The 53607-nt window shown below is 42.4% G+C and overlaps 1 protein-coding gene and 1 pseudogene across 2 annotated transcripts; one reads left to right on the top strand and one right to left on the bottom strand.

Annotated features, from left to right (window-relative positions):
• The first annotated feature begins 920 nt into the window (after positions 1–920).
• On the top strand, positions 921–41655 carry Mrps5 (mitochondrial ribosomal protein S5). Of its 2 annotated transcripts, XM_045147615.1 has the most exons (12): positions 921–989; positions 6112–6195; positions 7637–7774; positions 21755–21880; positions 24129–24362; positions 25805–25839; positions 27358–27448; positions 32383–32429; positions 33481–33538; positions 33826–33888; positions 39714–39850; positions 41265–41655. In XM_045147615.1, exons 1-12 carry the CDS (start codon positions 932–934, stop codon positions 41487–41489), a joined length of 1296 nt encoding a protein of 431 aa, XP_045003550.1. In that variant the 5' UTR covers positions 921–931; the 3' UTR covers positions 41490–41655. The 2 variants fall into 2 exon arrangements, with proteins under 2 accessions (XP_045003550.1, XP_045003551.1); XM_045147616.1 differs by lacking the exons at positions 921–989; positions 6112–6195 and adding an exon at positions 6722–6778.
• LOC123460127 lies at positions 18664–18887 on the bottom strand (annotated as a pseudogene).
• Positions 41656–53607: the final 11952 nt, after the last annotated feature.

Below are 53607 nucleotides of genomic sequence, written 5' to 3'. Positions count from 1 at the left end.
TTTGGGCAAGCAAGGATGACTTAAACCCAAGCCTCAACTGAGGGAAAACTATGCCCTAAGGCAGGTACATGTGTGTTAATGAACACATGAATGCATATGAAATCAAAGCAATTTAAATGCTTAATAAATTAAGGCCGGGCGTGGTGGCACACGCCTTGATCAATTCCAGCACTCGAGGCTGAGCCAGGTAGGAGAATCACAGCGAGTTTGAGACCAGCCTGGGGCTACAGAGTCACTTTCCAGGTCAGCCTGGGTGAGTGGGACCCTGCTTCGAAAAAAAACAAAACTTCAAGTTTTAATGGAGGTGGGGTATCTGAACGTTCTTCATTTCGTGGATCTCGTTGACCTCTTGGATCCTCCTCGTACTTGGTTCCGCTGCTCGGCAGTACCTCCAGACTCAAGACTCCAGTGCGACCTTGACTCTGAGCACCTGCCAGCAGAACAGATTTCCCTGCTAGAGATGCGGCCCCGCCCCGCCCCGCCCGCCCGCCCGCTCCGCCCGCTCCGCCCCGCCCCGCCCCGCCCGCTCCGCCCCGCCCCGCCCGCTCCGCCCCGCCCGCTCCGCCCCGCCCGCTCCGCCCCGCCCCGCCCGCTCCGCCCCGCCCCGCCCCGCCCCGCCCGCTCCGCCCCGCCCCGCCCGCTCCGCCCCGCCCCGCCCGCTCCGCCCCGCCCCGCCCGCTCCGCCCCGCCCCGGGTCCTAGGCGAGGACCCACACCGGGCTGTCCTCCGCTGCGCCTGACGCACGTCACCGTGCGGTCCCTCCGGACGGCCCTCTCTCTCCGCTGTGTGCGCTGCGGCGTGACTCGGGTGTCGAGGACGTCGCCTCGGGCTGCCGCCGGTCGTGTGACGAGGGGCCGTCGCGGCGGGCGGCGGCGAAGGCCGACCCTGAGGCAGGCTGCGGCGCGGCGCGGCTCGGGCTCCGGCCTCCAGCATGGCGGCGGCCGTGCGCGCTGCGAGCCGTCTTCCGGCGCTGGGCGGCGTGCGGCCGGGTGAGCGCGGGGAGCGGGGCCCGGGCAGCGCGGGCGGGGGGCCTGCCGGGGAGGCGCGGAGGCGGGAGGCCGCGCGGCCCGCCACGCCGCCGCCTGCCCGCCCGGGCCGCCGCGCGAGCTCGCGGGCCTTCTCCCTGTCAGGGTCGCGCGGCCGGTGGGCTGGATGCTGTTCGTGGAGGCTCTTTGCAGAAGCTCCACAGAGCAGCTGCGGCGTGCTCGGCGGAGGAGTGGGGGCTGGCCAGGGTCCCCTCCCGGAGAGCAGCTCCGAGGGGCGATGTCGAGGCCGAGCCTCCGCTGCGAGCGCGGGCTCCCCGGCGGCCCCGCCGCGCCGGCGGCGACGCGAGTGCGGGGGAGCTTTGGCCGTCGCCCTGGTTAGCCGAGCGCAGCCCGGAAGGGCGGGCGGGCGGGCGGCCGTCCCGGGCGCGAGGTTGACCTACGGGAACGGCTTCGTGAGTTGACTTGTTAAGTCCACAGCACAACATTGGCCATGTCGAAACGCAAAGACTTAAGCCTCTGAAAGTTTGTTAACTCATTTCGCTACAGAATTTGACGTGGAATCACTGGGTGGAAAATCCGATTCAAACAGTGGTTTCTTTTGTCCGTGTCAGGACCATCTCCTCTTCTCTCACGGGCTCTGTCACATAGCACACAGTAGCTTTTCACACCCCTTAACTGCATTCTAGGATGCATGTCTGCTTTCAGCCGTTTATACTTTGCAAAAAAAAAAAAAAAATCACTTCCTTCTTACATTGTCTTTATTGGCATATATGTTCTGTTGCCATTTTATTCTTGCTTTTGAGTCCAGGTTGTACCCAAGCCTGGCTTTCAACTCCATCCTCCAGCTTAAGCCACCCAGTCGTAGAATTAACAGATGTGCAGCACCACACGTCTTTAATTGTGTGTGTGTGTATTAGAGGATTATGGCTCAGACATGAGAAACTTGTTCACAGACTGATACATAAAGCTTTACACCCATAATGCCTTGCTCCAAAGCCTTTTCTCTCTCTTGTGTAGCTGAGCAACCCCACTCCCTTTTTGGTTAATACCTTTATTGACATGTACCCCATACCATACAATTCACCTGTTTAAAATGTGTAATTTAGGGTTGGAGAGATGGCTTAGCAGCTAAGCGCTTGCCTGTGAAGCCTAAGGACCCCACTTCAAGGCTCGATTCCCCAGGACCCACGTTAGCCAGATGCACAAGGGGGAGCATGGTGTGGAGTTCGCCTGCAGTGGCTGGAGGCCCTGGCGCGCCCAATCTCTCTCTCTCTCTCTATGCCTCTTTCTGTCTGTTGCTCTCAAATAAACAAACAAAAAAATATTAAAAAATGGGTTTTTAGATTTTTTTTTTTGTAGATTTGTGCATAAGTCACCATCGATATTAGAGCACTTCTGTCTCCCCAAAAGGCAAATCTACATTTTTAGCTGTTGGCCCCCAGCTGTACACAGCCGCTATCAATTTCCCATCTCTCTATCATAAATAGAATCATATGCCATGTGGTCTTTTCTTACTAACTTCTTCCATTTAGCAGTGCTGTGGGGTTTACCCATGCTAATATGTCAGTACACCACAATTTATCTGTTCATCAGTTGATAACACTTGGGATGTTTTCACCTTTTGGCTGTTCTAACATTACTGTAAACAGTGGGTCATATTTTTTTCTATACTTCTGTCTTTTCTTGTGTATATATCTGGGAGTGAAATTGCTGTTTAATTTAATTTAATTTAATTTAATTCCATGCTTAACTAAGAAACTTCCAGACTATTTACAAAGTATCTGGAGCATTTTACATTCCCACCAGTACTTGTTAATATCTGTCCTTTAAAAAAAATTAAGGGCTGGGGAGATGGCTTAGTGGTTAAGGCACTTGCCTGCAAAGCCAAAAGACCCAGGTTCGATTCCCCAGGACCCACATAAGCCATATACACAAGGTGACGCATGCGTCTGGAGTTTGTTTACAGTGGCCAAAGGCCCTGGTGCACCCATTCTCTTTTTCTGCTTCTCTCTCTCTTGAATAAAAAATAGAATATTAATTTTTGTAAATTTTATGTGTGTTTGTGTGCATGCATATGTGTAGGCATATGTCTGCTTTGCATCGTTCTGGGAATCCAAACTTTGGTTGTCACACCTTCATAGTAAGTGCTTTTAACTACTACTCTCTTTCTTTTCTTTTTAAAAGAAGTGCGTGTGTGTGTGTGTATTTTTTTTAAAGGAGTCTCTTAGTTATTTATTTGAGAGACAGAATGTGCACCAGAGCCTTTGGCCACTGTAAACGAACTTCAGATGCATGCACCACCTTGTGTGCCTGGCTTACGTGGGTTCTGGGGAATTGAACCTGGGTTCTTTGGCTTTGCAGGCAAGTGCCTTAACTGCTAGGCCATCTCTTGAGTTGAAAGAAATATTTTTATTTATTTATTTGAGCAAGAAAATAAATGTATATGCTAGGGCCTTCAGCCGCTGTGAAAGAACTCCAGACACATGCACCACCATGTGCATCTGGCTTTGCCTTTGCAGGCAAGTGCCTTAACTGTTAAGCCATCTCTCCCTCCCTCTGTCCCTCCCTGCCTTCTTTTTTTTTTTTTTGTAACTTGGTACTGGAGAATGAACCTAGGGCCTTGCATATATGCTAGGCAGGTTCTCCACCATTAATCCTTAGTCTTCCTTAGTCTCTTGACTTTGAGACAGGCTCTCACTAACTTGCTGAGGCTGATACTGAACTTTCAGTCCCTCTGAATCAGACTCCCAGGTAGCTGGATGTACAGGCATACACCACTAGGACCACCTTCTTCTGTTCACTTTTAAGTTGGATTGGCTTCTTACTGAATTGTAAGAGGTCTTAGCAGTATATATATAGTCGTTCGTTGTGTTGTCTTTGAACACTTGTATTTTTTTACATATTCTTACTCTGTATGTAGCGCAGGCCAGCCTCCAGCTTGCCACCCTCCTGTAGCCTCCTAAGTGCTGGGGGATCATAGGCAGGTACCAGCACGCTTGACTTGTTTTGTGTGTGTTGTATTATGTGTGTGTGTACATATGTGTGTGGGTGCACATATGTATGTGCAGGCCAGAGGTTGACCCTGGGAGTCTTTCCACTCCCACCTTATTCTTTTAGACTTAAGAGTCTCTTGCTGAGCTGAGAACTCACTGATTGAACTAGACTAGTTAGCCATTGAGACCTAGGGATTCTCTGTCTTCACCTCCGCAGCACTGGGATTATAGGTGTGGGCCATAGCACCTGACATTTTACGTGGGTTCTGGGGCTCTTGTCTTCATGCCTGTGTGGCAAGCTCTTTATCCACTGAACCAGCTTCCCAGCCCCCATGTTTGACTTTGGTAATATTTTCTGAAGCACATTTTGTTTTGGCAGTGCTAGAAATCAAACTTGGGGTCCAGCACTGAGCTGTATCCCCTGTCTTTAAATACAGTTTTAAATTTTGATGGTATTCTTAACCTGTTTTTCGTTTTGTGGTTTGTACTTTCAGTGTTATATCTAAGAAACTACCAAACCCAAGGTCATGATGATTTACCCCATGTTTTCTTTTAGGAGCTTTATAGTTTTGGCTCTTACCATTAAATTTCACCCTGTTTTGAGTTAATGTTTATATGTGCTGGGCAGTAGAGCTTCAATTTTATTCTGGTGCTTGTTAGTACCCAGTTGTTCCCAGAAATCAGTTGCCCATCAGTGCATCCGAGCCTCTTGTGAACTACCATGCTGTGAAGGCATGTAGTGGATATAGTCAGCCTGGTGCTGTAGAGACTCCTGGGGGAACAGGGAATGTTGGGACCCGGGAGGTTTCACCAAGAGCTGATGTGTCAACAACCAGGAGATTTTAGTGGAGGACCAGATCTGTACCAGAGCAAAGTGAGTTCAGTACTTACTAGAGGTCCAACATGGCTAGAGGGAGACGGAGGAGGGAGGGGCAGCATGAGATTGGGGTGGAAGGCTATGTGGCTGCCCTGCAGAATGCTGAGAAGGTTCTTTTGGGAGAGGGGTCATAGCCTCTTGTAAATTATGATGGCCTTGAGCTGATGCCCCTTCTGAATACTTGGATTGTAAGCATGAGCCATCACATCTGGCTTGTGCTAAGGAATTTTAAAAGTGTTTTGCAGGTAGTAGAGAACCAATAAAAATGTCTGTTTGAGTTGTGAAGTGCCTAAATTTGATATTTTGGGAAGGTGATGAGTTAGAGGGGGAAGATTGGAAACTGTTGTTACCCTGTGGCTGGGTTATGAGGAGACCTTACAAGGAAGGGCCAGCTGGACCACAGAAAGGGTGCATCTAACTGGGTTGACTTCTGAGGCTTGGAAACTGGGTGGATGTGAGAGAGAAGATTGGAAAAGAGGCACAATGTCAGCTACTTGGCAAGTAGTTATAGTGCCTAGAAATCATTAAATTATCTTAGTCCTTTTATTCTATAGATGGTAATGTTCTGTGGGCATTACTATTTAAATCTTTTTCATGCAGAAATGTATCTTTATATTTGTGTGTGTATACATATATATTCATATATATATATTTATAAATGTATCTATATTATTTATTTATTTGAGAGAGATATACAGAAAAAGGTAGCTAGAGAGAGAATAGGCATGCCGGGACCTCTAGCCACTGCACATGAACTCCAGACGCATACACTACCTTGTGCATCTGTCTTACATGGGTCCTGGGGAATCGAACCTGGGTCCTTCAGCTTTGCAGGCAAGCGCCTTAACCGCTGTGGTGGATTGATTCAGGTGTCCCCCATAAACTTAGGTGTCCTGAATGCCACATTCCCAGCTGATGGAGATTTGGGAATTAAAGCCTCCTGGAGGGAGTGCATTGTTGGGGGCAGGCTTTTTGCTGTTATAGCCAGTTTCCGCATGCCAGTGTTTGGCCCACTCTCCTATTGTATTGTCCACCTTATGTTGGCCAGGGGGTGATGTCCACCCTCTGCTCATGCCATCGTTTTCCCTGCCATCAAGGAGCTTCCCCCCTCGAGCCTGTGAGCCAAAATAAACCTCTTTTTCCCACAAGCTGCTCTTGGTTGGGTGATTTCTATCAGCACTGTAGATCTGACTGCAACAACTGCTAAGCTGTTTCTCCAGTCCTCTTTATATATATTTTTCTTTTCAATTTACAGGTCATTTCTTGTCCAGGCAGCTTTCTGTAAACACCTTTCCAGCTGCAGCTTCTGTTCTGGCATTGAAGACTGCTCTCAGCAATGGTGAGGATTGTGTACTAACCCACCTTTCCTGAAAGATTTAATAGTAGAGTAGTTAGCTGAAGTAGCTCAGTGGGGGAACGTTAGACTGAATAGTAGAATGTTTTTTGGAGTTTTAATTAGTTAATTAATTCATTTATATTTTTCTCTTTTTAATTTTTTTATTAACAACTTCCATGATTATAAAAAATATCCCATGGTAATGGCCTCCCTCCTCCCACTTTCCCCTTTGAAACTCCACTCTCCATCATATCCCTCTCCCCTTCTTAATCAGTCTCTCTTTTATTTTGATGTCATGATCTTTTCCTCCTATTTTGATAGTCTTGTGTAGGTAGTGTCAGGCATTGTGAGGTCATGGATATCCAGGCCATTTTGTGTATGGAGGAACACGTTATAAGGATTCCTACCCTTCCTTTGGCTCTTACATTCTTTCCGCCACTTCTTCTGCAATAGACCCTGAGCCTTGGAAGGTGTGCTAGAGATATTGCAGTGCTGATCACTCCTGTCACTTCTTCCCAGCACCATGATGCCTTCTGAGTCATCCCAAGGTCACTGCCATCTGAAAAGAGAAGCTTCTCTGCCAAAAGTGAGAGTAGCATTGATATAAGGGTATGAACACTCAGGAGCTGTAGAAAATTTTCAGTGCCAGGGGATGGGATACCTTCTATAACTTTTAGTGAGTTGTTGGCCAGGGAAGTTCCTGATGCCCCCCAAAACATTATAGGCCATTGCCGAGGCCCTTGGTTTCCCACCAGGAATAGATGGTATGACCCCCACATATGTGGGCTGCAAGGCTACTGAAAAATTCTGCTGGAACTGAGCTGAATACCCTTTCCATGTAGACCAGCTGACAGAGAGCTGGAAAAAGCCATTCTGCATGCGGTCATTGGGAGGGATGAGCTATAGTTTCTCTCACCAGGGCATTTAGGTTTCTTTGGTGGTTTGATTCAGGTGTCCCCCATAAACTTAGGTGTTCTGAATGCTAGGTTCCCAGCTGATGGAGATTTGGGAATTAATGCCTCCTGGAGGCAGTGTATTGTTAGGGTTGGGCTTATGGGTGTTATAGCCAGCTTCCCTGTGCCAGTGTTTGGCACATTCTCCTGCTGATGTTGGTCAGGAGGTGATGTCTACCCTCTGCTCATGTCATCGTTTTTCCCTGCCATCATGGAGCTTCCCCTAGAGTCTGTATGTAAGCCAAAATAAACCTTTTTCCCCACATGCTGCTCTTGGTTGGGTGTTTTCTGCCAGCAATGTGAACCTGACTGCAACAGTTGTCATCAGCTAAAAGTTAGGTTTTAGGTTTTAAAGATGTTTTGAAATACAGTTCTTAAAAGGTCAGGATTTTAGTGACTTATTTTTTATTAGTAACAGTGATCTGGTGCTGCAGTGTTTTTCCATAGTTGTACAGCCTCTGACGAAAAGTTTAACTCTTATCTTCTTACAGGCTCTTTGTCGGCACAGGGAACCAGAGACAACCACTATTTCAGCAGGTTCAGCCATGCCCTGCAGACACAATGCTGTCTTTCCTCTCCCAGTAACTTGATGGGCCAGCAGCACAGACCCTACAGTTTCTTCACTAAACGTATGTAGAATGAGCGCAAACTTCTCCCATGCTGTGAAACAGGGAAATAAAAGGTGTTTGTGTGTCTTAATTTGTATTTTTCTTCCTTAAATTAGCATTTTAATGACTAGTTTATGATGTCTGATTAAAATAAAAGTATTCCTTGGTATACCACTAGAATTACCTCCAGGTTATCAATTGTACAGTTGATAACAGATTTACTTTGTGGACTGGGAATGTAGCTCAGTGGTAAGCATTTGCCTAGCTTGAATAAAGACCTGGGTTCTCTACATTTGGGGCACCTAAAGCCTAAGAAGCATTGAATCATGGCACATACCTGCTGGTTTCTATTTTCGCCTTAACTTGAAGAGTTAAAACATCTGATCAAGGGAAAGTAATGTTTTCATTCTTTTGTTGAGTAAAGCAAAGGAGATTTTATTGAGAAAACAGTTAGGAAGCTCAGAGGGTTAGGGCAGGTATGCTTAGAATTTCAGCCACAATGCCAAGATAGAAAACGAGAAAAGAAAACTTTTGCTTTTTTTAGTTGGAACTCAGAAAAGAGGGCAGGCTTATTGAAGATCTGCAAGCAGATACACTGAGGGAGGAGTTTCTGGGGCATAACTGTTCCTTCTATCTCCTCACCATGTCCTTAGGTGAGGGGTGGTGTCTTGACCAGGTGATTGACAAGTCTAGTTGTATTAATCCTTTTTTGTCTATGGGGGTGGGGAATGAATTGGTGCACCAGACCTCCAGCCACTGCAGTTGAACTCCAGATGTGTGTGCCACTATGTGTGACCTTGTGCATTCATCACCTGTGTGTCTGGCTTATGTGGGATCTGGGTAGTTGAACATGGGTCCTTAGTCTTTGCAGGCAAGTGCCTTAACTGCTAAGCCATTTCTTCAGCCCTGGGTTGACTCTAAGTGGAGGAAGGACCATGGTCTTTATTTTTTTTAGGTAGCTGAGAATATCATGTCTCCACCCAGGGCCAGAGGACTTTGTTCCTCTAACAGAGAAAGATAATTTTTTAGAGACTTTTTTTTTTTTTTTAATAAGTCTTCCAAGTTTATTTTCCCTTTTATGATTGACTGGGCTATATAGAAACTTTTGATTTCCACATGGACTTTGAGCTCAGCTCATCAATCTCTGTAAGGGAAATTATTAAGATTTTAAAATTGAAAGTTCACTGACTCCTTAGAGCCAAAGGACTTATCAATGACAGTGGGCCTTCTGGTTCATGAACATGAAGTAACCCTCCATGTATTGTGGGCTCTTTTTTTTTTTTTCTTTTCAAAATTTTTATTAACATTTTCTATGATTATAAAAAAATTGCATAGTAATACCCTTCCTCCCCCCCCCCGCACTTTCCCCCTTGTTTTTTTTAGTTTTATTTTTTTTTAATTTTATTTCTTATCTTTTCACAATTTTTATTAACATTTGCCATGATTATAAAAAATGTCCCATGGTAATACACTCCCCCACCCCGCACTTTCCCCTTTGAAATTCCATTCTCCCATCAATTTAGCACCCCATCTCAATCATTGTAGTTACATATATACAATACCAACCTATTACTATTCCCTTCCTTTCTCTTCCCTTTATATCTCCTTTTTAACTTACTGGCCTCTGCTACTACGTATTTTCCTTCTCACACTGAAGCCCAATCATCTGTAGCTAGGATCCACATATGAGGGAGAACATGTGGTGCTTGGCTTTCTGGACCTGGGTTACCTCACTTAGTATAATCCTTTCCAGATCCATCCATTTTTCTGCAAATTTCTTAACTTCATTTTTCTTTAACATTGAGTAGAACTCCATTGTATAAATGTGCCACATCTTCATTATCCACTCGTAAGTTGAGGGACATCTAGGCTGGTTCCATTTCCCAGCTATTATAAATTGAGCAGCAATAAACATGGTTGAGCATGGACTTCTAAGGAAATGAGATGAGTCCTTAGGATATATGCCTAGGAGTGCTATAGCTGGGTCATATGGTAGATCAATCTTTAGCTGTTTTAGGAACCTCCACACTGATTTCCACAATGGCTGCACCAGATTGCATTCTCACCAGCAGTGTAGAAGGGTTCCTCTTTGTCCACATCCCCGCCAACATTTATGATCATTTGTTTTCATGGTGGTAGCCAATTTGACAGGAGTGAGATGGAATCTCAATGTAGTTTTAATCTGCATTTCCCTGATGACTAGTGACGTAGAACATCTTTTTAGATGATTATAAATCTACATGTCTGTTTTTGTGCCAGTACCACGCTGTTTTTGTTACTATGGCTCTGTAGTATAGGTTAAAATCAGGTATGGTGATACCACCAGCCTTATTTTTGTTGTTCAGTATTATTTTAGATATTTGAGGTTTTTTGTGATTCCAAATGAATTTTTGGATTGTTTTTTCTATTTCCATGAGGAATGCCTTTGGAATTTTCATAGGGATTGCATTAAATGTGTATATTGCCTTTGGTAAGATTGCCATTTTCACAATATTGATTCTTCCAATCCAGGAACAAGGGATGTTTCTCCACTTTCTAGTGTCTTCTGCAATTTCTCACATGCGTGTTTTAAAGTTCTCATTGTAGAGATTCTTTACTTCCTTGGTTAGGTTTATTCCAAGGTACTTTATTTTTTTTTGATGCAATTGTGAACGGGAGTGATTTTCTGATTTCATCCTCTGTGTGTTTGTTGTTAGCATATATGAAGGCTACTGATTTCTGTGTATTTATTTTGTATCCTGCTACATTGCTGTAGGTTTTGATCAGCTCTAACAGTTTGCTAGTTGAGTCTTTAGGGTCCTTTATGTATAGAATCATGTCATCTGCAAATAATGGTAACTTGATCTCTTCCTTTCCAATTTGTATCCCTTTTATGTGTGTGTCTTGCCTTTTTGTTATGGCTAAGACTTCCAAACTACATTAAATAAAAGTGGGAACAGTGGACATCCTTGTTTTGTTTCTGATTTTTTGGAAAAGCTTCCAGTTTTTCCCCATTTAGTAATATGTTGGCTGTAGGCTTGTCATACAAATCAAGGAAATCATACATTTCTTTCAGATTTTCATACTTTGTGGAGTATATGCTTTTGTGTTATGTTCCCTATGACTTTTTGAATTTCTCTGGAATCTGTTGTGATGTTACCTTTTTCATCTCTGGTTTTATTTTATTTTATTTATTTACTTTTCAAATTCTTTTTATTTTATTTTATTTTCACAATTTTTATTAACATTTTCCATGATTATAAAACATATCCCATGTTAATACCCTTCCATCCACCCCCCCACACTTTCCCCTTTGAAATTCCATTCTCCATCGTATTACCTCCCCATTTGATTTTATTAAATTGTGTCTCTTCTCTCTTTCTTTTGGTCAGATTTGCTAAGGGTTTATCAATCTTGTTTATCCTTTCAAAGAACCAACTCTTCGTTTCATTAATTCTTTGGTTTTTTTTTTTTTGTTGTTTCTATTTCATTAATTTCTGCCCTAATCTTTATTATTTCTTCACGACTACTGATTTTTGGTTTGCCTTGTTCTTCTTTTTCCAAGACTTTAAGGTGAAGCATTATGCCATTTACTTGTGACCTTTCTAATTTCTTAATACAGGCACTTAAGGCTATAAATTTACCTCTTATAACTGCCTTCAATGTGTCCCAGAGATTTTGGTATGTTGTGTTCTCATTATCGTTTGACTCTATAAATTTTTTGATTTCCTTCTTGATTTTTTTCATTTAGTATTGTATTGTTTAGTTTCCATGATTTTGTGTATGCTCTATAGCCTTTTCTTGCTACTGAATTGTAGTTTAATTCCATTGTGGTCAGAGAATGCAAGGAATTATTTCAATTATCCTGAATTTGTTAAGATTTGCTTTGTGTCCTAATATATGGTCTATTTTAGAGAATGTTCCATGTGCTGCTAAAAAGAATGTATATTCTGCAGCCTTTGGATGAAATGTCCTGTATATATCTGTTAGGTCCATTCTTTCTATGACCTCATTTAGTCCAGATGCCTCTCTGTTTATTTTTTCCCGGGATGACCTGTCCATGGATGAGAGTGGGGTGTTAAAGTCACCCACCACCACTGTGTTTGGTGTTATCTGTGACCTTAGTTTTAACAGTGTTTGTTTGATGAATTTGGGAGCCCCCATGTTAGGTGCATATATGTTTAGGATTGTAATGTCTTCCTGTTGGAGTGTGCCCTTAATCAATATAAAGTGACCTTCCTTATCTTTCTTGACTAACGTTGGACTGAAGTCTACCTTGTCAGATATTAGGATAGCAACCGTGCTTGTTTTCTAGGCCCATTTGCTTGAAACACCACTTTCCAACCTTTCACCCTAAGATAATGTCTGTCCTTTGTAGAAAGGTGAGTTTCTTGGAGACAACAAATTGTAGGATCCTGCTCTTTAACCCAGTCTGCAAACCTATGTCTTTTTGTTGGGGCATTGAGGCCATTATATTAATAGATATTATTGAACGGTGTGTATTTATGTTTGCCTTTTTTTTTTTTGTGGTTCTGGTTCTACCTTTGCTCCCTTGTGTTAACTAGTATTTGAGTATTGCTTGTTTTTCCAGGTTCCTTATATGTGTGCTTTTCCTTTTCTTCTGCATGGAGGATTTTATCAAGTATTTTCTGTAGAGCTGGTTTTGTCTTCAAATACTCCTTTAACCTGCTTTTGTCATGGAATGTCCTTATTTCTCAGTCTATTTGAATGGATAGCTTTGCAGGATAAAATAACCTTGGTTGACAGTTGTTACCTTTCAGAACTTGGAATATATCAGTCCAAGCCCTTCTGGCTTTTAAAGTTTGTATTGACTAATCTGCTGTGATCCTGATGGGCTTGACTTTGTAGGTAACTTGATTTTTCTCTCTAACTGCTTTCAATATTTTTTTCTTTGGTTTGTGTGTTTTGTAATTTGATTATGATATTCTGAGGAGAAGTTCTTTCCAGGTTTTGTTTGGCTGGGGTTCTAAAGGCTTCCTGTATCTGCATTGGCACCTCTTTCCCAATTTTGGGGAAATTTTCTTCTATGATTTTGTTGAAGATGCCTACTATGCCTTTGGAGTGGAATTCTTCTCCTTCTACTATGCCCTGTATTCTTATATTTGATCTTTTCATAGTGTCCCAAATATCTTGAAATTCCCACTCATACTTTTCTATAAATTTGTTTTTCTCTTTGTTGAACTGTATTAGATCTGCCACCTGGTTTTCTAGCTTACATATTCTGTCCTCTCTTTCATCCATTCTACTGGTGAGATTTTCTACAGAGTTTTTTATTTCATTAACTGTGTTCTTTTTTGCTAGTAATTCTGACTGGTTTTTCTTTATTATTTCTATTTCCTTATTTATGTCTTGTATTGCCTTCTTTATTTCATTAACTTGGTGTCCTGTGTCTTCTTTGATTTCCTCTTTGATTCCTTTGATTTCCTCTTTGATTTCTTCTTTGATTCCTTTGATTTGTTCTTTGACTTCTTTGAACATATTTACAATCATTCTTTTGGAATCTTTCTCAGGCATTTCCTCTAACTCGTTCTCATTCGAGGTCATTTCTGATGCATTAATACTTTTAGGTGGATTTATATTGTCTTGCTTTTTAGTGTTTCTTGTGTTATAATGTATATATTTTTGCATCTTGGATTAAGTTAATGCTTGGATTTTCTAGCTAGCTGTGTATTCTTAGCTGTATCAATTGATTTGATGTTATAAATCTTTAGAGTAGGAGAATGTGTACAGTGTTTAGTTAAATTTTAAATTTTAGTTAAATCCAAAACAGCACTGAGTATTCATGCAAGAGTAGTTATTATAACAACCAGATCCTTTATCAACAAAGAGGTTAAGATTTCTGGTCTGTTGAGGGATCCACGTCAGCTTGTGACCAAGTGAGACCCTTCTCTGGTGCAATCCCAGTTACCTTGGATGATTTTGGTGTCAGTCAGTTGCTGCCTGGGTCGTTGGTCTGCTGTTCTGATTTCTGGAGCTGGGCACTGGCTTTTCCTGCCAGGCAAACCAAGGCTGCCAACTGTGGCCCTGCAGAATGGCACCCCTGCTGCTGGAACTTCTACTGCTGCTGCTGAAGCAGTTGCTGCTGGATGTGTTGCCACTGCTGCTAAAGCTGCCGCTGCTGGGTCTGTCACCGCTGCTGCTGAAGCCACTGCTGCCGCTGAAGCTGCTGCTGCTGGATCCGCTGCTGTTGCAGGTGCCGGAGCCGCTGATGTTGCTGCCGGACTCTGCTCCTGCTTGGGTCCCACTGTCGGCTCAAGTTGGCTGGCCGGGTCCCAGGACTGCTGCTCTGTTCGCTGGAGCTGGGCATAGGCCGTGGGGGATGGGAGGAAACCGCAGCTGCTCTAGTTCTCTCGCTGTTCCATGTGTTCTTCTACCTTGTGATTTGCTCCTCCGTTGTTCACTGCCACTCTCCCTTCATGTTTCTTGAGTTGTGGAGAGCTCCGGTGTGAGTGGAAGCTCCCCGCACCTGGCTTTTCCTGTGGCTTGAGCCGAGCCTGACGCTTTTTTGGTGCGCCGCTGCTGTGGTCAGTGGACCTGCCGGGTCTGCTTTTTCCGGCCTGTGCAGGCTCTGGATGCTCTGGATCTCTTCTACTTCTCCACTGCCGTTTCAATTTCCTATACACCTCACTTTTTAGTAAAAGTGTATATTTTGCTGAGTTTTTTTGGTCTTTCCCCCATCCCCCAGGTTGCTTTGGTGTGGTACCTATGCCTGCCATCTTAACTGGAAGTTCTAGAGACTTTTTAAAAAAAAGTATGATTTTCAATTTTATTTTTTTATTTATTTGAGAGATGGGAGAGGGAGACAATGGGTGCACCAGGGCCTCCAGCCATTGGAAATGAATTCCAGATGCATGTGCCCCCTTGTTCATCTGGCTTACATGTGTCCTGTGGAATTGAACCTGGGTCCTTAGGCTTTGCAGGCAAATGCTTTAAATACTATGCCATCTCTCCAGCCCTTTAGAGATTTAAAGCAATATAATTTCTTTATTTTCAATTGGAGAGAGAGAGAAAGAGAACAGATATACCTGGGCCTCTAGCCACTGCATATGCACTCCAGACACATACACCACTTTGTGCATCTGGCTTTTATGTGGGTACTGGGCCGTCAAACCCGGGATGTTAGGCTTTGAAGGCAAGTGCCTTAATCGCTGTGCCATCTCTTCAGCCCGAGAAAGATAATTTTAAAGAGACAGTATTTTACCAATATTCTTATTTGTGATAGTGCTTAAAAGTTTTACCTGGACTGACATGAATTTTTCAGGTAGTAAATAGAGATGATTCACAATTTCGCATTAATCAATAAAAAATTGGGTTAGTAAAGGCAATTCATTATCATTTTAGAATGTTTAGTAAATACAGAAAAATCAAATGAATTCATGCACCTACCATTCCTGCTGCACCCAGGATGGATTAGCTGCAATATCATGCAGCCACATTTTGGGAATATATAGTACTTTATTGTTGGATATAAATTATTGTCAAGCAGGCTGGGTGTGGTGGTGCACATCTAATCGCAGCACTCGGGAAGCAGAGGTAGGAGGATCTCTGTGAGTTTGAGGCCACCCTGAGACTACATAATGAATTATAGGTCAGCCTGGGCTAGAGCAAGGCCGTACCTCAAAAAACAAAATCAATCTGGAAGTCTCATGGTAATTAGATCATTTGTGTAGTAATGTGGAAGAGAGCATCAGATAAGGGGGACTTAGAAGTATGGTTGACTTGGTTGTGCCTGTGGTTTTAGGTGTTAATGAGAAAGGAACTGGGTACACATGGGAGCATTAGACTTGTCCTTTGTATCTGTAGTCTCCTTTTTTTTTTTTTAATTTTTTGTTATTTATTTATTTATTTGAGAGCAACAGACAGAGAAAGAGGCAGATAGATAGAGAATGGGCACGCCAGGGCCTCTAGCCACTGCAAAGGAACTCCAGACGTGTGTGCCCCTTGTGCATCTGGCTAATGTGGGTCCTGGGGAATTGAGCCTCGAACCGGGGTCCTTAGGCTTGGCAGGCAAACGCTTAACTGCTAAGCCATCTCTCCAGCCCTGTAGTCTCCTTTTTTAAAAAGAAATCTTTTTATTATAAGTCTTTAATTCCCCCTCTCCATTCCTATTGACCCCTCTGTTTGATTCACTTCCCTCTTCTTATTAGTCTTTTATTTATTTATTTATTTATATTTTATAAAAATACCAAATTATTTCAGTATCTCATTTAATTTTTTAAATTAGGATTGCTGATCAATTATAGTAACTTAATATTCATTATCAGAGGTGCAAAAAACATTAATAAGATATTAATTTTTTTTTTTTTTTTTTTGGTTTTTCAAGGAGGGTCTCACTCTGGTCCAGGCTGACCTGGAATTAACTCTGTAGTCTCAGGGTGGCCTTGAACTCACAGCAATTCACCTACTTCTGCCTCCCGAGTGCTGGGATTAAAGGCGTGTGCGACCATGCCCAGCTAATAAGATATTAAATACTACAGTGATAAAGTTACTAGACCATGCATTGAGGAAAACCATGTTTAGTATTTGAAAGTTCCAGTTTTGGGCTGGAGAGATGGCTTAGCGGTTAAGCGCTTGCCTGTGAAGCCTAAGGACCCGAGGCTCGGTTCCCCAGGACCCACGTTAGCCAGATGCACAAGGGGGGGGCGCACGCGTCTGGAGTTCGTTTGCAGAGGCTGGAAGCCCTGGCGCGCCCATTCTCTCTCTCTCCCTCTATCTGTCTTTCTCTCTGTGTCTGTTGCTCTCAAATAAATAAATAATTAATTAAAAAAAAAAGTTCCAGTTTTACTAAATTTTTGCTCTGTACTTGTAATTATAGCATGTTTCATTCTCATTTCGATATAATTGATCTAGTTTGTGCAATCACTACTATGCTGTTCAAAATTTTTTTAATTTAAATCTTAAGCCTTTCTCTGCCACTTAGGAAGTAGGATTTAACTGTTTACTTATTCTTTACAGAAGATTGAATTTTTTTCTTTTTTTATCTTTTCACAATTTTTATTAACATTTTCCATGATTATAAAAAATACCCCATGGTAATGCCCTCCCCCCCCTGCACTTTCCCCTTTGAAATTCCATTCTTCATCAGAAGATTGAAATTTTAACTTTCACTTTGATCCTGTTTGATTAAAAAAAAATCATGACACCACTACCACACGAGTTTAAACACAGAATGTAATAAAAACAAGTCCTGGGCTGGAGAGATGGCATAGCAGTTAAGCGCTTGCCTGTGAAGCCTAAGGTTCGAGGCTAGATTCCCCAGGACCCATGTTAGCCAGATGCACAAGGGGTCGTAAGCGTCTGGAGTTCGTATGCAATGGCTGGAAGCCCTGGCACGCTCATTCTCTCTCTCACTCTCTATCTGCCTCTTTCTCTCTCTGTCACTCTCAAATAAATAAAAATTAAAAAAAAACAAGTACTATCTATATAATCAGCTAATTGTCAGATGAGACATGTTAACTGTCTCACAGCTGTCATAAGCACAAGGCAACGCTGATGCCCAAGTACAACAGCGCTTGGCATTTTGTCTGCAAGCTTTTCACCAGTGTTTCTGTTCTCAGCAACTCATCTAGGAAAATGGCAGTGCTCAGAAGTACAAAAACTATTATGTTCAGCAGGTGGTCCTCTACATGGCCAGTAAGAGAATTCTTTATAAAATTACATTAAAAATGCAAAATGTAGGCTGGAGAGATGGCTTTGCAGTTAAGCGCTTGCCTGTGAAGCCTAAGGACCCCGGTTCGAGGCTCGGTTCCCCAGGTCCCACGTTAGCCAGATGCACAAGGGGGCGCACGCATCTGGAGTTTGTTTGCAGAGGCTGGAAGCCCTGGCACGCCCATTCTCTCTCCCTCCCTCTATCTGTCTTTCTGTCTGTGTCTGTCGCTCTCAAATAAATAAATAAATAAATGAACAAAAAAAAAATTTTTAAAAAATGCAAAATGTCTTGATAATTACCACCTCAAAGGTCAATGTGAGAAAAATGCAAAAAAAATAGACATACTCATTAATATCATTTCCCTTTGAGAAAAAGTCAGCAATGCTTCTATTCCAAAAAATAAGAAATGATTCTAAAATTGTGGTTAATAGTACGTCTTTCAAGCCAACATAAACTTTTCACCTCTAGAATAGCACTTCATTTTAAACCAGTATTTGAATCAAGTTCATAGTCCTAAAGCCATTTTTCTTCATATAGTGTTTTCACTTGAAAACATAAGCTGCAAAATGGCACCCAGCTGTCAGTTATAAAGAACTACAAGTTGAGCATCCCTCGGCAGAAATACTGACCAGTAATATTTTAGTTTTTCAGACCTTAAGAGTACTTGCATAACACCTTGCTGATGGGATCCAAGTCTAATCAAAGTTCATCTCCATCTCATTTAACCTGAAGAGAATGTTATTTCAGTGCTCCTGTATTTTAGCTGCAGCCCTTCACAAGTTCAGGTGTGGAACCTGCTACTTGCAGCATCATGTCTGCATGTTTCAGATTTGAGAGGGGTTTGGATTTTCAGATTAAACATGCTCCAGTATGGTAAATGCCAATTCATAGTAACTTTTGGCAGAAACCAACAAACTTCTATACCAGCCTAAAAGTTACTATAGTATGGAGGTCAGAACATGATTCTCCTATATGGTCAGCTGTAATTTTTTTTTGGGGGGTGTTTCGAGGTACAGTCTCACTCTAGTCCAGGCTGACCTGGAATTCACTATGGAGTCTCAGGGTGGCCTCGAACTCACAGCAATCCTCCTACCTCTGCCTCCTGGGTGCTGGGATTAAAGGCGTGCACCACCACGCCCGGCTTTCAGCTGTAATTTATTAAATAATACTTCCATGAACATGAATGAAACCTTAGCAAGTCCTTCCAAAGCTGCACGATTTCCAAATAGTTTTTCTCCAGTTACACAACCTTTCCATTCCTTTAATCTTTTTTTTGTCGCTTAGCTTTGGCAATATTTTCTTGACGTTTTTGCTTCTTCTTTTGCTCTTTCTCCTTGGCCTTAATCATCTTGGCCAAATTCCAGGACAGTACAGCGCTTGCTAGGAAGAGTGGAGTGAGGGCCAGAATGACTATTGTAAGGAAGCCATATGGGTCTTTTGCAGCCCATTCCATGACATACTCAGCCACGCCTTTATGTCACACATCTTTGTGACAGTCTTAGGAAACTTCTGCTTGAATAGTGATCTCTAATCTTATTTTCCTGGGTTTATCAGTAGGCCAAACAATCTCAGATGACCCGTGGTCCTTGTCTTTAGTTGTACAATACACTTCTGAGAGGATTTCATTCGCCACACCAGAAGCAGCCCCAGCCCTCGCGTCCTGCCCACAGGCCGGCCCCAGCCAGATTCTCTTTTATTTATTTTTAAAAATTTTTAATTTTTATTTGAGAGAGATAAGGAGGAAGATAGATAAATAGAGAGAATGGGTACATCCGGGCCTCCAGCTGCTACAAGTGGATTCCAGATTCCAGCTGCTACAAGTGGATTCTAGATGTATGTTCTATCTTGTGCATCTTGCGTACAAGGGTCCTGTGGTGTTGAACCTCGGTCCTTTGGCTTTGCAGGCATGTGCCTTAACCACCAAGCCATCTTTTCCAGCCCATTCTCTCTCTTATTTTGATGTCATAATCTTTTCCTCCTATTAAGAAGGTTTTATGTAGGTAGGTTCAGGTACTGTGAGGTCATGAATATCAATAGCCTCAATTTGTTTTGTTTTTGTTTTTTACTCTTTTTAAAATATATATATATATATATATATTTATATATTTTAGAGAGAGAGAGAATGGGAGGGGAAACAAAGAAAGAGAGAATGGGTGCACCAGGATCTCCAGCTAGTGAAAATGAAAGTCCAGATGCATGTATCACATTGTGCATCTGGCTTACATGGCTACTGGGGAATCGAACCTGGGTCCTTATCTGGCTTACATGGCTACTGGGGAATCGAACCTGGGTCCTTAGGCTTCCCAAGCAAATGCCTTAACCACTAAGCTATCTCTCCAGCCCCATATATACTCTGTATATATGTCTGTATCTTTCTGCTTGCAAATAAGTAAATAATATAAAGTATTATTTATTTGAGAGAAAGAAAGAGAGATAGAGACTACATGGGTGCTCCAGGGCCTCCTGCCACTGCAAATTAACTCCAGATGCATGTGCCACTTTGTGTGCCTGGTTTTACATGGGTAATGGGGATTTGAACCTGGGTTGTCAGACTTTGCAAGCAAGTGCATTTAACTCCTGAGCCATGTCTCCAGCCCCTATATATATCCTCTTTTGTGGTGGTGGTTTGGTTTTTGAGGTATAGCCTCATTTTTTTTTAAGAGTTGACTTTCTTTAGAGGAGCAAATCAGATTTATAAGTTTTGGGAATTTTCACTTTTTATTTATTTTAGTTTTGTTTTCTGAGACTGTCACATTATGTAGCCCAGAATGACCTTGAACTTTCAGTCCTGCCACAACTTCCCAAATGCTGGTATTTCACATATATATCACCAGCCAGGCACAGGACTTTTGATATTTAGGAGTCCTCTCCCTGTTCTAAAAAGCCCTTTTACTACTATTCTTTATATATATCTGTGTGTGTGTGTGTGTGTGTGTGTATTTTTTAATTATTTGAGAGAAAGAAGAGAAGCAGAGACAGAAAGAATGGGCATACAAGGGCCTCCAGCCACGCAAACAAACTCCAGATGCCTCCTTGTGCATCTGTGGGTCCTGGGGAATCAAACCTTGGTGTAGGCAAGCACCTTAACCGCTGAGCTATTTCCCCAGCCCTTCACTACTATTCTTGTTTTAAATGTTTTTTTTTTCAATATATTTATTTATTTAAGGGGGGAGGGGGAGGAGAAAGGGGAGGGAGGGAGGATGGGCATGCCAGGGCCTTCAGCCACTACAAATGAACTCCAGATGCATGTGCTACCTTGTATATCTGGCTTACGTGGGTCCTGGGGAATCTAACTGGGGTTCTTTGGCTTTGCAGGCAAGCACCTTAACTGCTAAGCCTTCTCTCCTGTCCCTATTCTTGTTTTAGAGGTGCCACTCATCCTCAGAGACCTCTTCTGCACTGTTCTGCCTCTTCTACTGACTCCTTCAACTCACCTTTATCCTCAGTTATGTGACTCTGAACTCTTTAAGAGTTCACTGCTCCCAAGTCATAATGACCGATTAGGTCTAGTGGTTTGTGGTTTCAATTAAAAAATAAAATAAAATCTTTGGTTTTTTCTCTCTCTTTTTTCTTTTTTGTCTTTGAGGAAGAGTCCTTGAACTTCGAATCTTCTTGTATTAACCTGGGATTAGAGAGATGTACCACCATGCCTGGTTTCCCTTTTAGTTTTAATGACTGATTTGATGATTTTAAATGAAGGAAAATTCTGTAATCGACTGGCCTCTTCATATGCCCCATTACAAATGAACTTGAGTACTGAGGGTAAAACAATCACATCTTTAGAGAGAGTTTAGTTTGAGGGTGCTACTTTGTCTTGAGTTTGTGGTCCTTTTGTGTTGAATTCATATTGGACTAAAGTTGGAGCTTGATTATTTGCTCCAGTCAGGGAAACATAGCAGCCTGTGGTAGTTAGTCACAGTTTCCTGCATCCCTCAAGATCAGGAATGCTGTACAGATACAAAACATTTAAGTATAATGTACAGCTAACACATGTTTCTTTTTCTGTGTTCTTCCTGGAGTATCAAAGGTGAGGCCTTTCAGGGAACAAGTAGGGCTTCTAAACCTGTAGGTTCATGAAGGAGAATAAAGCATATTTGTACAAATGTATCTTTGATTTCTGGTAAATAACTGGGACTTCAATGTTTTCTGTGTTTTGTATGGAAGTAATAGCATTGTTTCCTCTTGGTCTTCACAAATTTAACCGCATGGTATATGCAAATAATAACTTTGTTTTGTTTTCATTACCTTCTTATGTGTGTGAAGCTGCCTCTTCTGGCCTTGACTCAATAGGAGACTACACATTGTTGTGTGAAAACTACAGAATTTAAAAAAACAAACCTGTTTCATTACAGTGACGGCAGATGAGCTGTGGAGAGGTGCTTTAGCAGAGACGGGTGCTGGAGCAAGAAAAGGAAGAGGCAAAAGGACTAAGAAAAAGAGAAGAAAGGATTTGAACCGGGGTCAAATCATTGGTGAAGGTATACTTCTTTATAAAACCATCTAAATTCTTATTCCTTGTTTTTTGTTCTGTTTGAGACAGTGTTTCACTGTGTAGTTCAGGCTGGCCTTGAACTCATGATCTTCCTGCCTTATCCTCCTGTTGTAGTTTCCTTCTCCTTGCTGGGACAAAAGCAGCTCATGGGAGGAAAGTATTTATTTTGGCTAATAGTCTTGAGGGGAAGCTCCATGATGGCAGGGGAAAGCACGACATGAGCAGAGGTGGAAAACAGCAGAAGGAGAGTGAGCTAAGTTCTGGAAAATGGAGCTGGCTGTAATACCCCTAAGCCCACACCTAACTACCTACCTCTTCAAGGCAGGCTCCACTTCCCAAACTGCTACTGGCTGGGGACCAAGTGTTCAGAACACATGTGTTTACAGCAAGCATCTGATTCAAGCCACCATAGCTTCCTAGTGCTGAGATTACGGGTTTATACCTCAGATTTTAAGGATATTTTTACAAACTAGAAGCGTTCAGCAATTCATATGAAAGGCTGTAGGATCCAACCAACCAGATGGCTTACTCCTTGCCTTAGCTCAGGACTGTAGGAGTGAAAGGCCACCTCCATTAAGTTATTTACTCAGCAAACATTGAGTATCCCTTTGTGTGGCATGGCATCTCTTGTGGCAGTCGCTATGCTCCAGGAACCTAGAACTCAGTAGTAGGATGATGGAGTAGATGGAGAGCTGACGGATCCCTGCAAAGTGAAGACAAGAATAGGTTTGGCTTTGGGAGCCACCTCTGTTGCAGCTACTCAGCTCTGCTGTCATAGCACACAACGGCCATAGATGGTGCATAATTGAACGGGCATGGCTGTGTTTCCCTATAGCTTCATTTACAAAAAATAAGGGCAGGGAGGGGCTGGAGTTGCCCTCTGGGCCTTTGTTGCTGACTCTTAGAATATCTGATTGTGCCGGGCATGGTGGTGCACGCCTTTAATCCCAGCACTTGGGAGGCAGAGGTAGGTGGATTGCCATGAGTTCGAGGCCACCCTGAGACTCCATAGTGAATTCCAGGTCAGCCTGGGCTAGAGTGAGACCCTATCTCGAAGAAAAAAAAAAAAAGAATATCTGATTGTTCACACCTGTGCTTTTTGAAGAATCAGAAGAATGCAGTACTATGCTTGAGCTGGCTCATTTTTGTGCTGTAGTTTTCCAAATGAAATCATCTTTGATAATAATAGCCCTTTAGGAATAAAGAAGATACCTTCTATTGTACTCTGCTGTGGCATATCTACCTGAATATTTTTCTGCACAACTTATTTGTATCTTACTTGCTTTTATTTGTTTTGTTTTGGGGAGTGGGTCTTGCTGTGTTGCCTTAGGCTATTCTTGAATTTATAAGCTCAAATGATCCTCCTGCTTCAGCCGTCCTCATTGTTGGGTCTACAAGTGTATACCACCATGGCAGCTAGCTTTTATTTTTTAAAGTTACAAGATCATGTGTAAACTTCTCAGTTAAAAAAAAAAAAAGCAAGGCTTATAGAGAATGTTGCAAGCTCCCTTGCAGTGAACCCCAGTGCTGTTGGCCTTTCCTTGTTTCAAATAAATGCCCTAAAAGAAATATGTATTTTCTTCTTTCTAAAGATAATTTATACTATACAGTTATACTATACATGATGTCTTAAAATTTGCTTGTGTGGAGCCTGGGAAGATGGTTCAGTGGTTAAAGGTGCTCAGTTACAAAGCCTGCTGAGTTCCATTCCTCAGCCATCTGTATAAGTTGGATGCAAAATGTGGTGCAAGTGTCTGGTGTTGGTTTGCCATGGCCAGAGTTGTGACACGTGCCCATTCTCTCTCTCTCTCTCTTGAAAACACACACACACACACACACACACAGTTTTACTCAATACTAGGTCTTGGAAATCACTCCATACCAGAACCTAAACAGTGACTGTGTTCTTTGGTTTCATGCAGAGGATTGTGTGCACAGAGATGCCATAGTTCTTTTAGCCATTCCACTGTTGCTGACACTTAGATTGTTGTTTTAATAGACATGCTTGTCCAGGCTCACATTTGCCCTGTGCCTAGATGCGAATAGTTCGCTAGGTAGTGTGGAGTGGAGTAATGCTGTATTTAAACTTTGATGGTGCAGGGTGATATGCCAAGTGGTCATGTTACCTCAAGCTCACCAGTAGTGTGTTACCTGTTCATGCATTTCTTGGCATTTTGACACTCTTGAAGTTTCCTTAAAGCTTTTCTTAAAATTCCTTATGTTTCTATCTTCAGGGCGTTCTGGTTTCTTGTGGCCTGGTCTTAATGTCCCACTCATGAAAAATGGAGCCATGCAGACCATTGGCCAAAGAAGCAAAGAAGAGCAGGAGAAGGTGGAGGCGGACATGGTCCAGCAGAGAGAAGAGTGGGACCGGAAGAGGAAGATAAAAATTAAACGGGAACGAGGCTGGAGTGGAAATACATGGGGAGGCGTCAGTCTTGGCCCCCCTGACCCCGGCCCCAATGGAGGTAGGAGAGTACTGATTTTGTTTGCCTTAGTGGCAGAGAAGATTTGTAGTTCTAGAATATTTTTTGTTCATTTTTTATTTATTTATTTGAGAGCGACAGACATAGAGAGAAAGACAGATAGAGGGAGAGAGAGAGAGAATGGGCGCGCCAGGGCTTCCAGCCACTGCAAACGAACTCCAGACGCGTGCGCCCCCTTGTGCATCTGGCTAACGTGGGACCTGGGGAACCGAGCCTTGAACCGGGGTCCTTAGGCTTCACAGGCAAGCGCTTAACCGCTAAGCCATCTCTCCAGCCCTAGAATATTTTTTGAAGTGATCTTGTTTTCTTGCCTATTTAGGTTTTCTTTTTCCAGAAGAGGGTTTGAGCATCTTTGAATAGTTTACTACATTACTACATTTTATATCTATCTATCTATCTATCTATCTATCTATCTATCTATCTATCAATCAATCATCTGTGTGTATATGTAATATAAACTGTAGTTTATGGGATAAAAGATGATCCATAGCCATAGCCAAGAAATCTTCTTCCAACAGTATAGAAATTTTGTCTAATAAAAAGTTAAGCCGGGCTTGGTGGTTCATGCCTTTAATCCCAGCACTCAGGAGGCAGAGGTAGGAGGATCACCATGAGTTCAAGGTCACCCTCCAATAGTGAATTCCAGGTCAATCTGGGCTAGAGTGAGACCCTACCTCAAAAAACAAACAAACAAACAAAAATGTTAAAAACCAAGTACATGAAAGTTAATAGTCCGGACATGGTGGCACACTCTTAATCCCAGCACTTGGGAGGTAGAATTAGGAGGATTACTGTGAGTTTAAGGCCAGCCTAAAATTACAGAGTGAATTCTAGGTCATCCTAGGCTAGAGTGAGACCTTACCTCAGGGGGGAAAAAGCATAATGAGTATTTGGAGAGAGACAGAACTCAGAGAACATAGAAGACCATGAGATTGCAGGAGGGCTTGATGGAATTGGAGACAATGAGTTCATTTAGGTTTTGACAGATTTACTATATTCTGATCATATTTACCCCCTGTTCTCTTGTCTTCTGTTCTCACTGAACCTTGTCTCTTCATTAGTCCCCATTCTAGCTTTCATGTCTTTGTGTATATATGTCCTAGTGAGTTTAAATAGGGTTGCTTGCATGAGCATGGGTGAGAGGTTATATACTGGAACATGAACAGTTTACCTGTGGCTACATCACTGAAGAACATGACTCCCCATTGGCAAGCAACCATCAGCTTCCAATAGTTCCTAAAGGATGGGTGAGGTCTCATGAGGAGAATGTGAATTTTGATAGTCAAGTGTGGCTGTGTCTTGATTTCTACTCAGCAATGCCCAGCAGGGTGGGAATGACCAAATAGGTTCAAAGTCTGTGAAATGCTTCCATGCATTAATAATGCAGACCATTTATCTGTATGCTTGTCTTTTCCTTCTTGTAGAAACATATGATGACTTTGATACCAGGATACTTGAGGTAGGCATGCTGAATTAAATTACTGCCTTTGGAGAGGCTGGGGTGCATGCAGTGGAGATGGGGCGAGAAGAACCAGGAGGAAAATTTTTTGATGTATCGTAGTTTCTCAGATGCAGAACTGATCTGGGTAAGTAAATAATGAAACTTCAAGTTAAGTTACTTGCTACTGGCTGTCCTAACTGCTTCCTTTTATAAGGGCTACCAAATTGAGATTCACGACAAGGCAACTTTAGTGATATGGTTAATAGCAAAATTTGGGGATTGTGTTTAAGTGTCCTTCTTCCTAAAGCTAAAGTAGCATTAGCAATCTATCATTGCATTATGAGCCAGTTGTATTTAGCACTTAATTAGGGATGCAAGGATGAGGCAGAACAGGGTTATGGGTAGGAAGCTGGAAGTCCAGTTTGGCTGGGAATTCAGCTGTGGGTTACCTACAAACCCTTGAATCTGAAGCCTGGATCCAGTAAACTTCAGTCACTTTCCAGGAACTCTTCTAATGTAGTCACCATCCTATTGCTGGCACTGCACAGTTAATCTGTATAATGACAGGTAAATCTATTGAGTTTACCATGGGGCTCCTGTTGTATGTGTGTTGTTTCTTTTGTCAGTCACAGCATAGTTTAAAATACATTTATAAATATTTTTGTTGGTATGTTAGGTTATAGATTTTGAAAGCTAATCATCCCTTTGAAAAATTCTTATATGCTTTGGTGGTTTTCTATGAGACTGTTGATGAAAGGGAGCTCAGCTTCCCTTTTCCTTTACTTTCATATTGTAAGAAAGGAGCAGCTTAAGCCAAAGGTGCAGCTGCCCCATAAGTGGTGTAGTTACCAGTGTCATAGTTCTTGGCTTTTTTTCTTTTTTGAGGTAGGGTCTCACTCTAGCCCAGGCTGACCTGAATTCACTGTGTAGTCTCAGGGTGGCGTCAAACTCACAGTGATCTTCCTACTTCTGTCTCCCGAGTGCTGGGATTAAAGGCATGTGCCACCATGCCCGGTTCTAGTTGGGCCTAAACCAACCAAACTACTTAGCTATAGATTTCCTATAGTTCATAATAAGAAGGTATTCTCAAATTTTCTGTTTCTCCATTAAGCTTAATATTTAATGTAGAAATCCAGTCTTGAGGAGTTATTTTCATATTGTGTTTTATTATTTTTAAAATATGTTAGTGTTGTTGTTATTGGGATATTTTATAATCAGTATTAAGCAATTTCAGTTTTAATCCACAGCTTTTTTTTTTTCCCCCTGTGGTCCGTTAACATAGGCCATTTTGAGATAATGTTTAAACATTATCTCAGTTAAATCTTCTAAAAACCTTGTGCAATAGCAGAGAAAATCTTATTTTCGCTCTTCCTGAGGAAACAGTCCGGAGGGTGGCTTTGTTCAGAGGAAGTTTGTTGTTTATGCTCACAGTGTTGGAAGGCGGGGTACCCGTATACCACAGGAGCTGTGCCTTAGAAAGGCAGGTCCCATTAGTCCTTTACTTCAGGAGTTTTGATGAGATATTTTGTCTTTTAGGTCAGAAATGTTTTTAATATGACTGCAAAAGAGGGAAGAAAGAAATCAGTCCGTGTCCTGGTCGCTGTGGGGAATGGAAGAGGGGCTGCAGGTAAATGGGATGTTGTAAGTATGTGGTGGTGGTGGTGGTTGTGTGGTAGAGGTCAGGCCTGGCACTACTAGGAGCTGCTTCCATGTAGCTGACCTTTTATGCAAGTTAAACTTGTTCACGGTTTGGGCTCACAGACCTGAACCCTTTAATAACCCTTAGAGGAAAAAAAGAATAGCTTTTTTTTTTTTTTTGTGGGAGGTGTTATTCACAATATAATTTAAAATTATTTTGTACCAGTACAATATATTAATTTAATATTTTAGCAGATTTTTTTCATATCTGCTCTTTCCTGAGGTCAATGAATATTTTACATAGCTTAAGATGCTATTATAGTATATGTAATAGTGAAAAATTAGAGGGAAACACACACCATGTATAGTAGAACCATAGTTATAAAAATAATGTAACTTTACAGTGTAATGTTCCTTAGCCATTAAAGGCTCATGAAAAACTACATAATCCTAAAAATATGTTCTACTGTATAATATAATCCCACTTAAAAAAATTATGTTTATCTGCAAATAAAACTGCATGACTACTGAAAAAAGGTTGGTTACCAGTCATTTAAATTTTCTTCTTTTTCTGAGGTATGGTCTCACTATAGCCCAGGGTGACTTGGAATTCACTGTGTAGTCTCAGGCTGGCCTCAAACTCAGCAATCCTTCTACCTCAGCCTCCCAAGTGCTGGATTAAGGTGTACATTACCACACCTGGCTTAAATTTTCTTCTTTTTTTTTTTTAAAAAAAAACTTATTTACTTTTTGATAGTTGCATATGGTGAATGTGTTGTGATCATATTTGTGCCCCCTATTACCCTTTTATCCCCCTTCCATTCCTCCCAAGCCCCTGTAAGTCCCCTTCCTACTTTCATGTCTTTTTGGTATATGTGACCCACTGAGTTGAAGGTGGCTTGTATGAGTATGGTAGCAGAGTTATTTACTTGAAGCATGGGCAATTTACCAGTGGCTACACCACTGAAGAGAACGAGGAGCCATAGATCCTCAGGAGAAGTGGCTGTAGAGAACCTCCACCATCTGTGACAGCATTAGGTGGACCCAATCTTGTGCAGGTAGCCACAGCTGCTGTGAGTTCATGACTGCTATAGCCATGCCACTTCTGGAAAACAGCACTGCACAGTACTTCTCCCTATTCTCTGGCTCTTACATTGTTTCTGTCCCTCTTCTGCAGTGTTCCCTGAGCCATGGAAGAGGTGATGTTCTGCTTAGGGCTGAACACTCAGCAGTCATTTATTTCCAGCACTTTCACCAGTTATGAATCTCTTACATTTAAATTTTCCTTACACTTTCTGTTAAATTTTCATGATAGAAAAGTTTTCATAATGTCTACATTTACATTGAAATAGAAGATCATGATTTCAAGGCCATCTTGGGCTATATAGTGAAACACTGTCTCAAACAAAACAAAATGGAACAAAAAACAAGGAACATGAATTTAGATGGTTTTGTAAACAAGCTTATTGCTAGCTAGCCCACACCTAAAACACAAGCAATGGGTCTAGTGTGTTTCTATAAGAAAGCACATTTTTATTAATTTTATTTACTTATTTATTTAGGGAGGGGGAGTGGGTGCGCCAGGGCCTCTAGCTGTTGCAAACGAACTCCAGATACATGTACCACTTTGTGCATCTGACTTATGTGGATCCTGGGGAATCACACTTTGGTCTTTTGGCTTCACAAGCAAGTGCCTTAACCACTAAGACATCTTTCCAGCCCAAGAAAGCACATTTAGTAGTGACTTTAATGGGGTATGATGGCTCATGTGTCTGTTAATCCCAACATGGATTGCTGAGAGTTTTAAACCAGTCTGGGCTACACAGTGAGTTCCAGGCCACCTGTGCTAAAATAAATAAGGAAACAGACAAAAAAAAACCCAGTAACTTTTGTAGTTAAAATTTTTTTTCAGAATTTTTTTTTATTTTTTATAAAACATTTTTTTTAATTTTATTTATTTATTTATTTGAGAGCAACAGACATAGAGAGAAAGACAGATAGAGGGAGAGAGAGAGAATGGGCGTGCCAGGCCTTTTTTTTTTTAAAAAAACATTTTTTTTTAAATTTTATTTATTTATTTACAGAATTTTTTTAATATTATGATTTTAAAAAAAGCATCAGGGCTGGAGAGATGGCTTAGTAGTTAAGGTGCTTGCCTGCAAAGCCAAAGGACCCAGATTCGATTCCCCAGGACCCTCATAAAGCCAGATGCACATGGTGGTGCAGGCATCTGGAGTTCATTTGCAGCGGCTGGAGTCCCTGGTGTTCCCATTTGCTTTCTATCTGCCTCTCTTTTTCACTGTCTCTCAACTAAATACATAAAAATGTTTTAAAAAAAATACATCATATTACAGTGATTATTTTGCACCTTACTGTTTTTCACATAGAGATCTTCTTGAAGCTACTGCAACAGACTCCCCTTCATTCTTTGTACTGGTTGCATAGTGTTCCATTGTCTAGATAAACATGAATTTTATAACTTTTCCCTGTTACTGAATATGCTGTTTCCAGAGATTTACTGCTTATAAAAGACCGTGAACTTCTTGTAAATGTAAATAAATGCAGTTGCTTGTACTTTTCTATAGACTATGGGCAATTTCCTAATTGTGAAATTACTCCTCCAGTACTCTTCCATGTGGATAGGTATTGTCAGATTACTTCCTAAAGGTTCTGTCAGTTGTATTCCTCTCACCATGTTCTTGCCCTGGATATTAGTTTTGATTTGTGTATCTTTAATTATGAAACATAGATATGATTTTACATGTTAGTTGAACATTTTTATATATATTTTTAATTTTTTTGCTCATTTTCATTTAGTTAGTTGAGAGAGAAAGAGGCAGATATATATAGAGAGAATGGGCGTGCCAGGGCTTCCAGCCACTGCAAATGAACTCCAGACGCGTGCGCCCCCTTGTGCATCTGGCTAACGTGGGTCCTGGGGAATTGAGCCTTGAACCGGGGTCCTTAGGCTTCATAGGAAAGCGCTTAACCTCTAAGCCATCTCTCCAGCCCTATATTTTCTTTTTGAGGCCCATCAGTTCATGTGCTTTGCATATCTTTTATTGGGTGACTGTCCTTTTCCAAATGTGAACTCTTTCTAGTGAGACTGTCCTTTTCTGAAGTGATTAATGTGAGCTGTTTTTGGAATGACTGCCCATTTCCATGTGGATTAGTGTGAGCTCTCTCTAGGATGACTGTCCTTTCCCAAATGGATTAGTGCAAACTCTGTGTAGGATGACTGTCCTTTCCTGTACAGATCAGTGTGAGCTCTTCTAGGGCAACTGTCTTTTTTCAAATAGATTAGTGTTAGCTCTCTCTAGAGCGACTGTCCTTTTCCATATGGATCAGTGTGAGCTCTCTCTAGGGCGACTGTCCTTTTCCATATGGATCAGTGTGAGCTCTCTCTAGGGCGACTGTCCTTTTCCATATGGATCAGTGTGAACTGTCTCTAGGGTGACTGTCCTTTTCCATATGGATCAGTGTGAGCTCTCTCTAGGGCGACTGTCCTTTTCCATATGGATCAGTGTGAGCTCTCTCTAGGGCGACTGTCCTTTTCCATATGGATCAGTGTGAACTGTCTCTAGGGCGACTGTCCTTTTCCATATGGATCAGTGTGAGCTCTTTCTAGGGTGAAGACTCAGGCCTGTCTTTCAGATACTGTGACTAGTTTTGTTTTTTCCATCTTAACTCCATAGAAGTTTGAAGCCTTTAGGTATTAAATCTATCAGTTTTAGATGACTTGGGATTTTGTGTTTTGCTTAGAAAATCTCCATTTGAAGTTTATAATTAAGTCCTTATTTTCCTCTGAGATATCCATGATTAATTTGTTTTGTTTAAAAATCGGAATTTATAGTTCCTTTTGTCCTGGGTCTCAGATGCATAGTTTGTGTCTTGCATATGATACTTTTCTGTGTATAATTTTTTCAAACACTTTTTATTTATTAGAGAGAGAGAGAAAATGAATGGGCCTCTAGCCACTGCAAACAAACTCCAGACACATGTGCCACCATGAGCATCTGCCTTATGTGGGTTCTGGGTAAATGAACCTGGGTCCTTAGTCTTTGCAGGCAGGTGTCATAACCGCTAAGCCTCTCTCCTGCCCTCTGTGTATAATTTAAAAACAAAATACAATCTTCAGATTAAGTAACGAATAATAGGTGTATTTCCTCAATTTGTGATTCAGTTTATTTCTAAAATTCACAGACTGAAGAACCATTGATTTTATTTCTTGGTTAATTTAAACCAAAATTCTACTTGAAAGTTCCACTGATAGCATGGTTTCACTATAGAGCAGTTTCTCCCATACTTCTGGTTATTTTAATGTTTTCCAAAGTGTCTAAAATCATTTGTTTTATTAATTTTGAGCATACTTAAAAATGGAGTGTGTTTCATCTTACTAGAGATTTATTACAATGCTCAGTGCTGTGCTTGGCATTGAATGTTGAATTTCTTAAATACATCCAAATGTAAAATTTTCAAAGCAGGCAAGTGGACTTTTGTAGCCTCATGCTTGCTCATTGGTTGTTGGTAGCAGGTTTTCTATGGGTGATAGGATGATGAAGTGATTTAAAATATTGTAGGAGAAGTTGGGATGTAACTCAGTCGGTAGAGTTACTTGACTAGCATGCACAAAGCTATGGGTTTTACTCCCCAGCACTGCATAAACAGGGTCTGTGGTGCACACCTGTGATCCCAGAACTACAGTACAGGCAGGAGTATTGCAAGCTCAAGCTCTTCCTCAGCTACACAGCAAGTACAAGGCCAGCCTGAGCTGTATGAGACCCTGTCTCAAAAACAAACAAAAACAACAACAAAAAACAACAAGAAAAACCTTGATAAATGAAATTTCATAGCAATGTGATAAAAGGCACATTGTATGCCAAAGCTATTTCCCTTTTCACAGATTTTCTTTTTCTTTTAAAGGTTTTGCTGTTGGGAAAGCCAGTGACCGGGCAGATGCTTTCAGAAAGGTAGATACTTTTCTTTTTTGGTTTTGGTTTTATAAGACAGGTTCTTGTTATGTAGCCCAGGCTGATTCTGATTCCTACTGTCCTGTATCCTGGGATTATAGGTGAGTGCCACTACATCAAGCTGTATGCATTTTTGTCTTGATTAGCACTTAGTAAAAGATAATAGACTGTGTTAGGCCCATGGGAACCATAAGGAAATAATAATTTCTTCTAGGACCTTCCCATGAGATTTGTTGCTCAAGGTTGGGTTGCGTATCTCATAAAAAGTCATTTTAGATGTACCTGTGATTGTTTACCCAAATTATGAAACTGCTGTGACAGTGTGAGTACTAACAGATTGTAGATATAAAGAAATTATTCATTTAAGTGTAATAGGAATATTGTGGGTATTTTTTTATAAGTACTTATCTTTTAGAAGCATATACTAAAATTTTTGCATAGGTGAAATTTTTTTATAATAAAATGTTTTATAAAAGGTATTTTTGAGGGTTGAGGAAATGGCTTAGTGGTTAAGGCATTTACCTGTGAAGCCTAAGGATCCCAGTTTGATTCGCCAGGACCCATGTAAACCAGATGCACAAAGGGGTGCATGTGCCTGGAGTTCGTTTGCAGTGGCTGGAGCCCCTGGCGTGCCCATTCTCTCTTTCTCTCTATCTACCTCTTCCTCCCCCCTCAAATAAATAAATAATATATATATATTTTGGTCTTTCAAGGTGGGGTCTCACTCTAGCCCAGGCTGACCTGAAATTCACTATGGTGTCTCAGGGTGGCCTCGAACTCACAGCGATCCTCCTACCTCTGCCTCCTGAGTGCTGGGATTAAGGGTGTGTGCCACCATGCCCGGGTAATAAAATATCTTTTTAAAAAGGATACTTTTGAAAGTCAACATGAAGTTGGGCAGGGTAACATACCACTAATCCTCAGCACTTGAGCAGCTGAGGCAGGAGGATTGTGAGTTTTAAACCTACCTTGGCTACATAGTAAGATCCAAGCTCAAAGACAAAGAAAGCCAAGAAGATATTTAAGAAAATATTTTTCTTCTTTTCTTTAGGCAAAGAACAAAGCAATTCATTGTTTGCATTACGTTGAGCGGTATGAAGGCCACACAAGTGAGTGCGGGTCATCTCTTCCAAAGATGCAGGGTTGCACCAGTGATAGTACAGGTGGCAGGATGTCTGTCTCTGGTATCTTTGTATTTCTCTATCACTTCATCGTTATCTGTATATAAAAGAGAAACAAGCCTGACTGCCAGAGGAGGTTGGACAGTTTGGGCAGAGTTGGCTCATCTTGAGCATTGCATGCTATCTGTTGTGGGCCATGTGCATTGTGTTCTGATTATGCACAGGCATTAAAGCCACTCACCTGATCGTTCTTGTGTTTTTGTTTTACCCCCTAGTCTTCCATGATATCGCATTACGATACAAAAGGACACATATCAGGATGAAGAAAGAACCCAGAGGTAACTCACTGACCATTTGTTGAGAAAGCAGAGAAATAACAGCTGCCACACTTCTCCTCTACCTCTCTACCTTTCCCTGAATTCCTCTTGAGAACATCAGCACAGGCCTAAGCTGGGCTTAGGAAGTATGCAGCGCTTGGGGAAATAACAATGGTTGAGGTATTTATGAGCACAGGTGTGTTCCAGGACAATTGTAGGCAGGAGGAGCACATTGCCAGTGAGTCTGAGAGTTTGGATGAGTGGGAACAGTAGTTTCTTTTCAGGAATTCATCAGTATCATTAGATGTTTTTGCTTTTGTTGTTTTGGATTTCTGAGATGGGGTCTTATGTAGCCCAAGCTAGCCTTGCACTCAACTGTGTAGCTATAACGCTGCTCTTGAACTCTTGATCCCAAGATCCCAAGTGCTAGGGGTTGCAGGTGTGCAGGACTGTGCCTACTTCCGTGGTTCTGTCTTTACAGTGTGATCAGTTCTAGTCATTTACTACTCATCACTAGAGAATTTTTTCCCCTCTTTTAAATTTTTATTTATTTGCAAGTAGAGAGAATGGGTGCACTATTCTCTTTAAAAATTTTATTTATTTGTGCCAGGTGTGGTGGCACGTGCCTTTAACCCCAGCACTTGGGAGGCAGAGGTAGGAGTATCGCCTTGAGTTCAAGGCCACCCTGAGACTACATAGTGAATTCCAAGTCAGCCTGGGTGAGAGCGAGACCCTACCTCAAAAAGGAAAAACAGTAAGGGGAAAGTGCAGGGGGCGGGTATTTCCATGGGATATATATTTTTAATTATTTATTTATTTATTTGAGAGCGTCAAATACAGAAAGACAGATAGAGGGAGAGAGAGAGAATGGGCGCGCCAGGGCTTCCAGCCTCTGCAAACGAACTCCAGACGCGTGTGCCCCCTTGTGCATCTGGCTAACGTGGGACCTGGGGAACCGAGCCTTGAACCGGGGTCCTTAGGCTTCATAGGCAAGTGCTTAACCGCTAAGCCATCTCTCCAGCCCACCATGGGATATTTTTTATAATCATGGAAACTGTTAATAAAAATTGTGAAAAGATAAAAAAAAAAAGAAAAGAAAAAAGAAAAAACAAGCAGGGCGTGGTGGCGCACACCTTTAATCTCAGCACTCGGGAGGCAGAGGTAGGAGGATCGCCATGAGTTTGAGGCTATCCTGAGACTCCATAGTGAATTCCAGGTTAGCTTGGGCTAGAATGAGACCCTACCTCGAAAACCCCCCCAAAAAAAAAAAAAAAAAATTAAATTTTTATTTATTTGCAAGTAGAGAGACAGAATGGGTACACTAGAGCCTCCAGCCACTGCAGACTCCAGTTGCATGTGCCACTTTGTGCATTGGCTTTATGTGGGCACTGGGGAATCGCACTTGTGTCATTAGGTTTTGCAGGCAAGTGCCTTAATTGCTGAGCCATCTCTCCAGTCCATCAATAGGTATTGTGGTTTGGGGGTTTATTTCATGCAGAGGATCAAACCAAAAGCCTGTTACATGCTAAGTACACAGTCTGCCACTGAGCTATATCTGCAGCTCCTCATTTAGTATTAAGTGCACCTCTCTGAAGTTTATTGTTTGAAGCACTGGACGTGACTCTTCCTGTCTTGTACACTAGTTTGCAGACAGAGTTGTCTGTTGTGCTGTGGACATTTGCACCTATTGTAGTAGGTTCTGATTCTTACACATTCTGATTCATATCTCACATATAGCTTTATATTAAAAAATGATTCACGCAGACCTAGTTATATAGATCTCAGAAAGTTTAGGTTCAAAGAGTTAAAACATTTAAAAATTTTTATCCAAGTTTCTTATACATTTCTAAGAGTTATGGGGTGGGAATAATCAGTTGTTATTGCACCAGAACTTGCCTTGTGCTTCCAAGCTGTAATCATTCAAATCCCTGATCAAAGCCATTGATTTAGTCATTAGAGAACATGTTGAGTACTCAGGTGTCAAGGTCAAACCCTATTCCACACGTGGCACCCAGCCAGTGTGGTAATTGCGCCTTTAAAATGTGTCTGCTGAGACCTGCTGTGTCAAATACACATCAGAATTGGTATGAAAAAAAGAATATGAAAACACTTCACAAATATCATATGGAACACATTACTAAATGCTAATGTTTGTGCCCATTAGCTTAACAAAATACATTGCTTTTAGAAAAACTGTTAATATATCTATGAGAAAGCCAGTTTGTGGCTTGCATTGTATTTTTATTGAATAGTGGTTTAGACACATTTACTTCTGAATGATTTTTCCAAGACTACTACAATTTAGGGATATATGATGACCTGGGTTCCTTCTCCAGCACTACCATAACAAAAAGACTGCTATACTTTTTAATTGTATTTTACCTTTTTTTTTAAAAAGTTTCTAACTAAAGCTTTAATTTTTCATGTGTTCATTTAAGTTAGACCATTGCTTGTGTACTGGAGTAAAAAATCCTGGTTTTGGGCTGGAGAGATGGCTTAGTAGTTAAGTGCTTGCCTGTGAAGCCTAAGGACCCTGTTTCGAGGCTTGATTCCCCAGGACCCATGTTAGCCAGATGCACAAGGGGGCACATGTTTCTGGAGTTCGTTTGCAGTGGCAGGAGGCCCTGGCACACCCTCTCTCTCTCTCTCTCTCTCTCTCTCTCTCTCTCTTTCTCTGTCTGTCGCTGTCAAATAAATGAATAAGAATAAACAACAACAAAAAAGTCCTGGTTTTAGGGCTGGAGAGATGGCTTAGCAGTTAAGCACTTGCCTGTGAAGCGTAAGGACCCCGGTTCGAGGCTCGGTTCCCCAGGACCCACATTAGCCAGATACACAAGGGGGTGCACGCGTCTGGAGTTCGTTTGCAGTGGCTGGAAGCCCTGGCATGCCCATTTTCTCTCTCTCTCTCTCTCTGCCTCTTTCTCTGTCATTCTCAAATAAATAAATAAAAATAAACAAAAAAAAATTTTTTTAAAGTCCTGGTTTTAAAACTGAAACAGCATACTTTATAGACATTTTCTAAATATGTATATAAATAGGCATTTCATAACCCATGTTCCTACGTGTTGATTTGAGAAATGGCTTAGCAGTTAAAGTGCTTGCTTGCAAAGCCTGATGACCTGGGTTTGATTTCCTAGTACCCATGTAAAGCCAGATACACAAAGTAGTGTATGTATCTGGAGTTTATTTTGCAGTGGCAGGAGGTCCTGACACACCTATATTCTTTCTCTCCCTTCAAGTAAATAAATAAAAATAAAAATAGGGTTGGAGAGATGGCTTAGTAGTTAAGGTGTGTGCTTGCAAAGCCAAAGGACCTAGGTTCATTTCCCCAGGATACATGTAAGACAGATGCACAAGGGGTTGCATGCATCTGTAGTTCATTTGCAGTGGCCCTGGTGTGCCCATTCTCTCTCTCTCAGAAAAATAAATAAATAATACATTTTTTAAAGGCCATGTTTAAAAAATAAATAAGTAAACTTGTTGTTTGGTATAGTGTGTGCCTGGAAATGTTCATGACCAAAAGTATAGTCAAATAGTTACCATAGGCCCTATTGCCTGAAGCTTGATATATGTACAGAACAGTGTCTACCATTCTTAGAGTGTCTACTGTGGCCCAAGCTGTGTGTGATAAGCATCTTCCCTTGTGCTCACCAGCACTTCTGACAAGTACATTTTGCCCAGAGTTACCCAGTCAACAGGGCAGTTGTTTCCAAAATCTGCCTCATACACTGAAGAGATGCTTCAGCAGTTTAGGCGCTTGCCTTTAAAGCCCAGTGACCTGGGTTTTTTGATTCCCAGGTACCCATATAAAGCCAGATTCACAAAGTGGCAAATTCATTTGGATTTGTTTGCAGTAGCTGGAGGCCTTGGCTCTCTCTCTTTCTCTCTTGCTTTGCTTGCAAATAAATATTTTAACATTTTTTTTCAAACTTTTTTTAATTTATTAGGGACGGAGGGAGAGAAAGAATGGGCATGCCAGGGCCTCTAGCCACTGCAGATGAACTCCAGAAACATGTACCACATGTGCACTTGGCTTATGTGGGACCTGGAGAATTGAACCTAGGTCTTTAGGCTTTGCAGGCAAATGCCTTAACTGCTAAGCCATCTTTCTAGCCCAAATAAATAATTTTTAAAAATCTGCTTCATGCCCACTTTCATGTACACTTCCCTGTAGGCATGTGGGCATGTATGCACATTTGTATTTAGACACACATTCTATGTGTAGATAATGCCATAGAAGAGTTAGAGAGCCCATCCTAACCTATCTTTAGCCACTTTTTATTTTATTTTATTTTTTGGTTTTTCCAGGTAAGGTCTTACTCTAGCCCAGGCTGACCTGGAATTCACTTTGTAGTCTCAGGCTGGCCTCAAACTCATGGCAGTTCTCCTACCTCTGCCTCCTGAGTGCTGGGACTGAAGGTGTGTGCCACTGTACCTGGCTTTTTAAAAATTTTACCAGAGAGCAAGAGGGAGAGAATTGGTGTTCCAGGGCCTCCAGCTACTCTAATTGAACTCCAGGCTTGTGTGCCATCTTGTGCACATGTGCAACCTTGCACGCTTGCGTCACATTGTGCATCTGGCTTATATAGGACCTGGAGAGTCAAACATGAGTCCTTAGGCTTCACAAGCAAGCACCTTAACTGCTAAGCCTCTCTCTAGCCTTCTTTAGCCACTTTTAAAGTCCCCCCTTCATGCATGTTCCAGCATAATTATGGATAGCTAATTGGTTCTCTCAAGTAGAGCAGACATTTATAAATGAGAATTTATAATGTATATATCATTTAATTTCACATAGAATCTGAATTTTGCATACCAAATTATTTTTGAAAAATTAGACTAGAAGGCAGTGATGTTTGGTTTAAGGCTGGGAAGTGTGTGCCAAGTTTTGTGTCTGTTCAGCCAGCTTCAGCCTCCTACCTATAGCCAACATACCAATCTTGACTCTGGGAACAGAACACAGCAGTAAATATTCAATCCTGGCCTTCCAGGAGCCTGTATTCTGCTCAGGGGAAACTGGGTGAACAGGTGTCAGTGCCTAGTGCCAAGATTAGAGCCATGTGTTAGCACTCAGGGACATGAGAGACCTTGAAGGTGAGAAGGAGGGGCAAAGCCTGGGAGAACATTCCAGGCTGAGGAAACTTGTAAGTGCAAAGTTCTCTGGGTAGAAAAACCAGTGGGAAGAGGTTATGTCTCCAGGTGAGGGAAGGGAGATGGGTAGGAGGCCCTCTAGACCACAGAATGCTTTACATTTTATTGTATTTAATTCAGAGAACAGGGTGAAGACAAGGGCCTTCATGGGCAGCAATGTGTTGGGCTTGCAAAGTTTTAAAAATTCTTTTGAAGAAAAAAATTAACTGGAAAATATGGTGGGGGTGATGGTCGGGGGAAACCAGCCACAACTTAGAAGCTAGCAAGGAGGTAACAAAGCCAAGCCAGTAACCAGGCAAGAGTCTAGGAGGGGCAAGTTCTCAAAGCCAGGAGGTTCTCCCAAAGAGGATGTAGACAGCTCCGCTCAGACAACTGAGCAGTCAAGGTAGGCAAGAACTTCAACCTTATTAGCATGGTTATGGCATGTCAAGAGCTCCTAGGTACCTGCTAGTGTTCATTATGGGTAGTTTTTTTTCCCACTGTGTTTAAAAGATTTATATGTGTAATGTGTTTAACCTTTATAGCATCCATGACACAAGAGTCACCTAAAAGTTAAGTGTATTAAGGGTCACCCTACAGGAAGTGGAAAGCCAGAAATTGTTCCTTCAACACAGCCCAGGGTACATGAGAACTAGCAGAGTGAGTGAGGCCTACTGTGAGTGGGCAGGTATTTTCCTCTGGTCTTTCTTTTCTCCTAGGTTATGGTCTCCGCTGCCACAGGGCCATTATCACCATCTGCCGGCTCATTGGCATAAAGGACATGTATGCCAGGGTCTCTGGGTCCCTGAACATGCTCAACCTCACCCGGGGCCTCTTCCATGGGCTCGCCCACCAGGTAACCCTTTCTTGGGCCTTGAGGCAAAAGTACCAGTTTGTGTTCCAGACCATGCTGTTCCAGAGTCTCCTGAAGATGTGCTGTGGGGCCTCCACAGGGCACCCAGCTCCATGTAGAGTGTGGTGACTGTGAGGCAGGCCCAGTCTGAACTGGACAGCACCCAGGACTTCCACCTATGAAGAAATAGGACTTTGTGTATAATTTTTATAGTTTCTCTAACTCAGGTGTCATTGTGAATCTCTGTGCAGGTAACATGAAAACCCAATGTGCTCTCTTGAGTGGTGGGGGTGCTCTAGGTACTACAGTAAGTCTGACAGGAAAGACTAACCTGGAAATGAACTTTTTCTTTTACTTGACATTTCCATACAGTGGAAGTTTTAGAACAAGCATATTTATTTTTATAACAATAGATTCTAATCATTGACATTTAAAAATACACATTAATCCATGAAGTAATTTTTAAACTTTTTTATGGGAGAGCAAGCAAGAGAGAGAGAGACAAAATTAGCATACCAGGTCCTCTAGCCACTGCAGTCAAATTCCAGATGCATGCACCACCTTGTGTGCATGTGTCACCTCGTGCATCTGGCTTACGTGGGTTCTGGGGAGTCGAACCTGGATCCTTAGGCTTTGCAGGCAAACGTTTCAACGCTAAACCATCTGTTCAGCACCCCCATGAAGTGTTTTTTTTTTTTTTTTTGAGGCAAGCCCTACAGACTGCCTTGTTTTTGTTTGTTTAATTTAAGAGAGAGAGAGAATTGGTATGCCAGGGCCTCAGCCACTGCAATCGAATTCTAGAGGCATGTGCCCCCTTCTGCACATGTGTCACTTTGTGTGCTTGTGTCACTATGCATCTGGCTTGATGTGACTTGGAGAATCAAACATGAGTCCTTAGGCTTCACAGGCAAGTGCCCTAACTGCTAAGCCATCTCTCCAGCTCCCCATGAAGTATTTCCTAAAGCTTAGCTATCCTAACTTCAGCAGAGTTGGCTGCCTGATGCATCCAGAGATGGCAAAGAATGTTGATGTCCTCTCGGAGGTGGGAACCCGGCCTGCTATCCAGCTAAGCCCGTACCTGGCTCAGTCATTCGACATGGTGGGGGCTGGTGAAGGTTTGAGATTTCAGGACCCTCCTAGTAGTCCTGTGGCCTGCTTATCCCAAAGCTGATAGACCTTGGCAGACAAAGAGGCCCTTCCTCTATCCCAGTTTGGTGTATTTAGATGGCTGAGAAAATTTCATGTATGACAGATCATCACAGGTTAGCCACATACTTTACCTAGAGTTAACTGAAGTATTTCATTTCTCCAAAGTTGCTCTTATTGCTGGCTTCCTTCTGGCTGATATAAGCTCTTGCCCTTTAAGTTACAGGTACCCTTCTCAGATTTAATCTGCAGTTCATTTGTTCCTATCCAGGAAACCCACCAACAGCTGGCTGACAAGAAGGGTCTCTATGTGGTTGAGTTCCGGGAGGAATGTGGCCCTCTGCCAATTGTGGTCGCCTCCCCTCAGGGGCCTTTGAGAAAGGAGCCAGAGCCAGAAGATGAGGTTCCAGACGTCAAACTAGACTGGGAAGAAATAAAGGCTGTGCAGAGGAAGAAGCACTCTGTGTGGGCAGGTGTGAAGAGAGCCGCCACCTGATCTTCCTCTAGCCTGGCCACTACTTGATGCTGCCCAGCACTTTGGAAAGAATCTACCCTCATGCCTTGGCATGTGGTGCGCCCCCACCCCTACTTTTTTTTGGAGGAAAATCCAACCTTCTTTATTTACAAATAAATTACAGCTTTGATTTATTGGGCACATATTATATGCCAGTCAGTATGATAGAAACTTTATATACCTACCTCGTTTAATTAACAAAAGTAAGTGAAATAGGGAAACAGACCAATAGATCCAGTAATATATACAGTAATCATTGCTCTAATAATTATAAGTGATATATCTTAATGCCAATTCACCCAAAAGGAATGTTACTGACTTTACTTTTCAGAATATTTGAGTAACTTGATACATTGAACAACTAACTACTAAACTTCCCTTCAGCTCTGCTGGGTTACATTCCCACTAGTATTGTACCAGTTTCTCCCATCCACACCTGCGCCTGCTCTGTCTTCAGGTGGTATTTCTCCTGTTGCTGATAAGGTGGAGCTTTGCTGCGGTTTTCCCTTGCACATCCCTTGTGGCTAATTAAGTTGAATGCTTTTTTTTTTTCATGTATTTATTAGATGCTCCTATGTGTTTTGGGAGAAATGTCTATTCAGATCCTTTGCCCATTTTAAAAATTGGGATTTTTAGTATTGAGCCGTAATAGTTGGTAACCATAGAACTATTTATTACACAGTCTAGGTACAAGTCCCTCATACGTGTTTTATAAAAATTTCCTCATTCTGTGGAATATATTACTTCCTTATTGCTTTGAATATTTTTTCAGTCTCCTGGAACACTGATGATACGCATTTCATAATCCCACAAGATCTAGAGCTGTTTATTTTGTACTAGTTTTTTTTTGTTGTCAGATTAATTTTTTACTGTTTTTTTCTTTCCTTTTAAAAATATTTTTAGTTTTTCAAGGTGGGTTTCACTGTAGGTCAGGCTGACCTGGAATTCACTATGTAGTCTCAGGGTGGCCTTGAACTCATGGTGATACTCTTTCCTCTGCCTCCCAAGTGTTGAGATTAAAGGTGTGTGCCACCATGCCCTGCAGTTTCTATTTTAAGGTTTCTTGATTATCTCTTCATTATTTTGCTCTTCAGCCATTCATTGGTCATTTCAGTTCTGACATTTCCATTGATTTTTCTTCCTACATTGAAGACCTATCTACCAAATGTTTCTTTATAATTTTGCTGAGACTTTAGGGGTTATCTAATGAGCTTCAGCAGTTGTTTGTTCAGACATTAGTGTGGCGGCTACTCACAGCTCAGTGTCTGTCATCTTAGCATTAGCTCCTCTATCTTAATTCAGGTTGAATATTTCCTGCTTTTCAGTATAGTGAGTGATTTGGACTATGTCTGTGACATTTTCATGATGATGAAGTTGGGGATTGTCTGAATCTTGTAGCAGACCACCTTCACACATTTGGTGGTAAGTGGCACTGTTGCTTCCTGACCTCTTAAGTGGAGGTGGAAGTCTAGGTTTCCTGCTGTGGCTCTCCGGAGACTGCTACTGATACTGTCACTGGGGGACATAGGGTTCTTTATTGGAGTCTGAGAAAAAAAAAACATCAGGGCAGGAGAGCTGGAAATGTTGGCATTTACCACAGGGAGATAAAAGTTACACTTTTTGAGTTAGAGGTCAAGAAAGCTGATGGTCGCAGCAATGGAGGTCTGAGCATTTGCATGGGGATGAGGGTTGAGAAAGAGATACCCCCACCCAAAGTATCAGGGCAAGCAGGTTGAGGATTTGGCCAGTGTTGAAAACAGTAAGAAGAAAAAGAGAAAAGGTTACCTTTTCTGTGTTGGAACTCAGAAAGCAGGCAGATTTAGCAGTGAGGGTCTGTAAACAACTGCACTGGGGAAGTTTGCAAAAGTTCTGGGTTATATCTGTCATATGTCAGTAAGGGGATAGGCAGTCCATCTATGTCTTTAGGTGGATCTCATCTTCACCTGGCTTCAAACTGTCCTTTTGAGGATATGGGGCAAGGAAAGCTGCTGCCTTCATGAAAGGGTTTCTGTTTTCCTTTGTATGTGTGGCATGTGTGGATATGGCGCATGTACACCATGGTGTGTGTTTGGAAGTCAGAGGACAACCTTGGAGCCAGTCCTTACCTTTCACCTGGTTGATACAGGGTCTCCCATGTTGGGCTTGGAGGTTTTTTGAGGTAGGGTCTTGCTCTAGCCCAGGCTGACCTGGAATTCACTATGTAGTCTCAGGGTGGCCTTGAACTCACAGAGATGCTCCTACCTCTGCCTCCCAAGTGCTGGAATTAGAGGTGGCATGTGCCACCACGAATGCCACGTGAGCTGGTCTGTGAACTTTAGGATTCTCTTGAGTTTGCTCATTGCCAATGCACATTGGGATTATAGAGGAGTTACACTCGTGTGTCTAGCTCTATGTGGCTCTGGTGACCTGCACTCTGGTGGACAGGCTTCACAACCAGCATTTTTAATCACGGAGCCATCTCCCCAGCCCCTCTGTGAGTTTGTGCTTCAGACTTTTATGGCTTCTTGCTTATAAGGCCTCTCTTGCTTCTTTGTGTGTGTTTGCTTGTTTTCCTTTTTGTTTTGATACAGAGTCTCACTCTGTAGCCCAGGCTGGCCTGGAACTTGAGATTCAGCCTCCCAGTTGCTGGAATTAGGCGCGTACCACCATGCCCAACATTGCATCATAATTTCAGTTTCTGTCTCTGTCTTCACATGGCCTTCCTCTTCTTTCTGCTACTTTCTGTTGATTAGTCTTAGCATGGTATGTCTTTCTTCATTGCTTTACTTTACTTTCAGTCAACAGTAGCCCCCTCCCCATCCATAGCTTAGCCTCACTGTTTCAGTTACTTGTGGTTGATCATACCTGAACATATTAAGTGGGAAATTCCAGAAAAATAAATTTCTTAAGTTTTACATTTCATGCCATTCTGAATAATGTGAAGAAGTCTCACACTGCCCTTGGAATGTGAATTGCTCTTTGTTCAATATATCAACACTGTATACTCTGCCTACCTGTTAATCCCATTGTAGACATCCTGGTTATCAACAGTCTTGAAGTATTTTAGTGCTTGTGTTCAAGTAACTTTAATTTATTAATATTCTTAGTAAGTATTCAAAATAATGGGTTTCTTTGTGACATTTTCATGCATATGTATATACCAAGTAACTTTTAGTTAATAGTGGTTCCAAAGTGCAAGAATGGTGATCCTGGCCATTTTTGTTATATTGTTAAAATTATCCTAGTTTGTTTCTAATTATTTTTCTCAATATTTTAATGTGCCTAACTTAGAAATTAAACTTTATTAATATACATGTACATACAGTAAAAACAAGTACATTCAGAATTTGTGGTCTGGAGAGATGATTCAGCAGTTAAAGTTCCATTACCTAGAACCCATGTAAAGCCAGATACACAACGTAGTACATGCATCTGGAGTTTGTGTGCCGTGGCTAGGGGCCCTGGCACACCTCTTCTCTTCATTTCTATTAGCCTCTTTCTCAGATAAATAAATGAAATATTTTAAAAAAGATTTTGGTACCATCTTCAATTTCAGCCTCTACTAAGGAAGGTCTTGGGATGTGGATAAGTAGGGACTGCTGTGTTTGTATAAAATGGACTTCTTACAGACAACAGATTTTTTTTTATTAAGTAGAAACTTTGGACACATGGAATTTGTTTTTTGACTCCCTCTGATACTATCATTGACATATGAAGTGATAATACAGTTAGTGTCTCCCATTCTTGATACTGTTTTCTACTTACTGCCCTTGTTGTTTGTTCCTAGTTTTGTTTATACTTTTTCTATTTTTTTTAATTCCCTCTCCTTTATAATTTTATCAATTATACTTCTTTTTCACTTTTTTATTTTAGTGGTTGTAGTAGTTTCCAGTATACATTTAAAACTAACCCAAGTCCACTTTTCAAATAACATTGTAGGGCTGGAGGGATGGCTTAGCGGTTAAGGCATTTGCCTCAAAACCAAAGGACCCAGAGCCGGGCGTGGTGGCGCACGCCTTTAATCCCAGCACTCAGGAGGCAGAGGTAGGAGGATCGCCATGAGTTCTAGGCCACCCTGAGACTACAGAGTTAATTCCAGGTCAGCCTGGACCAGAGTGAGACCCTACCTCAAAAAAACAAAACAAAAAACCCAAAGGACCCAGGTTTGATTCCCTAGGACCCAGGTTAGCCAGATGCACAAGGGGTGCATACATCTGGAGTTTGTTTGCAGTGGCTGGAGGCCCTGGCACACTCATTCCCTGTCTTCCTCCTTCTCTGTCAAATAAATAAAATAAAATATTTAAAAAAATAACATTATACTGCTTAATGACTGGCTCAGGTATCCCGCATTAACATGTTCCTAATCCTGTCTGCCTCCCTTCTGTCACCACTGGCATTCACTTCACATACACGTAATGCTCCTTGAGTGTCCTTAGACTGTTCGAACAAACTTACCTGCTAGATAGTCAACTAAGAAAAAGTGAATGCCTTTTACTTTTCCTCCAGTGTTCTTCTTTTCTGTAAATCTGTTTCTGACCTCGCATTTCCTTCTTTTAACTTTTCTTGCAAAACAGGTTTCTTGGTTCAAGAAAGTCTTCACTTTTGAGGGAGTCTTGTCTTACAGGGTAAAACTAGGTCAGTGGGGTTTTCTCTTGGCTACTTCCTTCACTTGCATGGTTTCTGAGAAGATGGATCTTAAATTTGCTCCCCTGGCGGGAAAGGTGATTTTTCCTTTATTTTTGGGTTTATGCATATGCCTATATGTGGTTCTTTGGGTATTTCTGCTTGGTTTTCCCTTAGCTTCTTGAAACTTGGATTTGGTTTCTGACACTAACTTGAGGAAATTCATATTTGTTACCAGTCAAATATTTCTTAATTTTCTTTCTCTTGTGTTCTCATTAGTTATATGTAGCTCGTTTTGTTCCGTAGTTCTTATGTTTTGTTTTTTTGGAAGTTCCTCTTGGCATATCCTCAAATTAGAGTTTCTTAACACATTCAGTCTAGTAATGAGTATATCAAATGTATTAATTTTTGTTGCAGCAGTGTGTGTGTGTGCGCGTGTGCGTGCGTGTACATGCACATTTGTGGAACAGAGGACAACCTTAGTTTTCATTCCAGACACTGCCTTTCTTTGAGACAGAGTCTCTTACTGGCCTGGAACTCGCCTAATTAGTCTATACTGGCAAGCCACTGAGTTCAGAGATCTGCTTATCTCTGCCTCACCAGTGCTGGGGTTATAAATGTGTACCACTGTGTCTTGCCTTTTCCCCCCACAAAGTAGGGTCTTTCTGTAGCCCCGGCTGACCTGGAATTCACGATTTAGTCATAGGCTGGCCTCAAACTCCCAGAAATCCTGCTACCTCTGTCTCCAGGCATGTGCTACCATGCTTGGCTTGGCTTTTTTTTTTTTTTTAATGAACATGGGTTTTGGAGTCTGAACTATGGTTTCGTACTTACAAGGGAAGCGCTTTACTGACTGATATCTCCCTAGCCTTGTTTGCTTGGTTTTTTTGTTTGTTTTGAGTCAGGATCTCAAGTTGTTCAGGCTGGTCTCCAACTTACTATGTATCCAAGGTTGGTCCTGAACCAGTCCTCCTGCCTCCACTTCTCAGGTGCTGGGATTACATTAGGTCTGTGCCACCATGCCTATCTTGGAACCACAGTTTTTTTTTGGGGGGGGGGTTGTCAGTACTGGGAATAGGATCTAGGGCCTAGAGCATGCTAGCTAGTCATACACACCATCATTGAACTCTGCCATTGAATTCTCCACATGTTAGTATTTTATATTCATAGAATTTGTTTTTGATTCTTCTTTCTTTTAGGCTGGAGATGTAGTGCAGTTTCAGCATGCTTGCCTAGCATTCATGAAGTCCTTAGCACTGCATTAAAAATGACATGGGGCACACTCCTGTAATCCTAGCCTTTGGGAGGTAGAGGATGCTGAGTGAGAAGTTCAAGGTCATCCTCAGTTAATAGTGATTAGAGGCCAGCCTAGGATATGGGAGACCATGTCTCAAAAGTAAATTCCAGCGAGGCATGGTGGTGCATGCCTTTAATCCCACCACTCAGGAGGCTGAGGTAGGAGGATCAATTGAGTTCGAGGCCATCCTGAGACTATGTAGTAAATTCCAGGTCAGCCTGGGCTAGAGCGAAAAACCGAAAGAATGAATATTCCATTTTCCTGCTTACATTATTAACATGTTCTTTGCTTTTTCCATTAGAGCCCTTAGCATATTAATCTTAGTTCCAAACATTCCTGATCTGATAATTCCAGCATCCTTGCCATATCTCAGTCATGTTGTGAGGTTTGCCTTGTCTCTTCAGACTGTGCTAATGCTTTCCATATGTTGAGAGCTGGACATCCTGGGGGAAGGAACTGAGTAAACAGGCCTTTAGTGATGGAGTGGGGTAAAGTGTGGGGGATGGGAAGTGTTTTGTGGTGCTGAAATTAGATCTTAATATTCTGGTGAGACTTTCTGAGTTCCACAGGTACTCTCAATTTATACTTACATATTTATGCATGCCTACATTATTTATTTGCAAGAGGGGAGTGAGTCAGAGAATGGGCATGCCAGGGCCTCTAGCTGCTGCAAACAAACTGCAGATGCATGTGTCCCTTTGTGCATCTGGATTTTTACAAGGGCACCAGGGAATTGAATCTGGGTTGTTAGGCTCAGTGGGTAAGCTCCTTAACTGCTTAGCCATCTCTTGGGCCCAAGTACTCTGAATTTTTACTGATAGGTGCTAGAGCTGGGTTGAATTGGCTTTGCTAAAGTGGTTCCTCTTGTTACAAATAGAATGTTCTAGCATAGTTCAAAGAGAATGCTTTTTCGTTGCCCTCCTTGTAGTGTGGGATAGTCACTGTGGGAACCTGGTAGAACTCCTGGAGGTAAAACCTGGAAGTATAGGGTCCCATAATGGAGACCCCTGGATTCAGAAGCTGTCTGCCTGGTCTGCAGTACCTCCAGCAATTCCATCTGTTGCCATCTGCCCTTATCAAGACATGCATCTCCATGTGTGTGGCAGATTTATCTGTAAACAAAACAGCAAAAACTAGAAAAGGTGTAGATGTAGGTCATCAGATGATTGCATACCTGGACTTCCCCCAGGCCTTAGGAGGCAGAGAGAATTGTAATACATTCATATTTTTATTTTTATTTATTATTTTATTACTCAGCAATAAAAGGAATGAGCAATTGATACCAAGCATAAATCAAAATGTTTGAGAAAAAAAGCCATCCCCCTGCCTGTGAGCTTATGATTCTATCTATATAAGATTCTGGAAAGTACAAACTATAGTAACAGATCAGTGGCTGCCTAGGATGGAAGGGGTATGAAGGGATTACAGGGGCACAAGAAAACTCCTTGGGGTGGTAGATGTGTCATATTGGTTGTAGTGCTTTCAAAGTGTGTGTGTGTGTGTGTGTGTGTGTGTGTGTCAAAACTGCAAGAGTATATGTTATTTTAAAATATATTTTATTATTTTTTATTTGCAAGGATTGAGAATGAGTGCCCCGAGTTCTCCTGCCAGTGTAAACAAACTCCAGATGCATGCACCAGTTTGTGCATTTGGTTTTATGTGAGTACTGGGGAGTTGAACCTATGCCGTTAGGCTTTGCAAGCACATGCCTTTAATCATTAAGCCATCTCTCCAGCTCCAAGTAGTGTACTTTAAATATTCTGCTATTTAAATGTTACTGAAATCATGTTTTAAAGTTACAACCACCAGGAGGCAGAGAGAGTTCCCCAGATGGTCTTCCTTTTGGAATGCTGCCACAAAAGAGGAAATGCTTCGCAGTTGGATGGAATTCCTGCCTTCTACAGGCACCACCATGCTCCGCTGTATGTGGTGCTGTAGATCAAACCCAAGGCTTCCTGTGTGCTAGGCAAACGTGCTACCATCTGAGTTGCATCCCTACTACACAGGTGGCCCACAAGCCCACACCATGTACCAGTGCAGCACAGGCTGAGAGAAGAATGGGGGTGGGGGTAGCCAAGTGTGTAGAGAGTCCAGGTCTTGAGCCTTCTGGGTTGAGGGCTCATCTTGGCCCTGTGGCTTCTGTGGCATCAGCGTCTCATCAGTATAGCACCACTGTGTTCCAAGAAGACCATGTTTTTAGACAAAAGGGGAGAACTGGCTGGAATGAGGAGGGGGTACTTGGCATAGGCAGAAAGTACCTCACTCCAGAATGATTGGGAGCAATTGGGTGCTGTACCTCAGTGTCACAGCTGACTGCAGCCTGTGCCAAGCAGAGGCACTCCTGCCTTTTTGTTGACATGAAGTCAGTGATCCTGGATACTTGGAGATTTACTCATTATTTTCCTGTGGGTTGGGATCCTCATTTTGACTGCAAGTATTTTATATGTATCCTGTGACTTAAAATGTTTTTATGATGGACATAGGAAGGCTGCACAGTGTTGTAATCCACTTAGAGATATAAACTATGAACCTTTCAGTGCTGAGATTCCTAGATTAAATACATTGCTCAAGGTAATCGATGGTAAAAAGTGAGGCTCTCAAGTAGGCTGGTTCCGGGCCCAGCCTCTAGGACCAGAATGCTCAGGAAAGCAGGGTAAGTTTCTAAAGAATCCTCTTACGGAGGAGAGAACAGCTTGGAGACAAGGGAGAGCACAGATTTAGAAAGTCTTAAGTAGTTGGAGGAGTGAAGGGGTTTTGGTAGGTCTGAAGTGTGTGTGTGGCAGGTGGGGGGGGGGTGCTCCATACCAGTCTGTAAGCACCCATGAGGCTAAATCCCAGCCAGCCTAGAGGCCCTGGCCAGATCATGGACCACGACAGTGCCTGGTTGCCACTGGTTGGTGATGCCCTGGATTATGGGGGCTCTTGTCTCCTAGGCAGGCAAAGCCCTTCTGTTCCTGCCCAGCTCTGGGAAAAGGGACCACACTTGGTTGGGCCTCTAGCAGGTGACTTGCCTAGAGCACATGCATGAAGATCCTGAACAGCTGTCCACACACAAATCTCCCTCATTAAGATCCCCACCATATGTCCCAAGTGACTTCTCCCAGGAGGGCGCCTACTCTGGGATCCTGGTCCCAGGATGATATGGCTGAAAGAACAATGGTTTGTTTCCTTGCTGGTGCATTGAGCACTGCAGGCCCATGGCTGCTGAGGCATGAGGAACACTGACACCTACATACGAAGAAGCAGAACGCCCGCCCCCACCCCCCAGACACAATGATGGGATATGGGGTCTAACTTCTGCCCTGTCTCCAGTGAATGAATGGTCAAAAGGGCTCTTGTGTCCTCTGGGTCCTCAGGTTACCTATCTATAAAATAAGAGAACAGACCAAGTGCTTATTAATAGGTTGAAAGCACAGAGTTACGTCATAGGCCCAACCCCTAATCACAGACCCCTGCCTGGTGAGAGACTATCTTCATAGGCTACTGTCTGGAGGGCTGAGCTTGGATATCAAGTGCCCTTAACTGCAGGTAGTCTTTAACAATGGGGATTCCTTGGAGAGCAAGCTAACCCCCAGTTGTGTGTGCAGAGGGGATGGCTATGGATGCCTGCATATCAGGGCTGCATTATTTTTGTCTTCTGCTTGCAGAGCAGCTCAATCCACACGTAGTAACATAACCTAGAAACTTTAGAGTAGTGGGGATATAATAAGAATTTCAGGGTAGGGCTGGAGAGATGGCTTAGCAGTTAAGTGCTTGCCTGTGAAGCCTAAGGACCCCGGTTTGAGGCTCGGTTCCCCAGGTCCCACGTTAGCCAGATGCACAAGGGGGTGCACGCGTCTGGAGTTCGTTTGCAGAGGCTGGAAGCCCTGGCGCACCCATTCTCTCTCCCTCTATCTGTCTTTCTCTCTGTGTCTGTCGCTTTCAAATAAATAAGTAAAAAATTTAAAAAAAAAGAATTTCAGGGTAAAAGTTTTTATCTTCCAGTTATGGCTGCTGCTTTAGGAATGGCCACCAGATCCAATTCATCAAAACTTGTATTAGTAAATGCTTTTAAAACCATGTCATCCTCAGGGCCAGAGGGAGAGCAGGGCAGAGTAGTTCTCTTCCCCTGGGCCAGCCTTGCAGAAATCCTTTTCAGGGCAGATACCAGGCTGCCGACTTACCAAGGAAAAGGAAGTGGCTACCAGCATGGCCAAGGTCATTGGGGTTTAAATGTAAAATGTCTCCCAATAGCTTCGTGTGTTTGAAAGGTCCTCAGCTGGAGGAGCCTTTGGGAGATGGAGCCTTGCTGAGGAGGTGTGTCAATGGGGACGGGCCTTGAGGTTTATTAGTCCAACTCCACTGGCTATTTAGCTAACTCACTTTCTCCCAGTTGATGTGACAAGATGTGATGCCTGGCTGTCTGCTCTTGCTAAGCTTTTCCCACCATGATGAAACTTTCCCGCAAAACTGTAAGCCTTTTTCTTCCATAAGTTGCTTTTGGTTGGGTGTTTTGTCCCAGCAGCGAGAAGGAAATTGCTACAAACAGAAACCTCTGCATCAGGTTTTTGTTTTTGCTTTTTAAGCTCTCAGAAAACCCTCCATACTTCTGGGACCATGTTGGCCTTCAGGGGAGATCCTGTTGATACCCTTGGCCACCCCCACCTGAAGACCCCATGGGACCAGCTCTTCAGCCTTCTAGCAGTGTCCTCCTGTCTGGATATTGTCTAGACCCAGCAGGGTCTCCAGTGACAGTGCCCTCTCCCTAGCCTGAACCGGGGAGCAAGACCTTCAATTGTCCTCCCCCACCTGCCTTGGCAGCTCTATTTCTGCCTGTGGGTGTAGGGTGGCTGTGACTCGGGCCATGAGCGTGCCTTCAGTAGCCCTTGCCCTTTGCTGCGCGGGCAGGGTAGGGTTTTTCCCTAGCTCCCACCCCCAAGCTGGCTGCCAGCTGTAGAGCCAGAAACTGCCCCCATCCTGCGTTCCACCGGCCCCTCCCTTCTTGTGTTGAACATGATCTGAAGAATTGCTTGTTCTTACCACTGGGCAGCAGCTTCCAAAGAAACTGCTTCAAAGCAAGCACTTGAGCAAGGAAGTGTTTGGAGATGAGGCTGTGTGAGAACAAATGGCAAAACTTCAGAGAATGTGAACCAGAGCAGCAGAGTTCCAAGTGTGCTGCCATACAAGTGTTAGCAAAACAGGATGTTAGTTCACAGGAGCCAGGACAAATGACCACCGAAGTGTTCTGCAGAGTCCTCTGAAGGCAGTGGTTCTTTCTCCGTGATTACATTTACTCAGCCAAATAGAACTTCCCAGCTGGAGACAATAGAGCTGGAAAAAGAGTCTGAGAACAGGGCATTCAAGAAAGCTCAGGAAAGTATGGTCCTCGTGCCCATGCCCCTGCCTCATCCTGTGTGTTCTCAAGATGGCCAGGGCCTGAGACGTGTAGAAACAAAGCATTCTGCTTTTCTCTCAGTGGACAACCACGAAGGACTTGCAGCAGCCATTTTGATTTGTTCCTATGAGTTATACACTCAACAGACAGCCCCAAATATATAGCTCCAGCATGCATCGATAGTCAAGCCATGAAGTTGGCTAAGAGGTTACTTAGGATTTTGAGGGCTTGTTTAGGGTGTCAGTATGAGCCTTTGGGGCAGATTAACATCTAGATTCTAGACCCTTCTATTCACCGTTGAGAGATCCTCTTAAGTATCCGAATGAGAATGAACTATCAGTGTGGTGGTGGGAGGACTCACTAATACAGTGTTTCTTTAACTCACCCTCCTCTCTGGTGGAGCGCTCATTGCCACTGACTGAGATGACACAAGTCATAGTGCACCCAGGCCAGCTGGTCAACCAAATAATGGGAGTGATTGCCTGCCCAGTGGTCAGGCCAGTAGCCATCAGCTGCTCCTTAACTCAAAGGCCACAGCTGGCTTCAGAGAGGCCCTCCCCTCAGAACTTGCCAGCCTCTTCACATGTAAAGATTCCTGCTTAATGTGTGAAGTCAGGTCACAGATTTGCCTGCTATCCACGACCCATATTAGTAATAGGTACAATTATAGTAACTGTTGATGAGAGAAACAAAACTGAGTTCAGGATTGTGAGTGTGGGTGTCCCAAGCACATCTGTGCAGATTTGAAAACCAGCCCTGCAGTATATATCGAACTTCCGGGCCAGAGGGACACTGAGATTCAGACTTGAGGGCCCAACATTGTGGAG

The sequence above is a fragment of the Jaculus jaculus genome, chromosome 4 (assembly GCF_020740685.1).
Source record: "Jaculus jaculus isolate mJacJac1 chromosome 4, mJacJac1.mat.Y.cur, whole genome shotgun sequence".
NCBI lineage: Eukaryota > Metazoa > Chordata > Mammalia > Rodentia > Dipodidae > Jaculus > Jaculus jaculus.
Note: the sequence above shows the minus strand (reverse complement) of the source record. Positions and strands in the feature narration are given on the sequence as shown.

Bases quoted from the DNA above. Each gene is read 5' to 3' on its own strand.
- Mrps5 (XM_045147615.1), top strand. From the start codon at position 932: ATGGCGGCGGCCGTGCGCGCTGCGAGCCGTCTTCCGGCGCTGGGCGGC. The intron at 21,881-24,128 runs GTATACTTCTTT...TTCTATCTTCAG, and splicing joins GGGTCAAATCATTGGTGAAG to GGCGTTCTGGTTTCTTGTGG. The intron at 24,363-25,804 runs GTAGGAGAGTAC...TCCTTCTTGTAG, and splicing joins TGACCCCGGCCCCAATGGAG to AAACATATGATGACTTTGAT.